The sequence below is a fragment of the Colletes gigas genome, unplaced genomic scaffold (genome assembly GCF_013123115.1).
Source record: "Colletes gigas isolate AHSC1104 unplaced genomic scaffold, ASM1312311v1 Colletes_gigas_Sc00007, whole genome shotgun sequence".
NCBI classification, from domain to species: domain Eukaryota; kingdom Metazoa; phylum Arthropoda; class Insecta; order Hymenoptera; family Colletidae; genus Colletes; species Colletes gigas.
Window position 1 is genome coordinate 9,264,108 of NW_025106636.1, and position 72,089 is coordinate 9,336,196.

At 42.2% G+C, this 72,089-nt stretch overlaps 2 protein-coding genes across 2 annotated transcripts; one reads left to right on the forward strand and one right to left on the reverse strand.

The window, feature by feature from the left end:
• Positions 1-14,456: 14,456 nt before the first annotated feature.
• Positions 14,457-31,884, forward strand: LOC122396041. The gene is made up of 6 exons (XM_043394112.1): positions 14,457-14,633; positions 18,690-18,821; positions 25,756-25,858; positions 25,920-26,106; positions 31,311-31,392; positions 31,738-31,884. Exons 1-6 carry the CDS (start codon positions 14,481-14,483, stop codon positions 31,882-31,884), a joined length of 804 nt encoding a protein of 267 aa, XP_043250047.1. The 5' UTR covers positions 14,457-14,480.
• Positions 31,885-51,684: 19,800 nt separating this feature from the next.
• On the reverse strand, positions 51,685-56,652 carry LOC122396087 (protein artichoke-like). Its single transcript, XM_043394208.1, has 4 exons — positions 56,361-56,652; positions 52,897-55,989; positions 52,460-52,794; positions 51,685-52,370 (listed from the first exon to the last, which is right to left on the reverse strand). The coding sequence occupies exons 1-4, from the start codon at positions 56,650-56,652 to the stop codon at positions 51,807-51,809; spliced, it is 4,284 nt and encodes a 1,427-aa protein (XP_043250143.1). The 3' UTR covers positions 51,685-51,806.
• Between the last annotated feature and the right edge of the window lie 15,437 nt (positions 56,653-72,089).

A 72,089-nucleotide genomic window follows, 5' to 3' on the forward strand; every position in this document is an offset into this window, starting at 1 on the left:
TAATTACGATCTCTTGCAATACGGTTTCGATTCAATCATTACTTAATTATAATAATCGTTTGTGTACTTTAATGCATCGTTATTTCGTTTCTGTTACAGTCTCTTATTGGAATTCGAAATTAAGAAATAATAAGACTTGTTGGAACCTGTCAAGACGTGTCGGCGTTTTACGACCAACGGGGTACATACGTGTTTCTAACCTTTTAATATTTCTTCATTATTATCAATTATTTTTTAATTATGATTTAATTTGTATTTCATTTCTGTTGCAGTTTCTGATTGAAATTCGACGCCATGAAAAGTTTCATTGGCGCGTAAAGGACGCCATAACAGATGGCAGACCAGTCGACAAATTTTGAAGAGAATATTGGTAACATTATTGGTAACGTTTAAACAATTATAACAAAAATTAACATTCATATTAATATTTATTCATTTTTATCGCTTTATAACATTATTTGTTGCAAGTATGATATTAATTTTGTAGTCGGTCATTGTTAAGATAAAATATTAAAATCATTAACAAACTTTTTATCTACTTCGATATATATCAATGGCGTCGGTAGATATTAACGATAGATTGAAATAGTTTATATTAGACTGTATTCTGATCGCGATTAAATATTTCCGACTGTTATTTATTTAATTGATTGTTTATACTTCTTTATGAATTGTTGTAATTGCAATTTGCATATATATTTCGATGCAAGTTTAAGAAAATGTAGTAATTGCGGAGTTGGAATATGCTATTCGAGCACAAATAACCAACAAACTTTAATTTTTGCAAATTTCGGAATATTTATAAAAATTATCGGATATTCTAACGTTCGATAAATTAAACATAATCATGCTTACAACTCTAACTATGAAATTTAGTGATATAATATTTATAAATTGAATAATTATTTGTACGTAATTATTTTCGTAGATAATATTTTATCGTTGAAATTCTCATTGATTGAGAATATTTCGCCTTCGTGGCATTGATCTTGTACGGGACAAACTATGTATACAATAATACTAAGTAAAGCAGTATTTCTGTTGACGAACTCTTGTAAGAAGATGAAAAAGGAAAACCAGTAGGCTAAGCACAGGTGTGCTTGTTGTGTTTCTTGTCTCCTGTCCCTTTCTTTTCAGCTCTTTTCTTTCCAGGAAATTTGTTGGCCGCGCGCAATGCGGCCGGTAGATTCAGTGATTGTGCGTAGCAACAAGTTTGTTTTTCGGGGCAAAGTGACCCCAAGCTCGTTATCGTTCACGGTGTTAGACAAACGCGAGAATAGAAGCAGTGTTTCTTACGCAGTATTAAATTATTTCCAGAGCATCGTGGCTCTTCCTGTTTTCTGAATAGCGATAATAGAATCATTTGTTCGCCGATTTCAATCTTCGGCCGCGGTAATCTAATTTAATACTTTCCAATCAAAATAATTATTTTTTCAATTTGAAATTTAAACTCCTCGTTGCCGGAATTAGAGTCAGTGCATCACCGAAGAGGACTATTGGGCGATGCTCCACGAGCAAACAATGTAAGTATAAATTTATACTTTGAAATTTTTAATTAAAAATCTCTACAGTTTTGACAATAGATTCTAATTGTTTTCTTACAGTTTTCTTACAGTTTCTGAACATGATCCTGGGAACCAGCAGCAGTACCCGGGGGGTATCGGGCGGTGGACCACGAGCGAACAACGTAAGTATAAATTTATACTTTGAAATTTGTTAATTAAATATCTCTATAATTTTAACAATAGATTATAATTGCTTTCTTATTCTTTATAGCAGGACCATGCAGGGGGCTTTGATGACTTCCACCGGGCAGCAGCAGCATCATTATGCAGTCATTCCAGAGGCACAAGTTCATCATTGGTGAGTCGCATGCTATTTGTGTTCCTCTGGTCCCCAACCATGTTGTAGGATGAAAGATCCGAATCAACACGGGTGACCAGTTGTATACTTGGTATTTTTGACGAGTTAAGTGACCGCGGGTATGAAAAATACCCATGAGTTATATTTTTTTAGTGCAGGCTAGAGTCTTCTTGCACTCGCGTTTTTTAATGTTATCAATAAATATTACTCAATATGATTATTACACAATTTTGATCAAATATATGAAATATGTTTATTAACTTTATATGAATTATATAATTGAGTAGAATATGAATTAATATAATGTGAAAACATTATATTAATTGTATGATTGAGTAAAATATCTTACATCATTAATATAATTATTAAATATTCGTTTTATCAATTAATACATCATATGATGTATTTTATGTGCAAGAAGGCGTTTCGCGACTGGTCGATTTTCAACTCAAAGGAACATGCATGTTAATTTTATTTTTTTTTAAATTTACTTTGACGACAGAATCGACCAAGGTTAATTGAATATTTTGAATAATAATTTAACAAATTTATTTCAATTTGCAAAGTAAATTATTTTATTACGAAATCTTTATCAAAGTCTTACATTTTACACAATTAAATTTCAGTTAGAAATTTTTCTTGAATAATAATATCTTTCAATATTAATGTAGTCTGTTGTTGATATATTACATAGAACAAGTCGAGTCATTTTTACTGAGAATAGATACCGTTTAGTTAATTATTAATAACCAGTTGTTCTAGTCAGGATTTTCAGGATACTTTTCCGTGTTCGTTGCCTAAGTTCGTGCACATGCCCAAGTGTTATTTGCACGAGCGAAGGCAACGGGGCACGATGACTTAGTTTGTAACATTTATAATAATAATTTATCCGTCCGACTGACAATGCTAGTGTCTCGTGCACGATGTACTGTCCACATATGTGTGTTTGTGGTTAGGTTGTGGAAGTGCATCGTATCAAAAGTTCATTACAATTCAGATACAGAATTCTTTAACATTAGATTCATAACAATCGTAATAATAATATTAAACTTATAGTTATTATATACTTGGCAATTGTTCGTATTGCATACGCGTCAGTAATATTGTAAAATGCATAATGAATTAGCTTTTCAATCTTATATAATCATATATAGAGTATATTTTAATAAAGACTATATTAGATATATTAAAATGTTTTACGTAAATAATAAAAGTACGCAATGGGCACTAGCTTTGTCAGTCCACTGCAAAAACTGGTACGTACACAATTAGAGTATGAATGAGGTTGTGTCCGGGTGTCGGAGGAACCCCGGGGAGTCCTCTCTAGTTTAGGTCGCGCCCGGACATTGAGAATGAGAACCGTGGAGTGTTTGTTTGAGAGACTGAGTTTTGCATTTTTTTAAATATAGGGTTAGGTAGGTAGGTAACTTATTCTCTGGTGTGTGTGTTTAAACCTAAGTAGGTAGGGTCAGGGCAGGACTGTCCACATTAGTAATTCGGGTAGGCGCGTTTTCGCGTGGCAGTTCTGTTCCTGTAGTTACGATTTCGAGAGTAGAAATCTTGCTGATTCAAACGGTGCACTTGTGCTGTTTGTTTCGGCTTTATTTTCGACTCCTCGAATCGCGCGACTCTTAAAGTCGCTCTCTCGCGCTCGCGGTCGTGATTAGGTCCCTTTCGAAACGTTCGTCCCCCTCGAGATTCACCACGTATGCTCTTGCAACAATTCGTATATTGTTGGAAGACTACGTATTGCACAAAATCTCGAGCCCGGTCTTAAGTAAGTTTCAGGCATCGGCAGGACCGCCGAAGAAAGAAAAGGCTCTCAATGAGCTGAAGAGGCCCTGACAAACTGTCTCAAGAGTGGGCTGCAACAAATGGCTTTTCATCTTCATCCTCGGATGAGAATGGAAAGTCATTCCTGTTACTATTTTGTCACTTAACTCGTCTGTAGTTGTAGTTAGTTTATTTTTCTGGCTGGCTCACGTATGCATGTACCTGATGGTACATGATTGCACCATACATGCCAACCATCCCTCCCCATAACTCGCGGTTATGATATACATAGAGTTGCGAATATCCAATAATCGCGTTTGCTTTTAGAGTTGCGAATTGTTATTTTTCGCGTTTCCTTTTCAGGGTAGTGTTGCGAATAATTACCATTCGCGATTCTTTTCGTGCAAACTTAGGTACCGGGAGTTTGCTTTAAAAGTAGCGTTGCGAATTATTGATAAACGCGATTGCTCGTAGAGTTGCGAATTACCATTTTTCGCGTTTCCTTTTCAGGGTAGTGTTGCGAATAATCACGATTCGCGTTGCTTTTTTACTCTTTTTATACATATAATGGACATCAACCGCGTTTGCAATTTTCATACTATAAATTAGCGTTGCGATCTTGATTAATCGTGCGATTCTTTTTTTAGAGTTGCGATATTTTCAATGCCAAAATTCTACCCTAACTGTAGTAATAGAAGTAGTTAGTTTATTCAGTGGCCAGTACATGTGCATTTACATGTACTATTAACCCCTGATTAAAATTAGAGTTGCGAATAATATACAATGTTCGAGTTTGCTCGTAGAGTTGCGAACAAATATTTATCGCGTTGATATATCAGTGTTGCGAATAAATACGATTCGCGATTGTCTTTATGCAAACCTAGGAGCCGGGCGTTTGCTTTAAAAATAGCGTTTCGAATTATTAGTAAACGCGATTGCTGTTAGAGTAGCGAATTACTATTTTTCGCGTTTGCTTTTCAGGGTAGTGTTGCGAATAATTACCATTCGCGGTTGCTTTTATTGTTACAAGTCGCGTTTGGAATTTTTCTATTATAAATTAGCGTTGCGATTGTTGATTTATCGCGTTGTTGCCCCGTAGTGTTGCGATATTTAAAACGTCTAACTTCATCCCCATATGCGCCACTATGTTGTAGTTTGAAGTAGCTTGATGTAGTTAGTTTATTTCGTGCATGTATGTTTGTAGCTACAACTGAAGACGCCAGCACCTGATCCAGCGTTTTTGGGCAACGCGATTTGAATTAGCGTTGCGAAACATAGATATATTTCCATTAAAAATAGAGTTGCGAATATACAATAATCGCGTTTGGTTGTAGAGTTGCGAATTCCTATTTTTCGCGTTTCCTTTTCAGGGTAGCGTTGCGAATTCCATACGCGATTGCTTTTATCGTTATTTAAGAATAGAGTTGCGAATGAACTGATCGGTTTGCTCTCAGTGTTGCGAATTACTATTTTTCGCGTTTACTTTTCAGGGTAGTGTTGCGAATAATCACCATTTGCGGTTGCTTTTATTGTTATAAATCGCGTTTGGAATTTTTATATTATAAATTAGCGTTGCGATCTTTACTTGTCGCGTTTGTTATTAATTAGAGTTGCGATCCAATGCCCAAAAGCTGGCCAAAACGCTGGCCACTGCACCAGGATCATCGAGAAGCAAGATGGGATTCTACAAAGCCTCGAATGGCTCGACATCGGTATTAAAATTAGTGTTGCGCATGATTGAATATGGGTGCACGCGATTTAATTAATAAAGGAACCCTGCGTGGTTCATTTTACGAATACAAGCACCACTCGCGTATGCTTCTTTATTTTTATAAATTAGCGTTGCGACAGAAAAAATGGTCCACTCACGGGTTGTTTGAATTTAAGACGAGTGGACGTTTATTCCAATTATGCGAAATATATCTTCTCTTTATATGTTTTTCAAAAGAAATACTGCTTGAAAGTACTGTTGTAAATAGATCAATTGTTTTATTCTTCATAACGTGTTAAAATCTGTAATTTATGTGAATGTATTTTCATCACAGATGTGTGATGCATTTAATAATTTTATTTTATGATTAATTTTGTTGTTAATTGAATTCATGACTATATCACAAATTATTCATTATTAGAGTTGGTAATCTTTACGGGATATAATAACCTTTGCAACCCAATTGTTATTTGTAAATAGTGAATTTTTTATAAATATTCTGTATTCTTTGCATAAATCAAAGTTTGTTCGCGATCATTGTTTTAATCGATGGAAAATAGAATGCTTGCATCAAAAGGATATGCAAATTGCAATTCGATATTTCATATTGAGAGTTAATTGCCGCGTAGAATCGACATTTTCGTTCGCTATTGCTTTTTCTGTATGAACCTAATTTAGTTTTGAATACAGTAAAATATAATTATTGCAATGTATACGTCTTGAAAAATTGTTTATTTCATAAAGAAAACGAAAAATAACATTTACGGTAACAAATGAATAAAATTTTCAATCTATTTCGTATTTATCTTAACACTGAGACGAATTTTCATTCAATTTCACGTAATATTTATGTTTTTAAACTTTTTAATATCAATTTTTACTCGTGGAAGTTTAGTTCAAATATTAATTTCATAATATCGGTATATAATTATTGTTTTCTGTGTTCATTAATACACTTTCATTTCAGCTATTAATCGTTTGAACAAGTTCTTGTTACAGAATATATAATCATCGAAAAATCGAATTGGAAATGGTACACGGATTCCATCTTGATCGCTATTAGAGAAATATTTCATACAATTTCATTTACTGTCTGATTTATGTTTCAGGGACACCAAGAAGAAATATTTTTTCATATTTATTTGTTTTATGTTGGTTATATTTATTGTATATGAGTGTATGTTTTAGAAAAACATCGTGGGATCGATGAAGACACTAAGAAGAAAATATATCCTCATATTTCTTCATGTTTCTACAGATTGCGTTAGAATATAAGTACAAATGTATATAGATTATAAGATAAAAAAGCGTTCCCCTGCCGTTTATTAAACATTACCGAAACGTGTGCGTAAATTTAAGTGGGAATAATTAATATTAAGATACATATTAGTATTCTAATATGCAAGGTCCATACATGCAGTTGCACATTTCTGGTTGGATCTTCAGGATCCTTTCTTCGTTTTGTACGAGTGTCTTGTTAGGCACTGTCATAATGCAAGTATTTATTTAAGAAGGAACAATTAATAATAAAGTACATATTGGTACTTTAATAATCAGGATTCGTACGTGCGGTTGCACATTCCAATTTTGTTTCTAAAAACCATGTGATGGATTATTTCGCATGTATCAACATTTTGTTAGGTTTTTGATCTCTTCATCGGTCAGAGTTCGTGCGTGCAGTTGCACATTTCAATTTCGTTTTTAGAAAACATGTGTATCATCTCACATGTATTGACATTTTGTTAGGTTCTTCATCTCTTGATTGGGCAGTTCTTTTAAGAACTCTCCTTTTGTAGCTCATTTCTAACTTTTCGATAGCTTCTCCCTTGGATAGGTATTCGAATTCCTCGCCAAAGGAAGGGTGGTTGGGGCGAGGCTAGGGCGGGTCTCCATTCGCAGCAACCTCCTCGCGGTGAGACCTGGGTCATATTATTTACTATGTAATTAATAGAATTATTAATTACATAGCAAATAATATGAGCTAATGGCTGCGTTCTTCTTATAGTTCCACATACCTTGTTCGCCCCGGTGTGCGGTCTGATAACACTGATTTCGAGTCGCAAATTCGTTTTTGCCGAGTTATTTTTTAAATAAATGATATATTACAATTTAAAATAAAAAACAGAGGATTTGCGGTGTACTTATAAATGAGGTGCATCCTTACGTATTTTAATAATCTTAATCGATTGGTTACTCCAATGAAATTAATCGATTGATGCTCAATTCCGGACTGTACAGCTTTCATTCTGTTAAAAAATACTAAAACTTCTGTAATTTCATTTTCTGTCTCACTTCCTCTTGTATTCATTTCTAAATCTGTTGGTAACGTTGCGAGTGACACGGAAATGGTAATGGGGTCTCGAGACCCCAGAGAAACGGGCCGAAAAAATACATTAGGTGAAAGGTCTACTCGTATACCTCGTCTGTGATGTTACATTAAAGTATTTTTACTGATCGACTTGCTTATGAACCGCTTTATCGATCGAGAATTTAATCTTTAAGAAATGTCGAAAGATAGATGCTTCGCATAGCAACAAAAGGAAAACGTTAGCTTGGAATGTTTGTTGTATTTTTTTTTACAATCGCGGTTTCTACTTACAGTATATTATTCATTTATAAGGTAAAATTATTCGTGACACAGGGCTTAGCCGTGTATCTCCGAGGATCGGGAGAGAACCCTTTCCCCATTTGTCGCTCAACTGACAATGTGACGACTGATGGTACAAGGTCGTCATTCGTTCGGTCACAGACGAGGTATACGAGTAGACATACAGATTTAGAAATGAACACAAGAGGAAATGGGACAGAAAATGAAATTACAGAAATTTTATTATTTTTTAACGGAATGAAAGCTGTATGGTCCATCATTGGTCATCAATCGATTAAGATTATTTAAAGATTATTAAAATACCTAAAGATGTATCTCATTGATACGTATACCGCAAATCCTCTATTTTTTATTTTAAATTGTAATACATTATTTATTTAAAAGTAATTCGGCAAAAACGTATTTGCGATTCAAAATCAGTGTTATCAGACCGCACATCGAGGGCTACAGGAACTCCTCATTCGAAATTCCAGGTCTACTCGTATACCTCGTCTGTGGCGTTGCATCCCTATCGATCGTGCTCTGTTGGAATTACTAGAGTGGCGACAATATTGGTTCCTTTTCATGTTCCTCCAAATAGTCTGTGATCTAAGCATCTGTTTTACCCTCTGCGATATTACCCGCGATTTATAAAAATCTTAGATCTTCCAGTTTTCGACACATTAATTTACCTGATAAGATATACTTGATAGGTGTAGAATAAGAATTTGTAATAACTAACGTTCAAAAACAGCGAAAAAGGCTATTCTGAGATTTTGAGGTCATTAAAAGTATTAAACCACTTGTGACAAGAAATCGTTAGTTTAGAAATTCGTATTTTCATTATAAAATGATTCGTCTGTTTCATATTACTTTACTCTTTTTTGTGATAAAACAGGTAGAAGAGGTACATTTCGAAATTGACTCAATATTGAAAACAAATACTCAATTACGTAAATGGAATATTTGATCCTTTTAACAAAAGTTGTGAACAATTTCGAAACAAACATTCGATGGACTTTTATAGGATTTATTCAATTTTGAAATTAGTAATACAGTGTAATTGTTGATATATGCACTACACAATCGCAATTTCGTAATAATTCTGTTAATATTTATGTTGCAATAAATACCAAATGAAAGTATAGCGCATAACAAGCTATGTCTTCGTTAGTTTCTATAGATTTTTCACGTCGTAGTACTTAAAGAGTTTTGCGCCTGTATTATTCAAAGGGTTAAACGGCCCAATGAACGTAAGGAAAATACTCGTAGAAGTGCTATGACACATAGCCTGTCCATTTTTCTCATATGTGCGGATCACAATGGAAATGATTTAATAAAAATTGGCACACTAGATTTTGTGTTTACCTAGAGTGGACGAAGAAACAGACAGACTAAAATTGTAAAGATGTGTAATTCGGTATAAACAACCTATAACTGTACATTTATGTAAGTTAAAATCATCTGAAAGTTGTACAATTATATAATTTACATTTTATTTAAATAGACTATTGCGGTTTAAAAAGTTATAAATGGTAGAAAAGTTCGTGTTTCTTCGGCGCTAACAGAGTATCATTGAAATTCTTGCGCGTTTCGAACGATTCTTAAAGCGAGCGGTTTATTCCGCGAACTCTGCCCAGTTTGAAGCACTTCCCTCTTGATCCTCCTATTGCTAAAAGTTTTTACGTTTACAAATCCCTTTTCGCGTGGCCAGCATAACAGTAAAGCAAAGACAGGGGTGATATTTTTACAGGACGACGCGCCCGCCCTGAAAAAGTAATAGCGTTTCTCGCAAAGGTAACATCTGGTTTTGTGTATATACTTCCGTTGCAACTTTTCTTTTTTTCCCCCCCCTGTATCTGTATACACCCGCGAAGCTACAGTTTACCGCGAAACAGCTTCAATCTACGTTTCGTTCTGCCACATGCAGCGCATTAAACGTTTTCCAGAAACGTGTTTGAACAATGTATTTCAACAGCGTGCTCGAATAATTTCTGTCTGTATTTTAAAAGACCTACACGGCAAATCTTTGTTTCATTCATATTTTAATGCCTAGATCAGTTCTGCTCAGCCTATGGATCGCGAAACACGATGACTGCATTAATCGAGAAATTTACCTTTTCTTTGGATATTAAGAAAATAGGGTGTATTTTAATACGTGTTTAACGAAAAAATTCATTTTACGGGAACCGAGAAATTTAAATAATTCAGTCCATCTAAAAAATTAGACATGTTAAGATATCGCGGAGGTTTCTGGGTTAAGATACAAATAGAAAGGTTCTTTCGTTTTTAAGATCACTTTGCAAACTATTTTCAAATTCTAGTATGCACTCTGTGGCAGCGAGAAGTACCACACGAGATATTTTCTGACGAACAACATCGCATGCTGCATGCTAGTGTGAGGATAAGGTTCTCCATTTTTCCTTATTTGTTAATGGACAGCCTTCGACTCGATGGCCAGGTGCAAAAGGTCAGTGGCACGCGATGGCACGCAATGCTTGTTGAAGTTTACATCAATTTCTCAACAACGTGTACACACGGTGCGGATCAAACAAGTCGTAGAACTACACGCATCGATGCTAAATATACATCGCACGATAATTTCGAGTCTGATCGATAGCTTGAGCATGAAATCTTTCTTTATCGGTTTTTTGATTAATTGTTAGAATGTGGAAAGGTCGCAATTTATTATATTTTTTGATTTGTACGTACATGTTTGTCCGTAAGTACGGTTACAATTTACTCTTAAATATTTGAATCGAGATAGTACGATATTCTGTTTTGTAATTTCTCCTATAATTTATGTTTAATTATGTTGCAGATTAATACGTGATTTATCGAAGGGGCCGAAATTACGGTCGAAAGCGTTTTGATAAAGCTGCAATAACGTTGACAGAGATTAATTTAACGGTAAATGATAAATGTGTTACAACATTGTGTATTTTTAAGAACCGCACAATCACACGTTTTGGTTGCAAATTTTCTTCCCGCTAGAGTAATATTTCATATCGATTAAATTGTGTTTTCATCAATGCAGCATATCAGTTTAGTGTCGGCCATGACCACGGCCCCACACTATTTCAGCTAAACTTAAAAGCCTTCGGGGGCTGTGTAGATTAGTGAAATAGTTGACCTTACGTTCTTACTTAGAATAATAAACAGGTTAATCATGCGCGCACCCCTTTTGGAATTAATTAAACTTTATGTTAAACCGAAGGTTACCTGTATTTTATAACGCAAGTCCTTTATCCGATTATGGTTCCTATGCGTAATCGCATTCGTGGATTTTTTCCCCCAGAATTATTCACGTAAATCCCAAGTGAAAAATGAATTAAACAACTATTAATTCCCTTCGACGTTGGTAATAATAAATTATATCTAATGGCTCCAATCTCGTTGCTGTCCTCGATTCCGATCAACGAGTCCCGGTTACACAACATAAACTCCCTCCCCCCGTCGGCGTTTAAATCGTAGTTACCCTGTTTCTAAACCACTGTCCGCCGCCAGTACTCGTAATTTTTCGCGAAGTTAGGGGTGCTTTCGTGCACCCCGACAGCCCTGTTCACGAGCCAGCGGCAGTCGAAGGTCGAGCGTTGTGTATAGCGATGTAGTATAGGGGTAGACGGCAACGGCGTAAATCGTGACGCATATACTAGCGGCGTACGTCGAGGGGGATGTGCCGGCATGCCGGGGGAATCGACGTCGGCAGGCAGAACAGGGTGGCTGACTCGGACGGGGGATTCGCCGGTCGGTTGGCAGTCGCGTGCTCTCATCGTCAGGTGAGCAGCTTTTGTACGGATGTAATCGGTTTACCAAAGTATTTTCGCGAGTTGCCGCTGGTTGCGTCGCCGTCGAGTCCTCGTTACTGTGAGTATTAGTCCCGAACATGTTAACATTAAGGCGGTAGTCGCTTTTTTTTCACGGCTAGAAAAGTAACCATTCTTAGGGAGTTTATTCCGAGCGAACGGTACGCTCCACTCGTTCGATGTTTTTACTATTCACCGAGTTCTTATAGTACGAGGAATATTTTTTTTTTTATGCGTTACGAATATTATTTTTCTACGGTGGAAAATAACGGGTTCTCCAATAATGGAACTTTTAAATGAAACGAAAACTACAAAAGGTTGCCTGGTGTTTATTTTGGTATACATGAAATACAATATCGTTTAAATGACCGCCGCAATTACGTTTGGCGGAGCAAATACGATAAACCAAATTTTCGATGACTCTGGCGCATAAATCAGACGGTATCTCACCAATAACACGAATTATGTTTGCTTTGAGATCGTCAATAGTTTGTGGCTCGTTGGAATAAACAAGAGATTTAACATAGCCCCGCATGAAAAAGTTTGACGACAGTTGGCAATTGCAGTTCTCGATATAATCTCATCGTTGAACTTCTATCAAACGATCCGTTAAATAGATCACCCTATTATACATCTCAATTTTCTCTGGTACTCAAATCCAATCTATCGAATCAATAATTTGTACTTTCGTTTAAAATCTTCGCGAGCTTAATAGATTTAATTTAACGATCGCAAATGAATCAGATTTTCTCTTCGGGCCAGGACGCGATGATTCGGTTTAATCGTATACGGGATGTTTTATTCAAGCCTGTTTCATTTTTTACAAAGCAGAAAGCGATTTCGTGAGGCAAATTTGAAAACAAAAACGCAGCGACGATCAATGGTTCGTTAAAATTTAATTTCACTTGAAAATTATTTACACGCCGGAGGATTTTGTTTCTCTCGTATTTGGGGACCGGCGCCGAGTATTTACCATAAAAAATTATTGTTATTATTCGGTATTTTTCGGACGAGCAGACGAACGGAAACGAAATTTTCATTAAATTCGAGGAGTTCCGGATGCCGTCGAGACGATAGTTCTTTCGTTATGAAAATGAAATTCGCCAAGTATCTCGTAACAATGCCGTTGCTACCAGATAAAAAGATATTGATGGCATTATGCAAGCATGCCCCGAAGTCCCTCCATTTTACCTCCAGTCATTCGCATTCCGCGCGTCGCGAAACGCTCGGCCGCTTTGCAAAGACATTTTTATGGATAAATCGATGGACGAACTTTCACGTTCTCGTGTTGTTTTTATATTATTCATGACTATATTCCACGTTATTATATGTCGATACTACCGAAATAAATGGAGTTTTATCGTGCTCGATAAAATTTATTGTTGCCTGCCCCGACGGACTTTAAATATTTATTCAAATATTAAACGTGACAACGTATGACGCGAAGATCGTAAAATATATTTGCGCGCGCGACAATGTTTGGCCGAGAATTTCCACCGTCGAAAAGTTCACCGAATTAATTCCAAAAATCACGATCGGAACTTGTTCCTTTCTTTGACACGAATACAAAATTTTTAAGGGCATAATAATTTTTGGTACATTTTTTTTTTTGAATAATTTTGCTCTTGAAATTGGAAACAGCACGAAACCCAAATGTGCGCTCACTCCTCTTCATTTTCCGTTTTGCGGAGTATTCATTACTGTCGTTATTATTCGATGTTTTTTCCCGCGCATTGAAGTCTGCAGTACGCAGAATAAATTGAAACCTCTCAGCACCCACTTCGCGATGAATATATAAAGTGTACGGTTGTAGAGAATAAACATCGTGCTCTGGGTAACCTATAAAATAAATACGAGCTGTCCCCTGCACGTAGAAACTCGGTTATGGAGGCGTCACTTTTAACTTTTCAAGGAAGAAAAACACGGAGAGTTGATTGATCCTCGTGTCTGCACGAAGATAAGTTCGTGCGAACGAGATAGTCCCACACATCGACCGCGTAACAACACCGATGTCGCGTTTCCTCGAAGAAGGATAATATCTTGTTAAATCGATAATAGATGATAACGACACGGATGCCTCGTTGCTATATTTGAAACCGCTGGCTTTATACGCGAAACTATACGATATTTTTAGTACCGGTTCTGTCGACTCGCCGGTCTTTTTAAATACATATAGCCACGCCCATTGCTTGAGATACTTTCTCTGTTATCCGAATTATACAATAATCAGGGCGACTATTTTACAAAATTGCACGGTTATTGATCTCTATAACGTACGAATTATTTCAAGCATTACGTAACGCAATATCATTCGTGAATTTCCTTGAACGAACAGTCGTGTTTCCCTGTTGGCCCGAGTAACGGATTGTAGCACGTAAAATAGTGGGCGTGGCTAGCAGGGATCGTGGGTAGGCAGTGACCTTGACAGGCCAATTATTTCTACCTCGACCCGAACAAGAGAGCCGATCAGAAACGATCGACTCGAGTCCCTGTCGAAGCCGCTCTGGACGCTATCGATCTTAACCGGCGCGTTACAATTGCCGCGGAGACAATAGCCCTCTTTACAATTCTCAACGAGCGACAGAAAGTCTCTCGCGACCCTCGACCAGTACGGCCGAGCATGGTCGTTTCCTGCATCTGAGCGCAACATCCATTTGATTTTCAGAGTGTCCGCTCACGGTTGCACGCGATGCTCGTGATTTGTTCGTCCTTTTATTAAGAGGAAGACACCGGGACCGAAATGGCGCAGGAAATCCCGGAGACAACTTACGTACCGGAAGCGGCGGAGGTTTCCAGAAAGGAGCGGGAACGACGGGCCGTTCAGGACGGGACGGTGTTGTGGAGGCGGCGAAAGGAGGAGTTGCAACGTCAGAAGCACCGCGAGCAACGTGAAGTATGCGTCGTAAACGGCCTGTTGTGCTTGCTCGAGCACCGTTCGCGTCGCTGACCGCACACTTTTAGCTTTATTTCCAGCCTGTATCGCCGCTGATCGGATAAAGATCAGTCGCCAGACCCGTGTCGCCGGCAACGACTCTCTATTTTCACCGGTTATAGCGGGTTGCTTCGAAACTTCGACGATAGTCGCAGGAAATTTACGACCTCCTGTAAGAGATTTTACGTCGACTTGGCTCCATTTTCTCCGGTGTATCAATGACGGAGCGTTTGCACTGTTGCCTCGAAGATAGTTCGGAGAACGGAGAGTCGAATTCGAACCCAAAACTCTTGACAGTGTTGATACGGTCTTCGAAGTTTCGAAAACTTTGCAGATCCGAAGCGATTGGGAATCCCATCGCCAGGTTAGAACTTGAAGCGAATATATTCACCCCTCGAAACCAAAAATAATTTTTCCAGAACGATTTAATATTTTTTAATTTTGTCGATAAATTTGTCCACCTACTCAAATTTTTTTTTGGAAAATGGATAGGATTTCGCGGTTATGTCCATAGACCAAAAATTATTGTAATTGACCCCCGCAACTGAAAATAATTTTTTCAGTACGATTTGAAATTTTTTAATAACTTTTTAACGAAGCCTCAATCAACGAATTGGTATTCTTGATTTTCGTCTTATTTTGGCCTCTAGAATCCCCCATTAAAATTTTGCCAAGGGTCGACCGAGGAGTTATTCACGTTTAAAGTTACGCCTGTAGAACGTGAATAACTTTTTAACGAAGCCTCGTTACGAAAGACACCCGACGAAATTCACGCTGTATTTTCGAATTAATAAGGAAGCTAGTAAGCTTCGATGTAATTTCTGTTCGCTGTCGTTCCTGCTGATTGAGTAGAAACGGTTCGTCGACCTTCGTTACGTACCTATTCCGGAGTTCCCCTAAGCCGCGTCAATGGCGCGCTGATGCACAAGTTTATGGAAATAACCGACGCAGTGGCCATTTATCGAAAGCCAGGAAAACTTTCGGCCAAGTGGTTCGCGTTGCGTTTCAGGCCGTTGCAATCGGATTTTCATTTTCTTCGTCGAGATTTACGCGACGCGCGGGACCTGAAGCGATTTCGTCGAGCGAAATTTGTATAAACTGTATCATTAGCAGCTGCGCTGTAATTACCGCGTATATATTTCGTCCTGGGAGTAGTAAGAAATATTTCACTAACGAGCGCAAACGTTTCCGCGATTTAATAATACTCGCGTGTAGCTTATTGTTACTCGAACTGCGTTTTCCTCGTTTAGTGTATCACTTCTAACGATGTCTGACGGGAACGTAACGTTACTAGTTAAAGTATCCATAGTTCGAGAAAATATTTTACTGATTTCAACGACGGCTACGAAAAATAATGATTTCTTAAAATCTTCTATGCTTTACATTATTATTTTTGTTGGTATGAACGAACGAAAATAATTTCTCGGTTCGAGAATGTTTTCACATTAACGTACAGAACGATTAAGAAATTATTGAATGTTTTCGTAGGCATAATGATCACATAAATTCGTCCATTATTTCTAGCTCGCTAGGAAGAAATTCTAGCCCACGGTGGTTCGAATCGGAGTCGAGGGAAACAATTTTCCTTCTTATCGTCTTCCACTGGGTGAACGCAAATAAAAGGATCCTCGAGCCCTTTATAATCAACGCGGCGTTAAATTTTTAATTTTAGCCCGCGGGTCCTCCGCGTACTTTATAGCGCGTAATTTCGCTTTAAAAAGGTTGTAAATATCCATTTTACACGAAGGCGTCAAGAGAGGGTATTATCAACGCGCCGGGTCGAGATTTCTTTGTTTTCTTTTTTTTTTTTGGTCGAGGAGAACAATTTCTGGCAGGAGATTCATACGCGTGGAGCCTTACAGAGTTGCAATAAAAGATTTAAATATTCAGGGCCGTTAAAGTGCATCCGAATTACTTATCTCTTTAAATCGGATTAAGAACAGCTGAACATTAGCACGCCACAAAGGCCCCGCGGGGAGATTGTCTTCCAGCGTAGTAATAAACCCGAGCTTTTGCGTGAGGATTATGGTGATAAATCAACCAGATCTTCGAAATATTTGAAGGGGAATGAATCCATATCATCCCTTTCAGTGTTTTACACACACGTTTATAGGTGATTATTAAAAATAATCAAAATTGCAATTCATAACATTATATTTAGTAAATATCAATTATTCTAATCGTTAATTTGTTTCTGTACTATAAAGATTCATTGTAGTCTACCGTAAGTTCGGTGTTCGCCACTGAATAATATAATAATCTGTTACATATTAAACGAGGCGAATTATAATCAAAATTACAATTAATTTCTCATATTTGAACCGGAAAAGCGCACTGTGACATTGATTTCGTATTCCTCGTTTAATATGTTATTTTACGTTGATGGTATAGAGTATTATATTATTTAATGAAAATGACCAAAATTATCAATTCCAATTGTTATAATAAGTATGAAACTTATGGAGAACACAATAAATTTCTATACAAATTCCCAAGCTATGCATTTTTCTAACGAGAATAATCATCGTTAATTTGTTTTCAAAGAATCCTCTGCAATGAAACATCCTGTTTCAGCGTATAGTGTCTCTTAAATTGTGCGTACATTAATTACAGTTAAAATCGTCGTGTAGAATTTATGAACATCAGATTATATTCGTAGAACAATGTTATAATAATAGACAAGCTGCTGAGCGCGTGTCGAGGAAAATTGTTGTTCAACGTATTTCGAGTTTCCCGGAGTATTGATCTCGAGCGTGAGTCCATGATGAAACGGGAGTTTGAGTTCCGTTTAAATCTTTAGCTGGTTTTTAAAATCCCGTTGGACCACGATGAAGGAGTCTTCAAAGCGAGTTCTCGATCAGTCTCGGATGCTGGTTCTCTAAAACGGCTCGGACAATAGGGTCTCGATAAGGGTGCAGTAGAATCAATCAGTGCAGTGTCAGACAGACGAAATCGTCGGAGTACAGAGTCGCCATTGGCGTAGTCACCCCCTAACTGGAGGAAAAAATACTCTGGAATATCCTACGGTATTTCTCTCCTGATTATTATCGGGAAAAGATAAAAAATTACTCTCGTTTCAGGACAAAATTTCATGTTACATCGTTAGACACCCTTTCATATTACGCGAAATTTTCAATCATTTTTGCAGAATTTTGTCAATTCTACGCTTTAGGCATTTTTATGTATATATTATCAGCGTGATGGAAAAGCCACATATGACGCTCTGAATTTTATCAATGTATTTATAATCGCTCTTTTTTGTCACTTATTTTGGAAATTTTGGTAGAGTTAAATCCCCGTTTTACGGGATTGTGTTTTAAAATATTTATTATTTTCTTGATTGTTTATTCGCGCGATAAATGTTTGCATTAAAAATGTTTTTACACATTCTTTTTATTTCAGTAATTCTGTTTTAGTTTAATTCCCTGTTTCTGGGAACGTGTTTCTAAACGGTTTCTATTATTTGTTCGATCGCACGAGTGTCGTTGCGCGAAGCAAATATTTGTATTGAAAAATATCATCGCAATAGATGATTCCGTTCAAAACTTTTTTATTTTATTTTTAACCATTAATTCTTTTTTACTTCTGGAGTCGCTGTTTTTAGTAAAACTCTCTATTTCGGAAACAAATTTGTTTCTAAATTAAATGTTTGCGTTGTCTATTATTTTTTCAATTAAAAGAGTGCTGTTCTGCGTGACACGTATTCATAGGTATTAAAAAATCTCACTGAAACAATAGATTCTATCCCATTAACTGTTCACAATTTTCAATAAATTTGTAATCAGTCATTCCTTTTACCTGAGAAATTCTATTTCGGTTAAAATCTCTTTTTCGGGAACAATTTCGCGTCTAAATTAAATATCTGGTATATAAATTGTTCATTGGATTTTCGGGATCTCGTTCGACGCGATGAAAATTTGTCGTGCAAGTTAAAATTTTATTTTAACGAGTTATAATATTTTTAGTTTAACCGAAGAATCGGGCTTATAAAACCGTGGCCTTTTCTTCTTTTTTTAGCTGCAGCAAATCTTGGAGAATTATTCGCCTTGGGGTAAGCCTGGCGGGGGTGCGCCTTGCGCAGCCACCCTTAGAAAGAAAAATGTACCGCTGGAGCCCCCGGAGCCTTCCAAGTGTCAGAATTTCCGTCAGGTAATGTTTCAAACAATTTATACAGTATTTAAGCATTCGAATACACGCGTTTCAGGTAGGAGAAACGTAAACAACGGCGGGGATGAATCAGTACCAAGTATCCGTAACGCAGATTTTGCAACACGCGAGGCAGTATTATATTTTCAAGCAAATTCCACTGATCAGAATAATTTTCTTCTATTCGAGAGCTCAGTTTTGGTTGCTCGAAAACGACCCTTCGTGGTAAATATTCGTAAAACGCGCCAGCGAAGTTACAATTTTCATGCTTTACCCTCCATTTGCAGAGGACTCGATTTGTTTTAATCAACGAAATGCACTCGACTCGATAAACAAGTTTCCCGTGGAAACGTTGTGCAATGTGATTTTATTATTAAAAATGACAAATAATGTAGAATGATAGAAACAGAGCAAAGATTCGATCCCCATGCATTTTTGTCGGCCTACTTCCGACCGCGTTTTATTTGGTTTTCGCATTATAATTATTATTGATCCGTATCGAATGTTTCGCGATTGGACTTTTAAGTGTTCGATCGCGAAGGTAACATTTTGAACGAGCACTCTTCGTCCGGAACATTCTATCGCGAAACATTGTCAAGTGGCTTGATGCGAATCGAATTAAAAATCCCGGTGTTTCTACGCTGTTGGACGAATCGACAAAAGGGGGCATTCTTTCGCAAATTGGATATTCATTTATTACACGCGGCGTTAAATTGAAAACAAGTGAATCGAATTCACACGAGAGGCGCCCACGCTGTAATGCTGACTTCTTTTCAAATTAATCGCACACGCCTGTGCCTCGTTAATTAATACCTCGCAGCGGGTGGATTCATTCGAAAGTTCGAATACACCAATCAATTTTTACTGAATCGGACTGTGTCAGAAATTTTTGCAAAATTTGACCTTTGTCCAGAGTACTTTCATACTTTTCAAAAACTGTTTTACAAATTCATACAGATTCTTCGAAACGAAGCCACATCTTCGCTCGCAAGAATGCCTGAAATTATTAATATTTACGCGATCCAATTCTTTTTTTCTATTCTAGTGCATCCTCTGATTGAGCAACGGAACGCTCGAAATTCGTTTACGGGCACATGAATTACTGATTTTCAATCCGGCGTTCCGATTCCAAGCAGCCCTTTAAAATATACACGCCGCCAATAATTATCTTCTTGCCTTTGCGTATTATTGAGCGAACTGGCAAACACGGATTCTGGGTAGTGCTACGGTTCCGTCTGTAAATAAACGCTGCATCTGAAATTACAAGGCTACGGCGGCGCTTTTTCCCCCTCGTCCCCATAAAAGTTGATTTCGTTTTCCTGCGCAACGAGACTCATTTTGCATTCGTTAACGGAGCACCGTGTCTCGTTCGGATCTTCGTTAAAAAGGCTTTTGTCGCGATATTTAATTACCGTCGACGATTCGGTAGTAGGCACAGTCATCAGTCGTCGATATTTTAATCTAAAGAAAGTAGAAATAAAGTAAATTCCAAATCAATAAAACACCAGGGATATGTTCTCGCCTTTCTATACAAACCACCGCTTGGAAAGTCACCCCAGCAGTCGCATGACGTAAGATTCGCGAAATTCAGGGCACGAAGATCTACGCGAAGCAATATCATCCCTCTACGTGACACAGTATAGAAATACAAGAAGCTAAAGGCGAACAAGATCCAAGGTTGCTCGCGAAATTAGGGCGGTTGTTTTTGCGGGGAGCAATTCGCAAGGAAGGATGTCGTTCCGTAGCCTTATTATCGTTGCAAAATCGGGGACCGTTATCGGCGTAAAGAAGGCTTCTCTATTGGCCGATAATAACCATGCAAACGTTTGCCCTCGACGTGTTTCCGGGGACGTGAACAGGCGTTGCGGTCGTGATTCGAGAATTAGTACCGAAGACGATTTGCAATTCAAAGCTTAAAAAGTGGTGTGCAGAGGTTGGCTCGGAGCCGCATATTTTGTCGTTCTGGCTTGGGACGTGTGATTGCGCGGGGAAATTGCGAAATATCTGTTTTTAGCGTCCATGGTAATCAGTATCGAGGACCTTGGCAATTTAATAATAGGCGCTATAAGAACCTTTGCTTCATATTAAAAATTCAATTATTTATTACCATCTCAAAAATTACCCCCCATTTTTGATCACCCTCTACATCGTACTGTTCCCTTATTCCGTATAGTTTATTGCACTCCTAGCCAATTTTATATTCCGTAATTTCAGCTTGCCGCTGGCGAATCTTGAACTTCCCTCGCGAACAAGTCTCTGAAGTTTCTATTTCTCCATTATTCACAACTTCATTATCGGATATATCAGCTTCGCTTACAAGCAATTACGTTCTCTTTTTAACCAACACGGACATCTTGCTTGTAAAAAAGAGTCACAATCCACCCCTGTTTATTTAAGATCGGAAACAAGTCTAGGACTTTCCAAGGAATCGAGACCCAAATGTCTGCAAACGGTTCTATATTTGTAATTGCCTGTTCAATCTTGTAAGAAACAAATTTAAAGTACCTCCGTCGAAAAAGGATAACAGGAATCCTAAACGCGGGCATCGATTCCGAACTTCGAAAGTGAGATTACTTACGGGGGGCGGGAGGGTGGATGACCCGATATCTCATTCCTAATTCTCCAAGTGTCTGCCCCGATATTTTTGTTGGAGTTTTGGGGTCGCGAAACTTTCGCCGGAAGTCGCTTCCATTGCGTTTAATGTCACGCGGATCGGTGTATCGGGAAGGTAGTCATCTCTGGATTTCACTCACAAAGGGTCTTGTAAAATATAAAATAAGGTACACGGGTTTCAGTGTTTTGCGTCAAACCTTGAAACTATGTAACGTTTCGACACCTCATTGTACATTTACATTTAGATTAAAAATGTTATTTACTTCGAAAAATAAAATTGGAAAAATGTTCGTTGCTCTGCACATGTCGTTGGTAATATATGTATATTGGGAACAGTAATTTATTAGGCTTTCTAGAGTAATATTTTTATCCGTGCTCGAGCATAGTCCATTTATTTTAAAACTTAAAATATTCTACAGCGACAGAAGGTGATAGAAAGACAGAGGGGTTGTAGTCATCGTTGATAAAATTTCGCAATATCATCGTCGTCACCTCGCTGATGACGTTGGCTTTCATTAACATCTCAAGCGACCTCGTGCACGAAGCCTTTCTGCCAGCTCGTTCATGGAATATGTATTACGGGGCGTATCGATCGGCGCGCGTCGATATTCTTTGCACCCTTAACGACATCTTGTTAACGAACTTCGCGCCGATTCTTCCCTGGATAATTCTTAATCGTTCGGTAATTTGCTGGTATAATTTCGTCTCTGGGAAGTGGAAAGTTGCGTGAGTTTAGATTAGAAGTCTCTCGTAGGGACTTTATCGTTGACCGAGATTTTTCCCCGGGGAATTTTCTTTTCCCTTTTTTTTTTATTTGAATTTTACTCGTTTCTTGGAACTCTATTTATTCGGAATAATGTGAATTACCCATCTCTGCCGGCAAACTTTTTAGAAATTCTCCACCGTTTATAAGGTTAATAGCAGGGTGTTCCATTTCCATTTTTGTCTTAGATTTAAAAGTAATTCGTAGCTTTTTCATTTTGATTTTTCCAGAAAATCGTAAAGAATTTATTTCTGAATAACTCGACAGCAACGTCAGATTTTTGTCTAATTTCTTCGTGGCGGTTCCGACGATCGAATTTCCGGCCAGAAATTTCATATTGTATTTCGAGAACGAACGTTGGCCTGATCCAGTGCATCCAGTCGTTTTCACGACAATAAAATTACATTATAAACGATCCAAAATGATCCAGGTTTTGTCGTGACGACGGGAACAAGAGGCATTTCGTAATGGACTTTCGTTGTAGGGCGAACGTGAAACATCTTTTTGCCGGCAATAACGTGGATAAAGAGAGAAAACAGTCGACATAGTCGGGTGTTCGGCTCGTTTCCAGTCGAACTGTAGACGTATCGTTCTCCGATCACGTAGAGCCGAGTACGTTTCGTAGAGAGAAAGTCGATTTCTCTTGGCGACGCGAAAATCATCGCGTCAAGGGAATTTCTCAAGAATTTTCTTAGAAAATTCCGAAGAAAGATAGGGGTGCTACGTTGTCCTTACGTTTCAAGGATCTAGACATTGGTCATCCGTACTCGACGTCGCCGAGAATTTAAAAATACCGTCAACTTTCTAGCTTTAATGCTCTCACTGCACCATTTAATTTAAAATTAAAACGAAGTCGATATTTTCGTTGGTATTTGGGGAATCGTAACAGTTTATTCGAACCACATATGTAGTACACAACGAGAATTAATTTTAAATCATAAATTACAAGAACGTGGAAGTTGATATGTTCGTAACTTTGTTCCACTGTATTTTTACTGTATTCTACGTATTAGGATAGGTCTTATTAAATACATCCCCGTTAAATTCATGCCGGTAGATACATTCTGTATATCAAGTGCAATGATATTCAGCGCGCGCCCAAACTCGAGGTAGTCGGGTTGCGGATGTAGGAAACGAACCTTGGAAACTGCTTAATATGCTATGACGCCGTGTGCTTAGCTGGCGCCTCTCTGGCCGTGGGGTCGTCCCGGTCCTGGTGGAGTTCCTTGGAGGGATCCCAAGTTGCTGGGTGTGCGGTTCCTCGAATCCTTGGTACGCGTATTCCTTGATTGCGTTAAGCACGAAGATCCGCGAGCGATCAGCTTGTTACGCTGGCTCTCTTCTTCGCGGTTAAGCTTGCTGGAAATTAGGGAATGTTTACACCAAAGCGTCCGCGACACTTTTCACCGGTACCGCATATCTAGCTCTGGCCCCGAGATCGACCCGCTGGCAACTTGTTTATTGCTTTGTACATAGAAACGCAGCAAAGTCGAGCTTTGCCCACTCTTTCCCGGAAATAGACGTCTGCAAGGAGGGTCATGTATTTTCCTAGCTACGAGTAAATTGGCGTGCAATATTAAAATGTTCACGAGCTTCTGTGCAGGGCTGTTGCTTTCTCTAGCGAATACTTTTTCCATTTACCGGTACACCCTTTTCAAACGCATGCAGCTTGAAACTTTCCTCGATGGTTTCTTATAATACTCGACGAATTCAATGGTTCTTATCGTTGTGCCAAAAAATGTTCGTGGTCCAGACCCGAGTTAAGTTAATTGGGTTAACGAGGTACTGCGCAGGCTCGAAAGAACAGACAGATGGCGCTACGGAAGCGTGGAGGTGGTAGACGCCCGCTGTGGTCTTGGGCGGCCAACCGAACGGTCGTTTGTCATCGATAGAAAATTAACTGCGATATTAGACACAAAAATACCTCTTTATTTTTTCGTAAGGAGTTAAAATTCGACATTTTATGATCGACACTTTTAACGCCCTATTCGTACAGTCCTTTCGAGTCCGTCGGTGTCGAGGATCGCAAAGTCCAAGGTTAATATCGACGGTAGTCAACATTCACGCTTTGTAGCGTATCGTTTCCACGGTCGCGTCAAAGTTACTTCGTAGAAACGAACGCAATGGCTTGTGCGGGTGTCAACAAGACAGCCGCAGATTTTTCCATTGGTCGGTGGATGTCGCCGCACATGGGCGACAGCAAACACCGTTTGAAGTGGAAATTATACGCTTACATTTACGTCCTTTCGGGACGCGTCGGACGCGTTTCCGTGGAGACGCGGCTCGAACCGAGCCTTGGCTCCATCCGGCCTCTCAGACCGCGCCAAACGATCCCGCGGAGCGAAACTCTTAATTTTTAATTAACCGCCGGTAGCATCCTCGAACGGCAGACACATAACCGTGCCGCGTTACTGCGTAATTGAACGATCCTCCTCCGGCTAGTTTCCGCGGCCAGAAAGTTTAAACTGAAATTTATTACCGCGTTCCACTTTGGCCAAGTTTACTTCTTCCCGCGCGCAACCTCGTTCGCGCTACACTCTTTTCCCTGCGTCATGCTCTCCTCTCCGTTAGTCTTCCTCATCCTTTGGCCGCTTTGGTCCTCTGTATCCTGCATCCTGCTTACCCCTCTGCTTCGCGAATCGGTTCCCAGACACCAATTTATGGCGGATGGATTTATGGACGGTTTCTGTTTTTCGTCGCAATAAACCATGCGGTCCTGTTGCACCCCGCCGGTTAACAAGAATGACGTTGATGGAGGATCTGGTTGGTCGCGTTAAGTCTGTCTAACTGAATACCGATTACGGGCCGAGAAATTCTTCCAGACAGCTTCGTTATCCTTTTCTTCGATTCCAGATCTTCGGAACTGGTATTTCTTTCCAAATTGTGTACTCGAAGACCATCGATAATATCTTTTTAAAACATTGCAAGAATTATTTCTCTCTTCGATTGATACGGTGTTTGAAGTTCAGAAATTTCGGTCGTTAGCGCAGTTCCGTTATAGCTTGAGCAAAGTTTGACGTCGTGGCTGATGGAACTGCGGCGATGGTTTCAGTATTGGTCCGGGATAATGCCAATCAAGATATAATTCTAATTTCAGTTTCATCAGATTCCGGGTCAACGGTGACATTGACTGAATTGTGCCACAGCTTTCATCGAGATCTGACGCAATGCCTATCCTGATCGAACTGCAATAGCATTCCCAGGTCTCAGAATACGGTCTCTGTTAGTTTCGCCTGATTGTAGGCTGGTCTAAAGCGACATTAATTTCGGTCAAACTGCAATGATAGCTTCATCAAAGTCCACGCTAATGCTGCTATTAATAGGATTACAATACCAGTTAGGATCCAAGTTAAAACACTGACCACGTTACCCCTGACCTTCCAATTCCTGAGGCTTCGTTCATCGGATAGAATTAGAATTCTATATTTGCACAAAAGTCAAGGATGGAACTCGCAATGTTAGAAATCGTCAGCACCCAGCACGAAACGGAATCTAAGAATAGGATTCTGTCGTATTAAAACTGCGACAACTGTGGCGGGTTACCGTGTTTAATCCTTTCAGGGCTGGACGAACAATTCGACGATCGAGAGATTGCACCGTAGGAACGTTGATCCTTTGGCCGTCACCGATATGAACAAATTCTTCGACGATAAGGCGGAGCCAGGTAAAAAAGAGCTGTTCGATGTTGCTGGGGCAGCTCGTTTTTAGGTCAGTTCGTTTCCCAGGTATCGCCGCGGATATGCAGCTGGTCCAGGATCCCAGGCATCGCTACAACGAGGAGGTTCAGGTGTACGAATTGACCGGGGGTGTGGAATTGGTGCCGCTTTTGACCAGCAGACGTTATTACTCGCAGCCACAAAGCACTCGTCACGTTGCCACCGACGCCACGCGTCCTGGATATATGATAGAGTCGTACGTATCGCATGGAAATTCAATTTCAGTCCACCTTGTTGGTCTCTGTTTCTCCTATATCACATTTTGTTAATGCTCGCTTATCGTTTTTTAATTATAATCCTACAGTGTTCCTGCTCTTTGCAAATTGTATGAGATATCTGATTTTGATCGATACACGACAATATCAGAATTGTCCAGGTTTATTTAATAATTATTCATAATCGAATATCTCGATGATATAATGCGACAAGATTGACAGACTTCACGGTTCGATATCAGTCTTTATTTTTGTTTATTTTTAATTTGCTCTCGAAGGGGTTGAAACGAAAGTTGGTTTGAACACATTGAATACGTTTCGGGACGTTTAAAGGTGACCTTGTCGTTGTAGCTTCAGAGAAAATAAAAATAGAGATATATTTTAATGCAGGTCGTTCAAGTTTATTTAGCTAGACAGGTCTCCTTCGCAGACAGAAGAGACGAAAGTAACAGTTATTTTGCCTTTTGCTATATTGGTTGTTTCTTTTTCGGGTCGTGGTACATTTGAGAGTCATCCTCGAACTGTAAAAACACGGAAGGAGTGATCTGAATTAATCAAGGTGGTTCAAGGTTATTTTGCTAATTGTTGTCCCATCTTGTACGGAGATCAGAAACAGACTGCTGAAATTACAGTCCGAATCGAGTCGACGCGTGTACATATGCTCTGCAAAGCGTTCTCGATGCGCCGTACTGATATCAAAATGCGACGAGCCGTGAGCCTACAATGCAGGTCTGGTTAGCGTTGTTACGGTCCTCGGGGACGGGGGTGGGAGGATGTAACTACATTACAGGTAATCAACCCACTGACCTGAACTCCCTCGACCCCGACAACTTCAGCTGTCGGCCCCTCTCCGCAGCGAGCCCCCTTCCCCTCGAATGTTTGTCAACGTTACAGTCTGTCGGTCTGTGTACTCGTCAACACGGTTTTCCTCGCAGCATCTCCGGCTCCGGCTCGAAGGCGTTCGGGTAATTACGCGCTGAAAAATCGCTGGAGACGGCTGCCTCGTCGAGCGTTGTCTGTCATGCCGCTCACTTTCCTTTTACTTTCTCCTTCCACTTTAACAGATTGCTTCCCTCCCCCTCTACTACCCTTATCATTCAACAAATTCCGCGACAGAAAAAACCACCAGGCACTGTTGTACCGAACGGTTACTCAAAGAGACGTTACAGCGAAGACAGCAGCCTCTGTCTTGAATCGAAGTCTCTATCTCGAGGTACTAGCCGCCATGTTTTTTAGTTATTCTTCGGAACCAGCACATCATAGACTCTCTGGAATATCGCGTGCGAAAGAATGCCTAACGATCAGACATCTTTCCTGCCTGTACTTTGAGACTCGTCGCTTTATAACGGGTTTCCAGGATGTTTCAGATTTTGGAGTATTTTAGAGAAATAAGGCTATTAGGATCGATATATCAATTGTTTCGACATTTCTTCATGATCGAAGTCGTATTATCGCGGACGCGCGATATTGTTTCGTTGTGTTATAACGGTTAGAAACAAGATCACTGGGAGACTGATGTATAATGGGACACTTTGATAACGTTTAATGGAATTCTGTATGAAGCGGTCGCCATGGGTGTTACGTTGTGTATAATAAGGTTGGACGCCGGCGGAACACCGCTGCAATTAATCACTGTCGATTATCGGCTGCTTCGCGAGGCTGAAAGAAAACAAAGGTGTTGCAAAATTTTTAGTTCACGACTTGTTTCCCCGCAATATTATTAGGAAAACCGTGGAGATCTCCTCGCGACAATTTTTCGCAACAACAAAACCTTTTTATTTTAGTTTAATTTATATCTTAATTTTGCCTTAACGCGTGAGTTACTGTTACTGTTGCAAGCTGACTAATTCTCTAATTCCGGTGCTGCGTCGTTTTCTTCGGGCAATGCGCGAGGTGCACACAGTCGAGCTAAGTCTCGTTTCGTGCTCGCTCCAATTCGTTTCTTGTCTCTGTTATAATGAAGGGACACTTTTTTTGGAGAACGTTCCTCGAGAAAAGAATAGACGATGAAACAATGCGCTATTCCTGTTTCCGCTGACTTCTCGTACTGTTTGCCTTCCGACTGAGGAAAATTTGATCTCGTGCTAGTTCTGATCTCCTTGAACGATTTTCTTTTGCAAATACTCGCGAAACGAATCTACGACACCAGTCGGAGTGTGCTTCGATGTTATTCAAATTCTAGCTCACTATTTCGAGTAGTTTCCAATTTTCAATCAACTATTGCTGATATTAGTACGATTTTAACCTATTCCGTGGAGACACGTATCGCGTACAAGTAAAGCAAAGTTCGGACAGATATCTGCTGTAGTTTTTTCTTATCACGTTCGTAGTGGTTGGAAACGTGGTTCAGCGAAAAACGTGTTTAAAGTTTTAAGGCGAGCGTTACTGACCCGTGCGCCGCTGGTTTAATCTCTTGTAACTCCACCAATTTTCGGAGTTACACTTTGTGACTTTTTCACAATATTCTCCACGCTTGGGTCTCTCCTATTATACAAAAAAGAAATTCGATCTTTTGAACCCTACAAAGTAGATTAGACCCTTAACCAGACAGACTTCACTTATTCGAGAAGTTTCTAAAAAAGTTAACTTTGAAAGTAAAATCTTTCATTACAACGCGTCTGCGCAGTCATTAAGTGTCATGGCGGGCAAGACGGAGAAGGAGAAGGGTTAGTGTGAACTGGGCCACTTGACCCTCACGCGACACGAGTCATTGTCTCTGGGTATACACTTCGCTTGACTGAATAGTTAAGAACTTATTCAATTTGTACGAAGGTTTGTCGATCGTTAAAAGCACCGTTATTCCCAAAGCGTCGCTTTTTACTTGATTTGCGTGTTGTTTCTTTCTCGCGAAACAGAGGACGACAGATTTTCCGCTGCAAAGAAGGACGCTGTTCGAGTCAGCCGATGTAGAATGAGAGAATCGCGTTCTCGTCAGAGTTTCTAGAATTTTATTTGCATAACGACCCGCGTAAGCACACTTATTAAGGGGTAAACACCCTTAGCAGACTGGACCGTGTACGTGTCACTAAGGCAGCGTTATGCTTATCCTTTCTTACATGTTGGGGCAGCTTAACTCTTTGGAGGTAACGCGCACACGTACCAGGGAATTATTTCTCGCCTGCGCTCGAATCGTCGCATAATCCCCAACGGATTTTTGCAACTTCATTCTTTCTAATGTGGACCCTTTTAATTCTCGAAGCAAACAATAAACCACGTAGGAGTGGAATTTAAAATCTCCTATTATTAAGGAAGACCCATTAATTAATTTTTTTTCTCCAAAAGTAATATCCATATCGTTCTTTTTCATTCATGAGGCAAAGTATGCCCCGATGAAAGAGTTAAGTCTGGAAATTTCTGTTGGAAAGTAGAGATTATTAATTCATCCTTAAGATTATGAATTTTTTTCGCGAGAAAAGATTGAGAGGTTTATGGAACACTGTTAGGATAATATTCGCACAAAAAGATAAATATGGCTCTGAAGTAATGCTGCAATAATTCTCCAAGGATGATAAAAGCTTGCATCGCAGAAGTTAATCCGTTCGATAGAAGCCTGGCAACAAGTATCCGCTAATTGCTTTTGTTTTGTACATTTTCAACGTTAATAGTATCCCTCCTGTTTTCCAGAAGTTTTTCCTGACTTCCAGCAGCTCCCTTAACGCGCGCTCACATTTCATTGCTATGCTTGGCAACTTTCCGAACGCGATACACCAATGAAAGTTTTATAGATCGCGGAAAGCTTATCGCGGAGATGGAAGAGCGTGTCGATTTTTTGTTAAGAGGGAAGTTGTATTACAGCAATGCAACTTTTTCTCGATCGATATCACGGGAATCCTGCTCGATCGGATGTCGAGTGGCCCGTAGAATTCTGTTTCTACGCGTGTCGGAAGCTTTTATAAAGGGGGAATGCATGGTACAGCCGAAATGGGAACGATCCCTCGTATAAAAATAAATTGGACGCACGGAACAAAATTTTTTTCAACAAAATCGATTCTAAAAATTTATGGGACGCGTCTGCAATTTCATACGACTTGGCGAACGTGTCCGACCATTACCGGCTGCTTCCACTTGTATTCCGCTAACAAGTTATAGCAGTTTCAAGTAGAAATAAAGAGCCACGCGTGCGCCATGAATTTTCCAATTTCAATTGCTCAACAACGATGGCTGGTATCAAAAATTTTTATTCCACGTTTCCGATTTATTTTTTCGTGAAGGATCACCCTCTGTTCTAACGTTCACAAAAATCTTGTTACATCGATTCAAATTGATACTTTGGTGGAAATCATTCTTCGAATTTTGTTCTCGCGCAATACATTCAAAAACGACGGTGGTTTCGCAACGAAGCGATTTCGCGACAACGATATTATCGTAAGTTTTCATACGCATTGTAATGAGTGCCACGGCCATTATCCGAGCCGGCGGAATCACAAGTTATCGTTCGGAATATTTATACCGTCGTTCCCTTTGTGTTCTCCGGGCGAAAGCTTCGCGCGCAACGAGCCGCAATTTCGCTTGGAATTTCTAGCGCGTACGCGAAGCAATTATAGACTGCAATTTCAGCCGTTTTTGATCAAGCATTTGACGATGTCTGGTTAAACTTCTGGGCGGGAAAATGTTGAGAACGCATGCGCGCGCGCGCGCGAAGCTGTCCGCCTTTGAACGAGAAAATCGAAGGTGAGATCCCGAAGCGTCGCGTCGTTACGTTTAAATTGCAACTAATGGAATTATTTCGCTTCGCGGAGCCGTAGTTCTTCGCGTTGGATTAACTGCAAAGAAATGTGAAAAGTAGGAAACTCGCGCAGTGTACGTAACCAGAATGCTCCTTCAATCGTGAATTTCACTTTAGTCGCTTCATAATCGTTCGTGTAGGTTTTAAATCCGTTGTAGCACGCAATGCTTGTGAACTCAATCTATGCATGACACACTATGAACTTGACCGAAAAGTTCTTCGAGACTGAGTGTGAGAGCTAGCGCTGTTACTGTGATTTAAAAATCTATAAGTATACCTTGCTTTCCTCGCTATTGTCGCGTACTCATCTACTTGAATTTCTGTATTTTTTGTCTTTATTGTACAGTCGTTAGCATAAAATATAAAAATATGTAAAGTCACATGTTAGATAAGCAAAGTAGCGGTTCTTGAACGACATCAGCGTTCCGGGAAGCTCATCCGCGTCGCTTTTGTCGGCAGATTACGACCACTGGGAGTCGGGAATCGCGAGTACATCGCCGAGCTCGTCGAGCAAATGCGACGAAAACGGGAACACGCGATGGTAAGTGAAAAATAATTCAGAAGAATCAGCTAACGACGGTCCTAGAATCGATTGTAGCAATCTTGTGCATAACCTTTAGCTTTTAGATAAGTTGTAGCAACGTCCAGTTCGTCCTAAAGTAAGCGCCAAATATATTGGTCGGTTTAAAAAAACTTAACTTCTGGCAAGAGACGCGGTTCTCAAGCGGCCAAAAGAGTAGATTTACGTCACTCGTGATCGGGAAGGTGACTTTGGGCGGCCAAAACATTTGGCGGTAACCTCGAACGGCCAAAACATTTGGCGGTGACGTCGGTCAGCGTTGCAGCGCGCGCGCTTGGCTCGTACAGAGGGCGATTCTCGTTCCAGGAGGAACGACAGACGGAGCAGGAAAGCTGTCGTCGACATTTCGATACCTGGAGGAGGCTGTGGGGTCGGCCAGGTCACGGCGCTCCCATAGATCACGCTCATCGTAATAATCTGCACAACATCTTGTATCGTTCGGCCATCTATTGAATTTCGCGTGCTCCCTTCGAGGAATTCTTGAGCGGTCCCTTTATGGGGATGGAAAGGATTGCTGTCACAGGGGATAATAACGACCAGGAGTTTACAATGGGGGAACGTAACACGAGGATAAAAAGAACAAGACTCTCGGGGAGCGTCGGGGGCTGAGACGATCCGTGATGGATTGTTACGAAATCGTTCGTGTCGTTCACGGAGAGGGGAACACTGGCACGAGGGAGGGGATGTCGAAGTGACGTAACAGGTGATGTAACTTCGGTGGGGGAAAGATGGAAACGGTGGCCGCGATAATACGAAGCAGCGTGCGCTGTATAATTAATTGGCGGTTTTGCATAGAAAGTACTGCGGCCAGAGTGGCCAGAAGGGGAGCGAGTTAGGGGTGAAAGTTGGAACGGGATCAGGTTTTCGGCCCAGGTGAATATCATGGGCGCGAATACACGTTGACTTTTTTCTTCCGGCAGACATTTTAACTGGCACTTAATGGTTTAATGGGTTCGCAGATTAAGTTCGTAGCTTTAGATAGGTTAGATTCGATGCTGATATAAATGCGTCTAGTGATATTAATTAGTCGCAGAAGCACAAATTTTGTCGAATTATCTTCAAAATATTTATTTTTCTCTTGTATAAATGGCGTCTACATGTACGAAATCTATGTCACAGGCACGTTAAATCTCTTCAAGCGTACACTGAACCAATGATATTCTAGGACAATGTTCCAATCACTGAACGTTTACTTTGGATATAGTCAAAATTTCAAGTTCGGTTCTTTGGTTCCTGAGCATGTACAGTTTCTTAAATTTTGAATTACCATTTTAGAAAATGTACTTTTTGAATGATAAAGAAAAAGCACAACAATTTGTCCTGTTTTAAAAGCTTGAGAATCTAAAGAATAATTCCGTCCAGGGAAACATGGAATGAAAATCAGAACGTATTGGAGATAACTCTAGTCGAGATCGGAGAAGTATTAAATTTCATGAAAGCCCTGCAAAAGCGCGAAAAGACGTTCGATAAAGAAGAAGCGTGCTACGATTGACCATACCTCAAAGGGGCAATCTGTGGCGAAACGATGGTTTTTAAATTTCATGAACACCAAAGAACTCGAATTTGAATGCATGTACAGGGTGGTTCTTAAAATAGTGGTCGAACCATAGGGTAACATATTCTATCGATACGAAAGTGTCGTTTACACTTCTTTTTATCAATGAAACTTATAAAATACGCTTTTGAAGTTGAACCCCTTATGTCAGGAACACGCTACAGGTGTATCTGTGTGCGTGAGTGAAATGAAGGTGTTCAGCCCTTTAGGGTCGTCAAAAGCAATGTCCCTCGTTACCATCGATACGGCTGCCCTGAAAAAACTTTATTGGTTACCTCAGTTCGCGAGCATCAAAGAGCCTCGGACGAAGAAAGGGTCGTGAAACAGAGGCGTCTCGTAAAACTTGTTCGTAATATTGCATGCCATGCTAAGCAGAAAGCGAGCGTGCGTCTGAACGTCACGTTCATACGTCGACTCTGTTCTCTAACATTCCAAGGAAACGCTCGATGAAAATTTCTTTCGGCGCTCTGTCGCCCCGTGAATCGATAAAATTGCGCTCAAAGAGCCAAAGCTGACAGAATATCGATCGCGAAGCTTTTTTTTATTCTCTATTTAAAAGAAGCTGAATTAAATTACGAACTATTTTATGTACTACGAGTATGTGTTTCTTAAACGTAGGTGCATGGTTTGAATAGTTGAGAACCTTTGATAGTGTTAATAGATAATGTATAATCGATTGCTTGCCTCGATTAATAATGTTTTGAACGTTAAGAATGATCAAAAAAATGAAAATGTCTAATAAAGTAGAGTGTTTAGATGACTTTTAAATTTGGGGACAATATAATAGTGTATTCTAACCTAGATCTATCCCAGATCCAAATATGATTTAATGTAGAATGAATGTCCTGATATTGTTTTTACCGGAATCCTGATTGGACACATTATGTAATGGAGGGTTAAAATCCTCCTCTCACATCCCTATAACTCGAATGGAACCATGTTCAGCATCGCATTGCCCGAGGTCGTCGGGAAATGACGGTACCGACAATAGGGCTTCATCAATAAATAAAGAAAAACGTGGAACACGTATACACTACCTGCCTTGCGACCTTCCTTTTCTGCTTGCCTCAATCAGACGCAAGATGTGTTTCTGAACAATGTCTGAGGGAGGATAACCTACGTGGAGCAAGAATGCCGTAGGATTGGACAGGGACAGAGGATGGAAAACAAACAATCGGTAATAAAATTGAGATACGGATAGAATATTGGGATGGTCTGTTCCGAATGCTGGTCAACATTACGTTGTGTCCCTCTAAAAATATTTATAACAAAATTGTGCACGTAAGATCAACGGTGATCTACGGAGAATTGAAAGGGATATCCTCAAACAAAAACGTCAAACTTGATTCTACATACAATGAAGTTGAAAAAGTTGAGTGGTCACCAACTGGACCTGGAACCAGCAACGTACACTTGACGTGGACTTGATTATATAAGCTTGATTAGTATAGTGATGCTCAAAAGCTGTGACCTCACCTAAGTGGAGGATCGCCCACGAAACGCAACAATTCCACTACCTTGGAACTATAGTGTCGGTAGTAGCGGGCTCCCTCGAGGGAAACATCTCGACGATCCCCTTCGATCGGGCCGCATAATGCGCTAATTAGACGTTAATTGGTGCCCAGACCTGGTGGTCTTGCTCGTCCTTAATGGGCGCCGCCAATTTAATTTGGTCGTCGTTTGCCGGCCACGACACGGTTTGTATTCCTAAACGCGCACCTTTGTCCCGTAGCCGGCCATAGAGAACGCTCGACTTCATCCTTTCTGGGGTTGCGTTTCCCTCCGACCAACGGAATCCAGGGTTCCCTGGCATCTCCCTGGTTACGATCCCCAGGTCCGAGTGGCGCCGTAGCCATCGTAATCATCCCGAAAGCTACCGTTCTCCCCATTGTCTGACTATTGTGTCCTGTTACCGCTGTGCGTCCGTTCGTTTGCACAAGGGTGGGGGTGATTCATTTTCCGCGAAATATCAGTTCCTGCGCCGCATGAATTGCGAGTCGCACGACCGCGTAAAACCGCCCACGCTTGTTTCGGCTCTTCCTCCCTTCAACACACCCCGTGTCGCCCTTCTCCTTTAACTTGTCCTGCTTGTTCATCCGTTTCTGTCCCTCTCGCGCGGTGCATTGTCACCGAAATTGGGTCGGTAGCTCGCTGCTGGCTGAAATGAGATACGCGGTCCCGCGGCGCACGCGAAAATTGGTCATTGCTATCTACGTTTTTTCCTTTCGACTTTTTTTGTTATTTTTTTTCCTTTTTTTTCTGGTTTTTATTTTTTATTCCCTGTTTCGTTCCGTTTTGTTTCGCCCCGGTGTCCGATGCGTGTTCAGGCGGCAGCGGAGGAACAGAAAAAACGCCCCTGGCGCTTCCTGTTGGCTGTTTGCGGGTGCTACTTTAATTTCCGGCTTTGCCTCCCATGGGGTGGTAGCCTGGGAGGGAGGAGGCAGTGTCCCGTGTCCGAAATGTTTTCGAATCGCGTGTGTCATTGTTTTCCAATGTGGGGGGGGTTGCTACACCCTGGGAGTCTTACAGTCCGAGGGGGATGGCAAGAAAATTGTTTTTATTTAAAAATCCTTTTTTGTTTATTCAAGTTCCATCTGTCTTCGACTTCGTCACGATGATATAAAAACACGGGTAGGGTTGTTTCAAAGCGGCAAATCAATTTCGAGAATTTTTTTATGACTTAATTAACCCGTCGTGGCTTCTACCATTGTTATTACGTATAAAAGAATCGAGAATCACGTGATATTATTGCCAACCTACATTTATAAATTCTCCATCAATGACAGTAACATTCGCGTATAGTGAAGAATTTACATTCACAATCGAGTTCGATCAGACCGAAGAACAATATCATAAATCTCTCTATTTGCAAGTATCCGTAACGGAGATTGATGCAATAAGCGAGACACTACTGTACTACATTAAAACAATTGCACATACGAACTGTTAAACGGAGAACCTTAGAACCTTTTTTAATTAACCGAGTGCACGTGTTAAATATTAAACAAACAAGGAGTTTAGACATAGGATTTTGCACCTGTATTTTTCGAACAGAATTTATCGGAGAAATTTGAAACAAAAAGGAAATTCCATTTTCCGGTATCATTAACATAAATTAAAAGAATCGAGCGTAGCCCGTAACTTTATTAATCGGTTTCATCCGGTCGGATATTCGTTTCGCGAACGGGAAGCGTCGTGTGCACGTCGTCGGACAATTTTCGTCGCGCTCGGAGATACGTGACCGCGCAAGCGGCGGAAAAATTTCCGTCGCACGGACGACGGGTCCGATGATTAACAGCTCGGCCGTAACGAGCGCTTCGGTCCTACTTAATTAGAGATCGGGTAATTTATGCGGCAGACGTGTTCCACGCGCGACCGGCGACGCGCCTTTCTTCCTTTGTAGCGGCCGCTTCCTCCCGATCCACTTTTATTTCCCGCCGTTAATTGTTCCGCGCCCTTAAAGAAGGACGATGAATTTCCGGTCGCGCGAATAGATGCCGCGATTAATTATTTCGCGCTGTTTTGTTCACTCGCTTTGTTATTCCCGCTCATTTGACGCTGGCCAGGCCTACAATGCCCGGATAACTGAAATTGCTCGAGACCCGGATAACTGAAACTACCTGAACAATCAAGTTTACTCGAATTACTTTTGATACAAAAGGAATTGTATTTGGTTTAGGTCTTTAGGTTGGGTTAGATCTTTTAATTGTTAATCGTGTAATTCAGCACTTTGATGACTAAGGTCTCTAAACCTAGAAAATGTGTTTGGGACGAGAGGAATTATTGAAGCTGATTTCAAGAGAAAGTACATTTATTGTACCTTAAACATACGTATTTATATTTTTGCTAACTCAGAAGTCGAATTCATGATGAATGCCACTGTTATGCAATGATGCTACACAGGCAACTGATAGTTCAGACTGGAGGTTATCAAAATGCCGGTTAGTATTTGTTTATATTTCTATTAGTTATTCTTGGAGACTTTAGTTATCAATCAACTCTCGGTTTGAGGTATAGGAACCATCGTATTATTTCCTCTTTTTTTTTAAACACGATAAATGGAGCATTCTGAACGCTCGTCCCCCGCAATAAATGTTTTTGAATCGCGTGTCAGTTTTCTTGATCGCCCAGAGAATTTCTGTTCATTTTAGCGATACGTTTGCTTTGAAATTTCTTCAATTAGTCCCTGTTTCATATCGATTGCGTGATCCGGCAAAGAAACAGTGAACAATAGTAAGCATCGTAGGCCGAACAATATCGAGGACATTTTATTTGTATCAGATACGTTCCCGTTGTCACGATTCGATAAGTAATTCCTCTAAGAGCTGCTGCAGCGACTTTGCTCGATGAAAAGCCGCCTTCAGAAGCCCGCATTGTTTGCTTTGCGTACTGTCGCGGAAACGCCGTTGCGCTTTGCGAAATTTCTCGGTTACAGGACCGTTTGAGAATTTCGCGTATACTCGCCGAAAAATTTCCAAGCTGGGACCAGAGGTTCCCCGGAACTTTCACGGTTGAAATATCTCCGAAATCGGGACTGAAAGTGTACTGAAATTGTTAACTTTCGAATCTCTGATTTATGTTATTTGGAACGAGCAAGGGAAAAAAATTTGTATATTGGAGGAAAAGTTAATGGTATTTCTTCTAACACGAGGTTAGATTTCGTACGATTAATTAAGGTACAATTTATCTGTAATAAATTATTAATATTGTCTTATGTGTAGATATGTAATATTGATTAAATAATTTGCTATCTCAGCATGGGCGTTTTTATTTACCGATTGTTAGCAGACTGCCTAATCTATAGTGTTTGAAAACATTTAGTGGTGAATAAAATATGAGAGGAAAGAAAGTATGTTAGCAATCTGGAGACGTATTACTAGGTGCTGATTCTATATGCAAAAATAAATCGAAAATGTAGAATAAAATTTGTTCGAGTAATGGTTTTCCAGAAAATTGATTTTAAATATTCATGAGACACGCGTGTGATAAAGTACGATTGGGAAGTCGGTGCAAGTAGAAATAGTGAGTAATGATCAGACACGTCAGCTAACTCGTATTCAGTAGCAGCACGCGTAACCGAGAAATTTTTAAATTATTTAACTCGGAAACGAACTATACAAAAAAGTATTATTCTACATTTTCAAAAATATTAGAACAATGTAGGGGGTTCGATCAACCCTAGAAAAAATTTTAATGGGAGGTTCCAGAAGCCAAAATAAGACGAAAATCATGGATTCGTTGATCGGGGCTTCGTTAAAAAGTTATAGAAACATTTCCGGCCACACAGTATATTTTCAATAAAGAATTTTTTTCTCGAAAGTACGTAGGATTTCGGGGGTGTGTGTATTACCAAACATGATTGTAATTGACCCCTACAATTAAAAATAAGTTTTAAAATTTTTAATAACTTTTTAACGAAGCCTCAATTAACGAATTGGTATTTTTGTATAAATTTTTAGAATTTATTTTTGATTCTCGGTTTTAAACATTGTATTAATTGGGTCCGAAGAGAATAATTGCTCGCTAGATTTTTCACAATATTAAAATCGTCATTTAAATTTTATTTAATTTTTCAGTAAACGTTTAAAAAGTTTCCTCAAAGGACGCAAAACGGTGGACATTTTTTAATTTAGTTCCGGGCAAAATTGGTTGCGCTGTGTTTCTGAGAATAAATATACGTTTTCCCAATTGCTCTTACGGAACGATTTCACGTTTGACACATCGAAAATACCCGACAAAATTGTGCCCGTCACGGTGAATGGCTTGGCCAGAGCGTCAGAGCCCTGGCTACAGTTACATAAAGTTAAAAGGTTTCCTTGCAACACGTGCCTCTAAAAAGAAACTTCTTTACAAACGTAGAAAAACCGTTTCGAAATCCTCTCGGAATTCCAGCTGGCAACGAACGGGGGCAGAAAATAAGTCGATTGAATCGCAATTCTGCCCGTCTGCGCGCTTTCTTCGCCCACTGGCACCGAATCGATCTTCGTCGCTGCGCGATCTCCTTCGAAATCGCTTTTCCCCCGATGGGCAGAGGCGATAATTGATTTTACAAGTTCGACCAGGCGCCATTCCCGTCTGTTCTGTAAATCGTCTACCACGTGAAGGCGCGTACGATAGATCGCGAAACTTCTTTGCCAGACATCGAAGAACCGTTGCCACGGCAGAACCGTAATATTTGTTCGTCGTTTCATCGCTATTCGCGTGATGGACGACCGTGCAGCGATTGCTCCACTTCTTATCGCGAAACAAAACGGAGAAATTTTATTCCAGAACGTACCGTCGGAATCCAATTCCCTACAAGTGCCTAAATATTGTCTAAAAATCACCGAAATAGTTTTATTTATCTGTCGAAGAAGTTTCCTTTCGCCCTGCTTCGATATATGCAAAATCCGTGAATTTACATTTCCTCTTTCGTTTTAAGACTTCGAATAAAGTGGTTAAACAGAAGAATAAATGAATACGATGATCGCGTGTCTCGATAAATATTAAATGATTTCGAAATGGAATGGTTCGATACGAAAGTACCAATTTTAAAGGTAAATGTATCGCTGCTACGAAAACACGTCCGACCTACGAACCGCCGTATTTCACATTTAACCTCACCGATCCTGAATCTTTTTCTTTGGGTAAAAGAAATAATCTTGATTCGACTCAATTTATCTCGGATTCGATAAATGCAATTGGATCAAAATATTACAATATAAAAAATGCTTTCGGTGTCAGTGAGTTGACTATTTGTTGGTTAGAGGGGAACGCGAAGACAAGATAATCTGTTTCGACATGAAAGGAGAACCTCGTATCGACCGTTTTCAAGCCCTTATCGATGCATAAGATATCGAGTGGACTGGAGAAGTGATGTTCTTCTTGTACGTCGAGGGTTGTTCAATGATCTACCCTTCAACGACGTCTTTTCGCCCCGTCCTTTCGCTGCAACATTTTCTAGAAACTTTTCTATATCAATCGTAAAAAGATCGACAAATGGGACACCTTGAGCTTCACGTTATTTTTAGAAAACTGTCTTGAAAATTAGGTTTTATATTGTTCAAATAACCGAACGGCTACCACTTCTTATTTATCTGTAATTATAATGTGGACCACTAGACTGCTACCTTTTCCGATTATTACGTTTGTTGACTCCACAACTATAATTTGAGCCACTATATTGCAACCTTCTCCCAGTGCTAGGTTTGTTACAGCTATAACTATAATTTAGGTAATTGGATGGCTATCTCGTCTACTTTACTTTGCTACGAATTCTACGAAATAGGGTACTGTTCAAACAATGGGACGTATCTAAGATAGGATCTGTTAGTACCACCATAATGAGTGCACTATCCACGACAAAATATCATTTTCTTGTCGCTAATGTTTATAACGCCAATAATTGTACTTGTAGTATCGATCCCAACGGAGTTTTCCTTTACGAATAACAAAATGCAAGGTAAATTATAGAAATCAAGGGAACCGAAGGAAATACCGTGAAACTGTGCATTAATCCCGTACAGTGGAATTAATCTTCCTTTCTTATCGAACGTGTTACCGGATGAATTCCTACGCATTCATCGGTTATTTTCGAATCAACGACGATTCATCGTACTCGTTGTTGCCGCGTTTGCGTACCTTTTTGTTGTTCACGCGATACGTGATCCTCGTTGCAAATGCATGGGTTAGTTGATCGAGAGCGTTCACAAAGGGATGCATCGAAATGCGTTGAGCGAAACGGATGACCGTCGATGAATAGACCAAAGAAGCACGGACTATTCCGGTTGAACATAACCCGGCTGGATTGTTGCAATTTGCAGGCTATTAAATCGGCTAATCGATGCCATTCGATGCGCGGATGACGGTCATCGTCGAGCGCGTCGATGAGCAGAAGCTCGTTGAAACGCCCGCCGACGATGGACGCGCGCAGTTTCGACGTACGAAATCACGATCAAGCATGGGATTATAGCGTCAATTGCTAGAGGTACTAACTTCGTTCATTTCTGAAATAAATTTTCTTTATCCCGGTGGCGAGATAATAGTTCTAAAATTTACAACAGTACTTATTATTCATTTTAGATTTTATTCTATAAATCTTGTCGACTTTTATAAATAGATCCGTACTGTGTTTAAATAAACGATAAATTAGTTTTCTATCCATTTTAGTAGTCGAAGCTTTCAAATATTTCGAGACCACGGTATAAATAGGAGAATTGAAAAATTCAATTATTTTTCTGGAACAATTTAAAGTGGCGAAGTAAAATGAAAGAATCTCTATAAGTGTATTAAACAGTGGGGTTTCCTGTGTGTGATTCGTGCGTTTCGTTGCCAGAACCACGCGAAATTGCAAAAAAACGGGGTAACAGAAAAAAAATCACCACGACGAGGGAAAGAAATCGCGTTAGAGGAATTTCATCGGTCTGAACGGTCTCTCGCGCAGACTGTTATTTAACCGGGTGGCACGAAAAACGCTCGCACGATTTTGCTAAAGTTGCACCAAGCCGGGCGCATTCGAGGCACGAGCTGTTCCCGGCATTTCGCGTAACGCGATACGTTCCGCGATCAATTTATCCACCCCGAACCGAATTTCCCTGTTGCGCAACGAGAATCAAGAACGAGCAAACAAACGCGATGAAAAAGACAACTCAGATCTTTTATAATGCTGCTCGGTGTTCGGTGGATGCCTGTAATTTAGACCTAACCTCTCTCTTTATTCAAAATATATATTGCAATCACAGTACACTGTTCAGTGACGAAATGTCTGAGATGCGTCATAGCTAAAAATATGTTACGTCACATTTATTCGATTCTCAATGGTTGTCGAGATACAGGTCTCGCTAGAATCGTCTGTGTGCGCCTGCGCGGAGAGCTACGAAGCTGAGTGGGAGACAGAAGGCTCCATGGTGGGGGGAGCCCTCCACTTGGCCTTCAGCGGCCAATTGATTTCGTTGCTACTTAAGTTACCGAAACACTTTTAAAGATCACGCAAAACAGTGAGGAGTTAGGGAGCATAGAACGCAGTAATACGGTCATTTCGTGAGCTGCTTGCAATTTTTGGAGGCTCTTTTTCTTCCTTTGTATTCCTGGCCATATAATCCGGGCGGATAGGTCGTCGAGGATTTTATTCCGTTTAATTTCCTCCCGGGAACAATATCAACAGCGATGCGCATAATCAGCGAATCGGCTGCCCGCTGCGTAATGGCCAGCTAAATATTATCCCTCGGGCGAAATGCTTCAACGGAATAGTTTTTAATATAACATCGTCGGCTTTGTATCGTCGAATGGGGAATTTCGTTTTTAATCTTTTTTTTTTTATTTTCCTCGTATTCAGGGCACTGCAATCCCGACACGTTTCGATATAATCCCGATAATTCGAGGAGCGATAATACTTTGCAAAAATATTAAACACGATATCTAGGATTTTTGGTGCTGCGAATAAAGGCGGGGCTGGTAAATTATCGCGACAATTATGGAATCCGATTAAGGGAGCTGTTTCGTATTTTGGGTCGAAAATTCAGGGCACATTATAATTTTTTTTTACGAAGGAATAATTTATTCGGAACGAAAATTATTAGATACAGATCTTACAATTGCTATTGTGTTTTATAATTTCAAACAGCAAGATACTGTAACGAAGTTATAGGATTCTAGAGGTGTCAAAGTGCAAAAACGAAAATATCAAATGTTGCTGTTAACATCTTTTAAAAGTTTAACAATCTGATAGTATATTCATACTACTTTCAATGTCAGAGATATAACGAAGTTATAAAATATTTTCGAAAGCGTCACGGAGTGCTGTGGCGCGTCTTCCGGAACTTTTGAAATCGTTTTATTTCAAACGACGTCCCCGGAGGCTATCAACATGGTATCTCGGGAATTTCTGACCAGATTGATCTAAAATTTCGAGCATAACTTTTAATATCTTGTTTACTCAGCCCTCCTTGAAACCATCTAAATTTATTATTTTTTCTTTTAATAAAAAATCAGTTTAATATTTATACAAATTCGAGACGACAAATAGAGAGCTTTGCGAAGTGAATAACTTTTGAAAGGTTAAAATTTTTGGCCTTTTCATTTCCTTCGAAATTTTCATTTTATACGGCACTAATTTTGGCGCGTACATTGTTTGCGGCCTCGTCGAGATTTAATAAATTACGCGTACACTTCTGTTACTTTCATTTCGTTGGTTAGTTTGGTTGAAAAGCGAGCTGCCCGGAAAAATGAAAATCCATCAACGCGCAGTTTTCGAGTGCAGCCGCATGTTGAAAAGGTACTCGTCCGGTCGTATAATAGAACAACATCTGTTCGTCGTAATTTCTACAGTATCGCAAATGAAAATTGCGTGGTTTCGGTTAATCAAATTAAAGCCGATCTCTCGTATCGAAAATCTCGATATCGAATCCCAAAAATGTTCGCTATTTTACCAGTAATCCTGTGTGTTACTTTCAAATTAGTATTTCCGCGAACCAATAGTCACTGAAATTCCCTTGGAAACTTTTGATCGTATCAAAAAATGTTTCGTATAAAAATTATATATAACTGTTGCGAGGGGGAAATAATTTGGTATTTTTAGATAGAATTATGTCGATATTCGCTAATTATTGCAAAAAAAAATTGTGGCGGAAATATATAATATTGATCATCAACCACTCAGGATAATGAATTGAATTTTCCAACGAATCTCAAGCTGATGAACCAATTCTGGAATATCCTGTCTAATAATTTGTTTCGTTTCAATTAAATTTAGCTTCCAATTAACGTGATTTTGCAGCGGACGAGACCGTTAACGTTTTTCCTGGGAGGTTTCTTGTTGATGATTTCGACATTGTTACAGAATCCCGCGGTTTCCTGAAATATCGTTTGTCAGAATCGATATTAAACCGGGCACCGTCATAGTTATGAGATCGCTAACCGCAAAATTTAATATACAAACGACACCGCGTCGTATTGTTAACCTATTGTCTCTACAATTCGTCCCGGTTTCATCGGGAAATTTGCATCGATGATACATCGGGAACGCCATCGTTCGTTATCGTTTGCGTCATCGGTTGAAATGTAAACTCTCGTTATTACGAGCGATGAAACCGGTTCACGTTTATTCTTATTCCGTCGAGTATACGATACTAATAAAAAAAAATCCAATTACCGTTCGTGATTGCGCCAAAGTATTTACGTAGGGTGTTTTCGGATTAACGATAAATGGCACGAAAAATGGGAGTCACAAATATCATTATTTGGATTTCACTGATTTCTTGATTAAATTTTATAAAAATTATACTATTGTATAAGTCATTGACTATATTTACATATCTCTTATTATGGACTTAGTAATAATAATAATGCTTGCATTCCGTCTTGTTCCATCAATAGTCTCCGAGCAGGTTCTTTTCAAAAGGAGAAAAGAAAATAGAATTTGCATTCAAATTGAAAACTCAACCCCCCTTGAATTCACCGAACGCCAAACATTCCGGCTCTAAAGGAATTTGAACGTTACTCTGTGCGAACACGCTGCACACTAGCAATTTCGGCCAAAAATTTGCAAACAACCCTCCCTTCCTCGACCGGAACCCGGCGTTCAATTGCAAAAAAATGTCCTCTAAAATACACACGATCGACAAACGAACAAAGAAATTCGAGCGTCCAATAGCAACACAGGAATACACGACCTGTGCTTTTTCACCAACGATTTCGATCCACGATCTCGATTTCGTGCCACGCCGAAGAAGTCGATAGAATGCTTTCCCGGCGAACGAGCCTGCCCGAAGTTGCACGCAATTTCGCTGGGCCAGAAAAAAGGAATCAACGAGTTCGACGCCCGCCAGAAACTAATTCCGGCGAGTTGAATAAAGTATCAGCGAGGAAGTTGAGCCGCCGAGATCCTGACGGCTTAACGACCGAGCCGTCAATTAAACTTCATCAAGCGCTTAAACCGAATTCCAGGAATTGTCATTAGGTACCAGGACGCCGATGAATTTTAGCTCAAACGGGGGGATGTAACTGGAAGATTTGTGGAAGTCCTTGCGGCTGCACTTCCCGCATCCTCCACTAACAGTAAATCGAGGAATTTTAATAAAATCCATACTCCTTCGAACGATTCTACATAATTGACAATATTACGCATGAATTATGTTTAAAACATAGCAACTCAAATTGGAATTTCACATAACTAATGAAGTAAAATACTCCAACAAAGTCTAACCCAGACCTACCAAAGACTCAAGAAGCGCCTAGTACAGTATTGCCTCGCTTATTGCACAAATCTACGTTACGGATACACGCGAAAGAATCATCCCCACTACTTTTCTCTCACATTTCTGTTGAGATTCTCAGCGGGCTCTTCGCAAACTCTTTGCTCGGCAATCTTAATGGCACACTGTGCACATTGAGAGAAGCAAGTCTTCAACAAAAGCCTAACCGAAGCCTAACCCAGATTAAACCCAAATCTAACCTAACATAACCACAGAAGCAGGGTACAGAGAGGAACCACGCTCACATTCATCAGCAAAACCCAATTATTTACAAACCGCTACGCAACTGTCCCACTGTTAAACGTCAGCTATCCCTGTCTGGTTGGTCTCGATCGTGAAAACCGGCAACAGGACCGTGTTCATCCCCTCCCATAGCGGCTGTCGCCATCGACAACCGAGTCCCAGTTCCCATCCGACGGAACACGACGCCAGCGAACGTCGACCATCGAATCGCGTATGTAACGGTGGTTTGCTACCAGGAGCCAGGGCTGGAATCCGTCTTACAGCATGGCGGGTAATTCCGTCTCGGAGACTTAATCGCGACGAAGCACGTGCTACGACCGAAACAACATCCATTACTGCTTGGAATTCTGAAGGCGGGGGCGAGGGGACGAGGCTCTGCGGGCGCAACGACGGACCATCGATCAAATTCGATGGTCTAACTTGTCGCTATTGGCGGGGAACTCCGGAAGTCGGCACGAAACTCGCGACTCTAAACCGAACTAATACACTTAAGAGAATCGAAAGCGACGGAAGATTGTCTGGCGTCAGGCGGTAAATCGATTGCAGCCTGGGGAGGTGTAATCAGTCGCTCTTAATGACGATTTAGTGGTCTCTGTTCTCTGGTCGGTGGAGCCACTTTATCTTTATCGCAGGACAAGGTATGAAACTTTGTGGCGTTTCGATTTTTCAGGGACTGTTCCCTAGTATTACGTGGCGAACTAAATGGGAAACCAACGTGTCTAGATGCGTTAGCTTAGGTTTAGAATTTCAACAAGACGATTTTTAATGAAAAGTCTTAGTCGGATATGGTTGTTCATTTGGTTCGGATTAAGAGAAAGACCCGCGTTAAGAACTACGTGATTTTCGAAAGTTAGGTAATCTTGGTCGGAGTCTTTCTCGTCCGGAACGTGGCTCAGGGTCGAACTCGTTGCAAAAAGTCTCGGACGTAATCGGAATTGGGAAGGAGAGAATTATGTGAGAGTACGAAAAACGAACGGGAAATATCGACCAGTGGCGATCGAAGTGGTAACCGTGTTGGGGCAAACACAGGTTACCGCGAAGCTGATCCTTTGGGCGCATTAGTTTCACTCCTGGCGGGTCGAGAATTGTTTCCGAAAGAAGTTGCGACCGTGGCAAAGGAACAAAGATCCCTGAAAAGAATTTCTGCAGTCTTAGCTCTATTTGCGAAGGGGAAAGTATCCGAGAGAACTGGTTCAACAAAGCGCATGGCTGAACGAAACGAGCTATTATCTCTAACTTGAGACAATCGGCACGAGATGGGAAGGAAAGGAACGTCGAACTACTAAAGTGCAAAAGTTTCGTTCGTGATTCAAACATGAAGTTAGCGACACAATGTAGGATGTGGTAGCGGAGTAGGAAACTTGATACATGCTCGGATATATGTTACTAATAGATACTCGAGAGTTTCAAGAACGAAGTCGATTTAGAAGAGATCAACATTGTGGAAAAGGAGTTCTATTCAAAATAATATTATTAATATTGATTGACAATAACGAGGACAGGACGTTCAATTTCATCCTTTCAAAGGAATCAGTAACGTAATACGTAGTAGTGACGCGAGTAAGACCATTGGGCTGCAACTAGAATACATGATAATCAGGAACTAAATGACGTTTTGAAAACATTTAATACTTATCGATTGATGCCAACGAGGTCGTTTCTATCGAAACTACCTGTCCGATACTGGCGTGGTAGCAAATTATGAAACCTTATACGCGTTCGGATACATGATACTTTTGGATCGAAAACGTCGCGAACGACCCTCGAGAGTTTCAAGATTGATGTCGATTTATAGGCATTCGATATGTATTGATTAATAGTGACACGGCCGGGCCGTTCGACTTCATCGAAGTTTCATCGACGGCAGTCGATAATATGTGAGAATCGAACGCTCGGAGGTACCATTACTTTCTACGCCGCCGTGAGATAAACGTCGTGGCTCCTCCTATCAGACGACGGTTCTATCAGTTCATTTCTATTCAGCCGGCGGCACGGTAGACCGGCTTATTCATGCTTCAATCATCCTGGCGAAGTAATTAAGGGCGACTTTAAGCCAGGATCAACCGTTGTCGTTATCGGCATAATTGGTACTCGTTTGAATTTTCACGAAATACGCTCGGAAATTGAGGAACCCCGCCTGCGTCGCCCGTTCAAAATTGATGAACTTTTCGCCCTTTGTGCGCGGTACTTCTTTGGAACAAAGCGTTACAGAGGGACTCGGACATTTTGCCCAAAGTGTCCGGCCATACAGGATAATTCTTCGAAAGCTGTGCCCTCGACGAAGCGTGCAGAACGGAATTTAAATGATCCTAATTCTGAGATTACATTTCAAGTCTTTCGCATTTTGGGTCCGTATCTGCTCGCACAAACGCACAAAGCTATTTAATTTAATTTTTTCCTTGCCGTACTAGTCGCATAGAACACTCTGTGCGCGTCTATCGTTTCACGCGGGAGCTTCACACTTTGAGGCGCCTCCGTACTCGCACGCTTCTTTAAACAGTTTCAATTCGCGTTTAATGCGACGCCCCAGCGAGCTTCTTTGAAAGCAGCTCCTTGTGTTTTCACGCGTTTCTACGTCTCGTCGTAAACGGGCACGGTGTTTTCTCTCGTTTTCGCCCCGCCTTTCAGCGCGACGCTTCTAAAGTGCCAAGACTTGAAAGGGCTTCTTCCGACACTGTTTTTCGATTCTTCTCGTCACGCTTCGTTCGCGCGGTTCGAGGTTGTCTTGTTTGTCGCGCTTTTACGTAAGCGTCCGCTACGGCCACGCAGTTCCACGGGAATCCCGCATCGTTATGTCCGTACAAATAGCTCCGAGAAGTAGCTATGGTACGTATAACTTAGGTGTGTGGAGGTAGGAACACTGGAGGTGATGTGTTTCTAGGGATTTCCGAGGATCGTGGAAGCTTAGTGGATAAAAGTCCCACTATTTGTCTTTCGACACAGTGTAATACACACTCGAAGCGTGCCCTGTGACCTGGTCATTGTAGGCCTCTACTCTCACGTGTAACTCGAATAATTGATTAATAATAATTTCCGAAAACAAAATCTTGACACAAACCTACCACACATGGCGTGGGTGTGGGTCAACTTGACATTATGAGAAACAAAAAGTACTTTACAAAATAAGAATATATTTTAGAGCAGAAAAGTAGGAAAATTTTTTAGAACAAACATCGTACTCCCAATCTTTTTCCCTCGTGGTCTCAACCATTTCTAGCCAAAAGTTATACTATTAAAGCAAGGAGATTTGATACGTTCTAAACTAATACCGGAAAAGTTCCGCGAACAACATCGCAAGCTTTTTTAATTTATTCATGAGATCCTATTGTCGGTACGGTCGTCTACGGACCACCCCGAGTAAATACTGAATTCAGTCGCGTCCGACCTCGAGCTTGGTAAGCAGAGAGTGCAAGAAAGAATGGTCCGAGTTAGGTTCGTATTATGTCCATGTTAAATCTCTGGCCATTCAACGAGTCTGAATTTCTGCAATTTCCATAACGGTGAATTGTACTGCATTAAAATCAACTAAACTCTCCGCTTTTTGATAATAAATTTGTTTGCTTAAAATGTGCTAAAGGAATAATTTACTTCGCGTTTATGATGTCGTACAGACGCGGGAACGGTATAAGCCATTAGTCGTTGATGAAAGTACATTCAGTTTAGTCAAACGTGAATACAACACGCGCGTTTGGCATCGTCGATCTTTTCAGCTCCACTCGAAACAGGTGTTCTAGTCGAATGAACACGCCGGAGGTTAAAAAAAAGGTTGACTATTGATGCAACATTTTTTTCATGGACGCGTTGGCACATTTTAAGTCGCGATTAATGAGCTTCATTTAAAACGCGGGCAGCGATGGCCCGTTCGCCGAAGCGAGCGTCAAAAGAGATTAAAGGGCGAAACGAGAGACGCTTGGACAGCTCTATCAGCCGAGAAATATGTGTACACTGTGAGCGACTCCGGCCCGCGCTTTCGTCCGTTTTTTTTTTTTTTTTGCACAATTTCACGTCCCCGATGAACGTAAAAATCCACGTCCCTATTAAAGGGTGCTTCGTTCGCATGAAAATTCCCATTATTCTCTTCCAAACTTTGCTATCTTCGACCAGGGTCAGTCGCTTGTTTTCCGACCAGTTTCCCTCCCCCACATTGATACTCTTATTCGTCTGTGCATTATCATAATTTTCTTTTAAAGAAGATTTAAATAAATATATACAGAAATAGAAATTTTCAAAGGGGGTTAGTGTGTTACTCAAAGTAGAGAGTGGCATTATTGTAACGCGGTAAACTTCTTAGAGCGGTTCCACTAACATTTGTGCAAAGTTTCATCGAAATCGACGAGTGTCACTTACCGAATTTTCCCTTGCGTTAGACCGCGGCCTCGTCTCAATCGTCATCCCGGGTCCATTTAATTTCGTCCTTCGGATTTCGATTAATCGATCCACGATTCACCAGTCCTGGTAGCTCGAGGAAAAAGGGAACCAGAACACGCCATTTTCTACCGCGCCAGCGGCGAATGAAATATGCAGAACGCCTTCTCTTTCTCCGGGGAACGGCGTCGGGATGGCCAGGAGGGGTTAATTGCAAGGAAATACGATAAAGCGGACGGGAAGCGTTTCGTCGAGACGTTGGAAAATTTATACCAGCCGCGAAGCATCCCCGTCTGTGCTCGTGGACCGTGGCTCGAAGGGGACGGATGCAGGTTGAAATAGTCTGGAGAGATATCGCGTATTTTAAGGATTCTGATTAACCTTACAGGTAGTCTTAGACATTCTCGTGTCTTTGATATTTTTAGCGTCTTTGCTCCTCGGTTCACGTAGAAGATCATTTTGTTAATCTGTCAGCGACAAATGATCATTATTAATTCATGTTGAATCTGATGTAGGATATATTGAGAGATTCTCGTGTGATAATTCGATTAGTTGACAGTAATTCTTTAAATTTGCATACCAGCTCTATACCAAACCTCTCTAATTGTCGCCTCGCGGTTTTAATTCATTTGCAAGAATAGGGATAGTCCTAAATTTTAAATCGAGGAAGTACAGTATTGTCTCGCTTATTACACAATACTGCGTTACGGGTACATGCAAACCCCACCGCTGTTCACGTTTCTTCCGACGAAATAAAACTATGGGTAGGGTGCTGGTCGCGATAAATTCCTGGTTAAAAAAGAATTTGCATTTTTATTACAGTGACGTACGTATATGTTACAGTACACAGTGTGTGGTACATCCGAAATCTTTCGCGATGCAACCGAACGACGCACACCTATCGACACACGGGCGATTATTTTCGAGCTCGCCCGACGAACACACAAGTTTATCACCACCATTCTCTCCCTCTTCCCTCTCATTCCGACAACGAGATACCGCCATGAACCCAGCCCATTTGTATCGCTTGAATCGCAATTCGCTGGATAATACGCAACGCGGAATCTAATTTCCAATGTGTTCTTGATAACATCCGTGGATAGCATATGGTACAGCAAAGAGCGCGATAGTCCAGCGCGATCTCCAACCCGTTCGTTTCGAGGGAATCGAGAGCCGGGTCGCGGTATAATAACAGTGATTCTATCAACAATTCCCGTCCCCTTCCGCTTGATTCGCCGGCTCGTTGGCGACGATGTCGGCGAGACGAGCGGAATCGACGTTTCGGGTCCTAATTGAACTACGTTTGCTAAACGAAGACTCTTGGAAAGTTCGTCTAATCTTCATTTCGCTGGTCTCCCGCGCGAACCAGCGACAACCAGGTCGCTTATGTACAAAACGTCTCGCCGGTTGACTTCGAAACAATGACGAATCGCGATCGTGTCCCTGGCCCCTTGGCGCGTCGCGGGCCGGAAGTTCAAGAACGCGGTCGCACGGAACGCCGCCGCGTCGTATTGTCTGCTGCAACGAGTGGTTTGTCGCGCCATTTGGAAAACACAATGCATCGTTCTGGATATATCACGGCGCGACGTTCGCTCGTAAATTTCTCCTCGTTGTCCTTCGCGCGACTCACTGGCACACACACGCGCACTTCCTGCCGCAAACGGTGCCCCGACCATCCGCGTTTCGCGTTACATCCTGTTAAGATTCTGTAGAAAATCACTTAAAAAATGCTCGGTTAACTAGACTGATCGAAGTCTAGCGACCACTCTGAGAGTTCGGACTTGGAGGAGTCGAACTGTCATTGAGCACGGGACGAGGGGACCTATCCTCATCGTTGGACTGCGTTGTCTTGTTCAATGGAAAAACTGCCGCGAGTCGTGAGCGTTTCGTGTTTGACGTCAGGTTCGGAGTGGCTGCAACCAGTCCGTACCAGGTACTCAAACATTCGAAACCTCCACGAGTCGGGAGTTTTTCGACTTGTCTCATACGTTCAGGTTGGTGGTCCCTATGCTGTTGACGAAATTCGAGTTGTGACCCTCCTGGCTGGCCTGTCTGGCGGTGTGGCCAGCCTCCCCGCTTTGTATGCTGAAGTGTCTGTAGGAGATGTACTCGGGTGGAATCGGTTGCTCCCTCTTTACGGTCTCCCTTTGCTTCTTCACCTTCAGGTAACCGAGGACGGACACGAGGAGCAGGAACACCACGAATCCCATGCAACAGCCGACTATCAGGCCTAGGCGTCTGGTCAGGAAGCTGCTGACGCTACCAACGTCGCCCATCGACGAGCCGTCGCTGCTGATCACAGCGTCCGGTGCCTCCAGAGTCTTTACTTCGGTGCAACGGCTCGTCGACGTTTCCGTCATCTGCATATCCGACGGCAACTCGAACGTTTCATGATTGGAGAAGTTGAACTGTTCCACCGTGTCATCCTCCACGCGCTGGGCCAGCCAGTTGCCCAGCCCGAACACACAGATCAGATAGCGGCTGTTGGGTGTCAGGTTGGATAGTTTCGTTGAACGCGAGTTTGGCTCTAGGATCTTTGCTCGGATCTGAAATTTGAAACAAAAGAAAAATGTAGACCGCGAGGCCAGTTAAGAAAGCCTAAGACATGGACTCGGAGAAGCTCGTTGGGGTTTACCTCGTCGACGTTCTCCATTGCGTGGTAGGCCACCTGGTAGCCCCGGATACCCGAGTGATTCCTGCTCTGCCAGGAGACCAGGACGGAAAAGGGTTGAATGTCCTGGATGGCTAGTTTCAGAACTAGAGGCGCGGAACAGAAAGCGTGCGGGTCCAGGTCTAGGAACACCAGTCCTCTCAACTCAGGCGGCTGTTCGCACCTCAGTACTCCGCTGTCCACGTCGTTCACCCGCAGTCCTCCTCTATTCTGGCCCACACCGCCTCCCACTAGCTTCTGATGGTCGCGCAGCCACTCCCAGAGCTCCTGTGACTCGCAGTCGCAGTGCAGTGGATTCTCTACGCACATAGGCAAACTTACTTTGGTTCAAGTTCTAAACGATCATCACTCTCAGAGAATCTATCCGGAGAATAGGCGGTCAAATTGAAGTTTGGGCTTACCTTCGGCACGCAGGCTTCTGATCTGCGTCTCCAAGGGTCGGAAAGCGTTCAACGGTAAACTGGCTAGATAATTCCTGCTCAGGTCCAGGATCCTCAGCTTCTTTAGGGGTTTGAACGCGTCTGGGGAGATGGAGGATATCCAATTGCCGTAGAGATGAAGCTCGTCCAAGTTTTCCAAATGCTGGAACGTGCTTTTACCAACTCCGCTGATCTGATTGTACGATAGATCCAGCACCTGCAGAGCTTTCAGGTCCGGGGGGAAGTCTTCGAGCTCTTTCAGCCGATTGTGCGTCAGATTGAGCAATCTAAGGTGCTCCAGGCCCTTCAACCTTTCCTGGGGTAAGAGCTCCAGCTTGTTCACGCTTAGGTCTAGGGTCAACAGTTCGAGCAAACTTCGGAAAGCGCTTGGCGACACTCGCGAGATCATGTTGTTGCCCATGAAGAGGTGCATCAGAGCTGGGAACGCTTCGAAGTCCTGGCTGGTGACGATCGTCAGATTCGTTCCCGATATGTGTATCTCCTGGAGGGCCGGATACCTCGCCTCGGAACTGATATCGTGTATCCTGAGTAGAGGATTGGCCGTGACGTTCAGCCAGGCTAGGCTGGGGATATTTTGAGCGGACAGGGCGACTGCAGGTATTTGAACGAAGTTGTTGGCGGCCAGTTCGACCTTGCGCAGCAAGTTCGAACGGATGAAGAAGTTCGCTGGCAAGCCGGTCAGTTTATTGTGACTAAGGTCCACGGATATCAGGCGGGATAGGTTCACGTCGGCGAAACCGGTCAGGCCCTTGATCGAATTACCTCGCAAATCGAGTTCTCGCAGACTGACTAATCCGTTTAGCCGCGATACGTCCACGTTTTCGATTCCATTGTTAGCTAGCGATAGGAACTCGACCGTGGTGGTGTTTGCGAACGCGTCGTACGGGATATTCTCGAATCTATTGCCGTCGAGCTTCACTTCTTTCAGCGAATCTAGACCAAGGAACAAAAGGCTGGGCAGCTTCCGCAGCAGGTTGTTGCTTAGCAACAGTTTCCCCAGATTCTTGTTCTTCGCGAATATATCCGGCGACAGGGTGTAGAGCTGAGTCGAGTCCATAGCCAGATGCTGAAGAGACGGGAGTCCGTCCAAAGAGTTTCCGTTGATCTGGCTGAAATTGTTGTAGGATATCCTCAAGACCCTCAATCCTGGAATATCCAAACGATTTAACGCTGTGGCAGTGAGATGATTGTGCTCGAGGTTCAGTTCGTAAAGATTGTTTAGCCCTCTGAAGGCTCCGTTCTCTATCACGCTGACGGTACAGTTCTTCAGGTTCAGCGTCCTGATCGGTAGGCCCTCTTGGAAGATTTTGTCGTGCAACACGTTCAGATGATTATTAGCCAGATCCAGCACGCGAAGCCGCTTGAGAGCGGTCAGGGCGTAGGCGTCCAAGCGTCGAAGACCATTGTCCTGCAGGTAGAGTTCCTCGAGCTCGCGCAGTTCCGAGAAAGTTCTCACTGTCACGTGGCTCAATCGATTCATGCTGAGCTCGAGAAATTTAAGCGCCTGCATCGGCTGAAAGGCGGTGTCCTCGATCCGCGAGATGGAGTTGTTCGTTAGATATAATCGCTCGACTAGCAACAGGTCCCGGAACAAAGGCGCCTGGAGGCGGGTTAATCTGTTGTGTCCAAGCCACATGATTCTGACGGAAGCTTGACCCCTTAAAGAGTCATTGTGCAACACGCCCAGGCCGTTGTTGTCCAACTGAATGGAGACAAGAGAGCTACCGCTGTTCCCGTTTTGGCCCATGTCGTTCGACACTTGGAACACATCACCCAGCACCGCCAGGAGATTGCCTTGAAGGTTCACGTGTTGGAGACTGTGGAGGGATCTCAGGGCGCCGGTTTCCATATCCGTTATCGCGTTATTTTGCAAATGCAGCTCCAACAGCGACGGCAGAGGGGCGAACACGCCCCTCTTCACTTCGGTAATCTGATTGTCCTGGAGCCGAAGCTCCCTCAGCGACTTTGCTTTAGCGAACGTGCCCACCTCCAGCTCCCGAATGTTGTTCCCGTCCAAGGACAGGGTGGAGAGGTTCTCGCAATGTTCGAGAAAGTCTCGCGGCACTTTCTCGATGTAGTTTCCGCTGAGATGCAGCTGCGCGAGCTGGTTCAACGTCGCCAACCCTCTTGCGTCGATCTTCCTGATCGCGTTCTGCTGAAGATAGACCACCGATAGGCTTGTACTACCCGCGAACGTCTCTGCCGGTATTTCCAGGATGTTGTTCTCCGCCAGGAACAACTCCTTCAGTTCGGGTAGCTTCGAGAACACGCCGCGAATGTAGTGAATATGATTGTGGCTCATATCGATTGACCTGAGCCTCTGGTTTGCTCTGAAGGTGGACACGTCCAGAGACACGATCTTGTTGTGGCTGAGATCGATGGACTCGAGATCGATCAACGATATAAAGGCGTCCTTGTCGACGAACTCGACCGCGTTGTAGTAGAGGGACAGCGTCTTTAGCGACGGACAGCACCGGAAACAGTTTAGCGGGATCTTCTTGAAGTTGTTGCTGCTTAGATCGAGGAAATTCAGAGCGTCTAGTCTGGAGTAGCCGTCCTCCGGTAGCTCAGCCACCTCGTTCCAGGCAAGCCTCAGAGACGTCAGGTGCTCTAGTCTCCTCAACGACGTCATTGGAAACACCCTTATTTTATTCTCAGCTATGTCCAGGTCCGTCAGGGTGTCCTCGAGTCCAGCGAACGCGTACTCCGATATTTTTATTATCTGATTGCCTTTCAAGTTCAGCTTGATCAGAGACAGTCCGTAGAAGCTATAACTGGGAAGCTCGTGAACGAGATTCGCCTCCAGGTCCAACGCTTTCAGAGAACTCAGGGTCGCCATCGCCTTTTGCGGCACGTGAGGCAGTCGACCCGATACCAACGCTAAGGATTCCAGGCTCTTGCTCAGTCGCCTGAAGGCATCCTCGCTGATCTCGCGGATCGCCGAATGCGATATCTGCAAATGCCTGATCTGAGAGCCAGGCGGAAACGCGGCCGATCGAAGCTCCTCCACCTTTCTGTCTAACTCGTAAACGCTCAGCGATTGAACTACGGCTCCTGGAACAGTAACGAAGTTAGAGTGACTGGTCTGTGGCAGCCATCGTGAAGTACGAGGCTCAAGGTGGTATTCTCGTTTGACGGATAAAGTAAATCCAAAAACGAGGATACCCTCTTTATCGGTAAAATATAGAACTGGATAAAATCTTGAAAATGTATTCGCTACAGCTTGAAGAATTTTGATCTTTACTCTGTGGGATACCTAAATATATAATATAATCCAAACATATTCGGACGGTTATACCGTCCCCGTTGAATACAGCGTCGTTTAACCGGATCTCCGGAGAAAGGACAGGAAGATCCTCCCACGGCAGAAACGAAATCCTCTGTTTCACTTTAATATATTTGCTCGTCATAGAGCGCACACGTACCTTCACCCTCGGCGGCGTGTATCACGCCGGACAAAGCACTCCTGAGGGACTCCTCGGTGGCCCCGGCGCATTCCAGGAACAGACCGTCCTCGAAATTGTAGCAAGGGCAGCCGGGTATCGTGTCTGGGGGTGGGCATTTCGCGCTCCTGGCTTCCTGCGCCGCCATGCAGGCCGCCAGCACCACCGAATAGATGAAACGAAAGCCGTCGCGGCTACCACGAGCCTCGTGTCCGCCGCGCGACGAGCCTGAGCCCCAACACTTACGCCTAGTACGCGGCCACGTCGTCCACATATTATTATTATCGCGCCACTCCTTGCCGGGCCCGTCTCGATGCGCTCATCGTTTCTCTCGACGACCCTCGACGATCCTTGCACCTGCGAACATCCGACATTTCCTTACATTCATAACACAGTGAACCACGTGAGTTGGGAACAACCTGTACTACCTCCAGGACTCGTCTTTCGTTCCCCGGACTATAGGTCTGACCAGTAGTTGACTTATTCTACTTATTCGCCGATATTACTTCTACTCATATATCACTATCCGATCCAGTATGGATCGCTACTACTTCACTAGTTGTCTGATCAACAGTCGTTTTATTCTGGACTGTGTTGTCCATTCAAAGGTTGTCTCATATGATTATACATACTATTGATCACGCTACGGAGCGTCTACCCTACTAATTTCATTACTCGTCGAATCACAAATCGTCTCTTTCCACTTACAGATCAGGACTTTATTTTAGCAATAACCACTGGCTGGCATGTGTCTATTTATCGATTAATTATACTTAAAGCCGTCCATAGGAATATATTCGAGCGACATTCATAAATTAGTCACCGTCGAGACTCGGCGATAGTTAATGCATCGTAAGAGTAGCAATAAACGTTTTTGCGCCCTTTAAAGGCAGGGTTGCGTCGAGTTTGCAGCGTTAAACATTACACAATGGGACGGAAGTGGTTGCCGCGTAGCAAGGAAACTTCTGGGGTTCAATATTAAATGCTACACCGGTGGACAATGGTGGCCCCGAGTGTGCGTTGTTCCCCCAGTCCACAGCCGATGGACAAACTTGAGCGTGAATTTCTCATGGAATCGAATTCTTCGCATGGGCACTAATTTCGAAACAACATGTTTGCTCATGCGCCAACGGGCAACGGCTCTTGTTGATTATTCCGTAATAGCGGGTTAAGGGCTTGCTCGCGTGCTACGCGTCGTCAGATATTCCTGCCCGATCGGGTCATTTTTTCACCGAGACTTTATCGCGGCGATACATTCGCGTGTATCGAAACTGAACATAGGCGAATTCGTGATGCGTTCGAGGGTAGATGGAAATTGATACTGGCGTGGTCGCCCCGGAATTGGTGAAATAAATTTTTCAAGCCTCAGGACCGATCACGTTCCCAACGTCTTCGCGAACGATTTTTACACGAACGGTGGATCGTTCGTATGCGCGGGAACGGAGCCCGCGTTATCGACGCGAATGCTAATTCCACGTTTCGTGACGATATTAACATAGTTCGGCCGACGTGCTTTCACTTTTGTTCTCCGTTCGAGATCCCTGCGTTTCTCTTTGATAATCTCCAGCGAGAGAAACGACGCGCCTGAGTGCGTGCCCTCACAGCGGATCTACACAGGTGTGTGTGAAGAAACGTTTCGAGAAAATGTTAATGCGCGATAAGACGATAAAGGGGCACGCGAAGTTTTTCATGCGTAATTCTGTAACCCAAGTGTGTTCTAGGAAACGGATTAAATTCTGATTAACCGATACCGGTGTTTTATTTTTCTCGTGCCACGCGTTACGTGGAATTCGCAATCGTATGTATTCCGTTTTATTCCCCGACCACTTTGAGGCAAGAAATTTTTCGAAGAGGAAACGATAAGGTTAATATTTTTACATGGAAATTATTTTAATTTAAGCTTCGCAGAAATGCATCGCGGCTGTTATCGGATAAGGATAATAACGCTACTTTTAAGAGCCAGATAACTCCCGGCGCTTAAAGTAGTCTGGCAAGTAGAATTAGTTGGGCTTTGATCAGACACGGACAAAGAAATTCAATTTTCGAAGAAAATTTATTTATAATCAGTCGTGTAGACTAATACCGCTCTTAACAGAGACTGCCCCAATTCCGTAAAATAATCTATCACGTAAAATCGGATTGATCTCGATCAGATAAATACAGGGGTGCACATTTAATCTAGAAAGTAGACTAGATTCGTTCTTATCGGAACATGTAGACGTATCATTGATTTACTAAGCAGAATATAGTTCGTCGGTGGTAGAATCCCGTGCGTGATCAGACCTGCACACACGGTCGGTGAATTCGGAAGGTAGAATAACACATACGTATATCGCGATCGCATCCAATTCAGCGAGTAGTACGAGAACGTTACCGGTCAAACAAGTACACCGCAGCCAAGCCTATTTGGTTAAATAGAATAAAAGCTATACTGTATAGATGTATGAACGATACTGTAGTCCTCGGTGCCGTTGGGTCGGAGCCACTTCCGCCGCAACGAATATACTGGGACCGAGCATAATTGAGCAAGTAGAACATAACCGTTCGTTGTTAGGCAAATGGATCTGCGTCCGCACCTGCTTCCAGCAAGCGACACAGAACCATTCGCGTACCTCGACGATGGATCGCGATCCTGTTACGCGAGCTCGACGATGCTTTTACGCAACGATTTATTTTCGCCCGTTGAAATAAGTCGCTCTTTGTCGTTAATTTTCCCTCGCGTTTCAAACGCGTCATGCATCATGCTCGGGTGCCCGCGCGGCCGCCGATGTCTCCTCCGGGCCACACAAAAGGATCGTGATCCCGAAGATCAGCCGGTCGTAATTTAACGTCCGATGTAAATCTTCCAGGGGGGGCTTGGACGCTGTCGCGTACAGGATGACCCGTTACGTTTGGAAAAAATATGGCCGGACGACGGCAGCGCTGGGAGTTTTAAGACCGGGGTTTTAGGTTCGCGAATCGTTTTCGAGCCTGCAGGTTCACCGCTGTACGCCGCGTTAGGAACGCAACTTTGTTAGGCGTCGTGCTAGCCGCGGGTTAGCTGCAGGTCACAGCCGGCAGCGAAGTAGAAAAATCAATATAAGTTCCGCCGGCTCCCGACCCCCGACGCCGCCGAGCTTTTTTAATTAATGCACACGCGTAATGCAAGTTTTTAATCATTACCGGTCGCGTGCGGCCCGCGCCTGATTACGCGTCGCGCAGCTCCGTTTATTAATACGATTTTTAACAGCAAGTCACGCGCCCCTAATGCCGGGAATTGTACGCGGCGCGTGGATTTCATTCGTAATTAGACCTGAGTGCCCCTCTTCGGTTTGGGTCGTTAAATTCGCGGGGTGTCGAAGCAAAAGGGTTCGCCATTCTGAAAAGAACAGAAGAATTAAATAGAGTAATTCTCGCTTGTGTGACAGTAATCTTTCTTCGCGTCGAGGGAAACGAGACATCCCAGTCCGCATTATTATTCATTCCTCGTGGGAGGCACGTCAACGCGCGTACCTTTGGACGGGGACGGTCCTTATCCCGCGCGCGATCAAATTTCATTCGATACTGGAAATTCGAATTTGTTGTAATTTTTATACGAGAGCTACGTCAACGTATCGGTCACGATCTCCCCACGAAAACGAGTCCAAACACGACTACATTCGGATCGTTTTTACTTATGCAAAATTTTCAATGTTTCTCTCAGCAGAATCTCCCTAATTCAACCATGATATTTTCACAAGAGAAAAAAAAGATTGAATCCAACTCGGGATCGCAGGTACTGGGCCCATGTTCCGTAACCTTCTCGATCCTCCCCCGTTCGACGCAACAAACACTCGCGGAGCATCGAAGCATTCGTAATTTCGGAGCGTTCCCACTTGGCCCAATTTTCACGCGGCGATAAATCAGTGCCGGTTAATTCCCGATCGGCGCGATCCTCGGGGGAATCGCCGGGCGAAGAGTTTCGAAACTTTTCGAAGCGTCGCTGAGGGCAGCGTTTAAAGTTCAGCCGGCGGCGACGCGCGGTCTAGCAGCCGAAGGCGAATAAAAATTTCCCCGAACAAAGTATCCGCGAAGCAGGGGCTGTTTAACTTTCTGTTCCGGGCGAACTGTCTCGAAACGGATTTCCATATAGGCTGGCCGTGATTCCCGGTTCCTCCGTCGCCTCTGTTCCTCTCTGGCCGATTGCAGTTTAGCGCCATCCACGGTATCGCTGTCGAGCATCTGAAACGTGTCGCGGGTGCACTGCCATACGCACACGACTATCTTAATGGCCTTGTTGTTATTGCATTCCCCGTTTCGCTTGCTATTAATGCTCGCAGAAGTAGTACAGGTGTCGTGGCAGCCGGCCGATCTCGAGAGAGCACGCGATCGTCGCCTGTTTCGCTTCCGGAATGCGTCGTACGACGATGGACCCGAAATATGGCAGGGTTTAATAAAGGACACCGGTTTCCTCCGCGAACGCATACACGGCTACATTGCCAGAGACACTCGGCGGCGCATTTAATTAAGCGTCCCAGCGACGCTTAATCTCCAAACTGCATTCATTGGGTCGAAACACACATGCGAAATTGAATATTTTCCTTGGCTCATTTCAACCTGTTTATCGTCCTGGCCGAGAAAAGTGCTCGCGTTTCAACGAGCCTTGAGGCCACGCTGCCGGTTGATTGAAACAAATTTTCACTTTTACGGTTCCCAAAGAATTACGCGTTCCTTTACGCGCAACATTACCCCTAACGTGCGTTAGGACCGTGCCAATTGTTTGGATTAATTTTAGAAATGTTAATACCTATATTCGAGAGTTGAAAATTATCTCAGAAAAGGTTTAATTGAAAAGTAATCTGATCAGTTATAGCGGTACCATTTACGACGGTGTAAAGTTTTTAAAGGTCGCTAGCTTCCGTAAAAATTCTATAAAAGCTGCCTCGTGGGTTTGCTTAAATTACGTCAACGTTATATTTCCGGTAGATTCGAAGTCGAGTTTCTCAGTTAGAAATAAGTCAGATATGGATCTGGTTCGTGACCAGGTTTGCCCGAATTACGCCAAGGTTAGATTTCCGATAGGTTCGAATTAGGTCAGGAGTCAGGTGTAGGTGGGATCCTTATAGTCATCTCCAGCGTTGCTTTTTCGGAAGATCCTATCTTAACGCAATATGTTTCACATTTCAATTTCCATCTGGTTATCTCGGTGAATGGCATAAAATATTTTTTTTTTTTATTTCTTTGCCCAGAAAATAAGAAACGTCGTAAAACTATGGATGGATGGTTACGCAAACATTTGGAGAAAATATTACTACAGCACTATTCGCGAGATATTCTTTTTAAAACACGGATTTTAATATATCGTACTTTGGCATTCTTGATAGACTGAAATATCCCCATCTCACGGCTATGAATATTGTCCTCGAGGTAAACTTATCGATCCTCGCGGCGAACGTAAACAGAATAAAGCTGAAATTTTTATACGAGATGTTACGTTGAAAGGAAAAGAAAACGAAATGGTCCTTTCGAGCAGATTTCATTTGCTTTAAACCTCCTATATAAAATCCGGCGTTTCTAAAACCCACCGAAATGCATTAAAAGGGAAAATTATATCCAGAAATTGAATTCCTTCGCGTCGAAAGTTCGTTTCCTTTCACGGGACGAATAATAGAAAACCAGCTGACTGAAATTAAAGGCTGCGAAGAAATCGAGAACGCGAGATGCTTAATTTTGTACGCTTTAATCTCGTCTATCTTTACTCGATTCGAGCAATATGGCCTTCAGTCGTTTCTTGTCTTACGCGTTTAATCCGCTCTGGAGTTTTCTGTGCAAGTAACATTGAATATGTATTGTTTGGGAAAAGGAAAATTTTTTCACTTGTTCAATTCGGTTAGAGAATTGTGTTATTTTGCACGGCACAATGCGTGTGGGGAAAACAATATTTATATGTTCGATGTTGATTTCCACGTACGTAAATTCCCAATATATGAATAGAACAAAGAAATAAAGCTGCCAACCGTTAAATGCCCGCTGGAAAAATGTATGGCCAGACTCAGTTCATTCAGAATATAGCTGGATTGGCAGAAATCTGAATCGATGCCATTATAGTGCTTGTTAAATCCGTAGAAGGGGTAGGTTTTAATAATGCTATTGAAAACGTCCAGATATTATTGACAGAAAAAAGACAGGCGAATCCGAGTTTCATCAAAACAATTCTAAAAGGCACGAGCTTGGTCGAGCGATTAAAATTTTAACGCAAAGCTGTCTAGCTTTTCTGAAGTGATAATATTATAAATACTCGAGTAACCAGCGAACTTTCCGCCCGCAAAAACTAATTAAAATCGGTGCGTAACACGCGACGTGGTGCCTTTGTTAGAGAAAATTAATCGCCCCGTTTAAGATTAAACGTTCTTTTGCGGGAAAATTAGTCGGAAAGTATCAAAGATGTCTCGTACACCATCGGCGCCCAATCGATGGAAGTTTCAATAATGAGGTCTGGTACCGTGAAAGTAGAGGCTCTTTCCCTGTTTCCTAATTCAGATCAGTTGGGAACTCGCTTCTGCTACGCAAAGTCAATTCCGCTTTAGGAAACTCGGGTAATGGAAGCTCAAGTGCACTCCGGTTCTTCGGGATTCAGGATCGAAACAGAAATTACAGTTTGTCCCGTGGTCTCGAATTTCTGTACTCCAAGCTGTTCGGCATCCTTGACTGTTAAATATCTCGGACAACGGGCCAAATTTCACCGTCGAAATACAATTTGCTCTCGCAATACTGTTGACAATGCCTCGTGTCATGCCGAACCACGTTGCGCGGAACTCCGATACAAAATGTCTGAAAATTTTTTCCCCTCGAATAACTCAAAAGCCAACTTAGTTTAAATTATTAACGAAGACAAATAACCTATAATGCCAGTAAGTTGTTTACTTGTTATATTTATTGTGTAACCCGTCGTGTCGTCTGTTTGTGTTTATGTAGGTTGCGTCAAGTTGGAATAATGTTCCTTCGATCCCCTTGATATTCCCCACTTAGTTCGCATTGATCTCGTTCGATTGTATCTCCCAGAATTTCTCACAATGCACGCCGTTCATCTTTGTTACTTCAACTTCAGGATCTCGTTGCGTCGAGTGCCGTGCAAACTTCTCGCTTACTTCTCAATGCTCGTTGGACTAGATCCAGGGAACGTTGGATTATGAGAATCTTCCGTGGATTGACTCACTACGCAATCAGGACAATGTACTATCATCTAAAGTTCCTTTTACGCCCTTTCCACTGTATCAAGTATTCCACTATGTTCGCGTCAATAGTTTCCACGTATTCCTGTCAAATTAAAAATAATCCTGATCTTTGTAATACTAGTTCCTCGTTAGCAAAATAGCTGTACATCGTATCAGAGAAAACACATTAAGTAGAACAGAACGAGCATTGGTCAGACATGCACATGTAAAAATACTTTCGTCTCAAGTGCAACTTTGTCTATTTTTTGCTTGGTCTATAAAATCCCATAAATAGCATAAAATTGTTTGTTATCGGACAAATTGCGTTAGAGCGTGTCGTAGTTTGCTAAGTAGAACAAGTCGGTTCTTGGTCTGACGTCCCTCGACGTGGTCGAATAGGCTTGCGCGCGTTAAGACATACCGATTTGTCTTGCGAACGGTTGAGCGAGCCAAACGGCTTACACCGCTTTATAATCGTATGAAAGTGTAACTTTGTCCATTTACGTATACAGCACTATCCAGAAACGCACAAGTAGAAGAACATCATTTTTCATCGGACAAACAGTTCTGAAACCCCACCGTAGTTTTCTAAGTAGTACAGGTCGGTTATTGGCCCCTCATATTTCTACTTCTTAAACGTAGACAGTGGAATATAATGTGTAACTTTGGTTAACATATTTTCAGAGTGAGTGATAGCTTTTTCTACTTTTTATACGATGCTAGAGTACCTAGAATCGCACAAGTAGAATGAGATCGTTCCTGGCCAGACATAGAGCTTTAGATTCGTAGTCACATTTTGCAGAATTATTTTTTCAAGAATCGAGATGTTATACTTGGTGTATTCTGTAATCGTTCCATCCTGTGCATGGTGGTATTTTTTTAGATATCGAGGTTTTTTAAATTCCCACTTGGCAAATAGAGTACTCAGAACGTTGATCGTATTTTCAAGACGTCGGTCCCTCGAGCAGCGCACTCACCTGGAAAACTTGCAGTCGTGGGATCGATTTCCATCTACTTACTTTTTTCCATATTTTACTACCGCAATAACGTATACGAATGGTCGTTGTTGATCGAAATAAATAAATAAATTACGCCGCCATGGAGCACAGTGTGCAATTGCGAGCGACGCGGAAGGATTGGAACGCTAAAACAGGGAAAGGGTATGAATAAATGCAATTCGTGAAATATTATACTTGACGATAGATTTTATTTTTATTTTACAAAGTATCCTCGTCGGAGACTGTGAATTAGGGTGCAGATTTGCAAACGGTTGAATAAGTAAAACGAATTAAGTCCAAATATATCACTAGAATTCCGCAAGTAGAATGAGATTGTTTTCCGTCAGACAAGTAGCACAATGCCGTAGCGTGTTGAGTAAAACAAGACTGTTCTTGGTCTAACATATGACTGCTTTAACAGAGACAGTAGAGTAGGGTCGTCCCCAAACAGACACAGAATTTCATTCTCCAAGCTAAGTTCTATTAACATCAAAGCATCCTTTAAGTAGGTGAATTAGTAGGTGAAGATGATTGAAAAATTTTGTCCGTTGACTTCGATCGAGTACAGTTTACCCAATACCTAGAGTCTCGAATAAAATACAAAATCTACGGTCAGAATCAACCGTACACCGTTTTCAGATAAATAACTTGCTCAAGCTCCGGAATGGGAAAGAACTGACCTCGCACGACATCCTGTGCACGGTAACGTCGCCAAAATCCTAATACCCCCTTTCACCGTACGCTTATCCCACGTGAATTAGGCTCATTCATCCCGTCCACTTCAGCGTTCTATCGCGGGGTCCACGCAAGTTTCTCAATTACTTTCCGATCGAAGCTCGCTGGCTGCCGGGCCAAAGAAGATCCGTAATCTGGACAGAGTCCATGCGACTCCACGGATCCGTCGAGGGATCATGGCATCGATTCTCGTGCCCAGGGACCGGCGGAGCCCCCGTTTTGGTCCATTAAGGCCGCAGGGAAATTGAATTCCGGCGCGACGCCGCTCGCGCGCAAGCTCGGATTAAATCGTTGCGGTCCACGGTCGAAACCGCGTTCGCTAATGAAGCGCTGCGTTGAATTTAAAAGGCCCGGGGTCTGGAGACATCTTCGAACCCTTGTCCGCCACCGGGGAAAGAACGTGCAATTAACTACGGGGAGCTTTTCGAGCTTTAAACGCTCCGTAGAATCGTAGAATATTCGAAATTCCCATGGGTGGTTACTTTAACAGAGGATTTGTCGTAGAATTCGTTTCGAGCTTCCAGTATCCCGGACTGTTGACTCCTCTTGGTTTAATAATTATTTACAGATCTACCGAGCACCGAATTTTTTACTTTCTCTAATTTTTCTAATCTTCCATCTTGCAGTTTCTCGAGCTCGCGCTCTCCCGACGTCTTATCTTCTCAATTTCCAAATTATTCAGCAGTCCATAAAACTGCCAGGCATTCTCCTAGATGCTGTGCACGCCGCGCTGGAAACTCGAACGGCAAACAGTCCGTCGCTTAATTACCCCATACATTTCCCACATTCCCGTTCCTCGGTCTCCCTTTCTTTCAAGAAGCAAACGAACTCGCCCTTTAATGTTTCACCGACGGTACGTACATTCGCGGCGTATTTTCGCCCGGGATGCCCGGCTCCGAGACGAACGAGTCTCGCGGAACGTCTAACGAGCCACCGAGTGGCTCGCAGTTGTTCACCTATTTAAATAAGACCGACGATGGTAATGAGAATGCAAATGGCGCGGCACGCCCGAGCCAGCTTTCCTGCACACGTCACGGAATAATAAAATGCTCGGTCTGGGCTTCGCCAGAAGACGCGTGTCTTTGCTACTGTGTCAACGGACCGCAACTAGAATTGGGACGGTCTTTGATAGACTTAGGGTAGACTCAATACCCCCGCAGTACGTAACTTTTGTTTTTACCCCGCACGGTTATTCAGCCGCGTGGAATCTGAAATCTCGTTGCAGACGTGTCGACGTGCATCGAATAATTTCTGCTCTGAAATTTGTACTATTTGTATCGTCTCGATCTTTGAAAATGTCGTCGACGATAATGGAGTTTAATTAACGATAGAATTTCGGGGAGATTCGCGCGGACGATTTTTCTTCGCAGCGAGCCAATATCGCCTTCGGTAAGCCGCGATGAGAAACGTTTTCCGGACGACTGGACACGATTATCCCCCTCCCGGAGTCGACGAATCTTTCTATCCCGCGCAAAAAGCAGCTTCCAGAAACGTCGACACGAGGCTCGTAGCTTATACCACCTGGCTGATTATTAAAAGTTAAACCGTCCTCGCCGGGCGGCCAAGGGATGGGCGTGGGAGGCGCAAAGAGCTAGACAGGATGGTGAAAAACGAGACTGGTCCCCGGGGTGAGGGGGATGGTCTGTAACCTCCTTAACCTCTTTGCATAAAATTAAAGCTAATCATATTCATTTCGCGAGTGCAGTTCCTCGAAAATCCTCGAAACGCCGCCGTGAACGTTACGACTCCGAATTTATAATGATGACAATGAAAATTTGTACGTCGAGTTTCGGGCGTTTCTTGTCGGAACTTTAGCCCCTATGCCCCCTCCCCCGACCGCCAGCCTAACCCCCTTCAGTCATAATTAGGCCGGAGTCATCGTACCGCGACTAGCGCCGGGAACGTTGCGTTTGTGACATCTAACGAGTGAAACGCCGTATTGTTTCACGACCCGTGCTTCTGTTTTTGTGTAAAGTTTCCTATTTCGTTGTTGATTTTACGCCGGGGCTGTAATATCGCGAAAACATGCAGCATTCTGCTGGTATTAAATGGAACGAGTTTTGGAACTCATTTAATTGCACAAACAATACCGTTTGACAAGTTCATATACCTCGACAACGGCCCTCCAATTAATTCAGACTTCAATTAACTCGTAATGGTATCAAAATATACGATTCAAACGGCGACTTAAAAATGTTTAATTGTAAAATGTATAAAGCCGTTATGCTGTGATTGAAAACATTTATTAGAATATTTTCCTTAACGCGAGCGAATAAAATTCTCGTCTTTTTACGAGCGACTACGATATCTCGCGGACAAGTAGAGCAAGATCGTTCTCCGTCAGACAAACAGCCCGGAAGCGCGATGTAGTTCGCCAAGTAGAGCAAGACGGTTCTTGGTCAGACAGATATACGAGGGACTTGCTTAACATAGAAAATAGAATAGGGTCGTCCCTGGTACGACTCGTGAATAATTGCCAATTTAACACGATCCTTTCCCGCTATTTAATATTACAACGCATGAACGACGCAATATCTCATACGCCTAGATTCGTTTAATCATTCCACGTTCTCGCTAGCGCTGCTATTTCATCCGAATCTACACGGTCGTTATCTCCATACTTCGACGAGCGATCGTATTAATTAACCTGGACAATCGGTTCGATAGTCTCGAGGGAAATGAAATCTTTTCGAAGCACGTAAGCCCGTTTGCGATTATCTAATTATCGCGCTCGTAATTCCAGCGATGTACGCATTGAAACGAAATCACGAGGCAAACCGCAAAAGGTTCGTTGACACACGACTTTCGAGGCCAGCCGACGAAACTCCTTTGACACACTGGCGTCGTGGAATCGCGCGTTAGACGCGGGGAATTCCCGCGGGAGGAGAGTCGCGGAATTATGGAAAATATTCCTTTCGTTAGCCATCCGTACCGGTCGCGGCATTCACGGGGAAAGCTTCTCCGCTACTTCAAAGGGACGTCGACGGCTCCAAGTTGATATGCGAATCTCCTTAGCATGAGAGAAAAAATATGTGTATTCTGTTTAAGAAGAAAACGAAAATGAAACGGGGGCTGCCAGAGCGCCGTAGCCTCGTCAAGCGAGACGAGGCTTTTCAGCCTTTTGCGCTCTAACAGGCTTAGGATCGATCCTAGATCAGAATTATGAAAAGCAGCTCCCTCGAAATATCAAAAGCATTAAACTCGCAATGAATTATTTGCGTTCGAAATTTTATACTCTAGAAGGCATTAGAAGAAGAATAATGCTTCCTGCAGAAATTCAAATCGAAAGAATTCGAACACTGGGTATGATAAATGGAGCTGAAAGTAGCAGTAGCCGTTTCGTGCAAGAATACGAATTACTGTTTCCAAGTTAGAACTTATGAAGAACACCATTCGAAGTCGCAGCTGTAAATTTATTGGATTGCTGGCAGTTAGATTAACAATTTTAAACTCGTGGAAATTCTTGCGGGCGGGGGTAGAAGAGGAACAAAAAGAATCGAACATTAAACGTGTCTAGCTACACAAGCAATCAAGGGCAAGTCGTGCTGAAACCAGCAGCAGTAGTAATGGCCTCTATTGGTCAGACATTCTTCGAAGAATAAGGTTCAGTTAAGATTAATGACTGTTTCCAAATTGAAGCGTACCAAGAACTGGAACAAAGTTTTAATTATAAATTTAGTAGATTGTCCACGGTCAGACTGACAATTGTAATCCCTTTGAAGATTGCTACCAAGCGAAAATACTCCAAAAAGTCGTTGCACATAGGGTGAAAAAGGAATCGGGGGAAAATAGAGCACGAAACAATTCTAACTTCCCAAGTTATACGATGCGATTATTTATCAGTATCTTCTTGTTTTCTATTTTTCTTGCTCGTCCGTTTCGCGTCGTAAAGCGGAGAGCTAATATCCTGTTTTGCGAACTTTCAACCCCTCTGTCGACCACGATGTTCGCAGGATGTTCTTCCAGAGCCGGGAAAGACGAGGGGGATGTCTTTAAAGAACGTTTAACCTCGTTGATCTTATAAGGAGCACCCAGTTCCGAAGTCGGTAAGCGCGAAACGGAAGAAGAGTGGTTCCTCGTCGCGGAGAAGATTTCATTAACGATAATTGGCAAATTTTTCGAGGCAATTAGCGAAGAGGTTCGGTCGTGTTGTTATAACAACGTTAGCGTACCACGTAAACGTTTACTCGGCGATGACGGGCGTCGATTGATCGAGGGTTTCTCGCTGCAAGAGTGGAACGATGTTTCTTGATCACTGTCTGATCAATTTCTTGGCGACAGATGATAACGATGAACGATGTTCGGTGTTTCAGGAGACGCGATACAAAAATTATGATAGCGTATCCTTGATCTGTAAAAAAGCTATCCGTCATCGTTAAAGTGGTGAATTATAGTGATACATTGTGCAAAAATAAGTGGAAAAACGTTGAAAGAAATTTTCCTCGCGAGGCTCACTTTACGGGGGAATGGGCTTTGAAAATTTGTGGGGCATGCGTGCAACGTGTCTGACCATAACTCGCCGCTTCTACTGTGGTTGGTGTTTTTAAACATTGTTGGTGCAATACCATTAGATATACGTAATTTTTCCATTTCAATTTACCAAGTGCTTTATTTTCTTTTGGTTTTTAGAATTTGTAATTGCTCCCGTCCCGCGTTCCGCTACATTTCGTATAAATATTAACTCGAATGCAGTTGGAGTATGAATTTCATAACACGCACGAGAAATACACGCGCCTTTGCTTTCAAAGGTATTTCAAATAAATATTAATTCAAAGGACCAGAAGCTACGAAATGAAAAGTTACCCTGATAGCTAAATCTTTCGCCTGTCGTTATTTATTTATTTCTCTTTATTTATTAAACTCTTGAACATTATATAACAATGGTCATAAAATATGTGTTACAAATTTCAAAACGATCAACTCGATTGTTTAGTTTTTATAAATTCGCGAAGATAACCCCCGTTTGAGTATGTCCGCGCATAAGTCGTTTCTTACGATTTCGTTGAACGTAGAACAGCCGAGATACAGAAGAACGGAAATCGTTGTTATCGCGGTGAAGTTTGTCATGTGTTCGTTCGACGGAACTTCCGTTTAACGAATTTTCAACTCGGGACACGGAGGTCGCTTCCTTGATTTCGTGCAGAACTGCACCCAACGTTTATCGATTTTCCAGCATGTATTTGGGCATGCATTATTAATACAAGCGGGTACGCGATATGTTTCTTTAGAAAATGTTCGCCCCGAGTTTCCCGGGCAGCGTTTATTTATACAACTTTAAGAAAACTACTTGCTGCGAAACTTTCAGCTCCCGAACTTTCCGGCCATTTCGACGCGTCTGCGAAAAATACTAATCGTTACGATCCAAGGATCGTAATTACTAATTTGCATGTTACGGGGCAAACAAGCGTGATCCGCGAAGCCGTTTGAATTATAGTTATCCCCGCGAACAGCTTGTCATGGATTCTACGCCATTAGCGTGTAGAATAATGTGGGATCGAGAACACCTGTTACAGAAGTGACACGAATACGTTAAAGAACGGTATTCAGAGCGTGTGTCTGGTTGGCACCATGAGCAAGGCGTTCAATTTTCACGAAAATCTCCCGGGTTCGAAACCCGAAATGACGATCCAAGTTTTTCCTCGGTTCTATTCGTGAATAAAAAATTGTTGTTGGAAAATAAAGTTGAGTTAAGTGTAATTTCAACGCAAACGTAATTTTTCAAAAAGCAACAGAATGTGTATCAAGGAAAATAAATGAGGAATGTTAGACAACAGGAAAAGTAATGTTACGTGATGACGAAAAGTGATATAGGAAAATTAATGTTGAACAGTTATTATGGGGCGCAAAAATGGTGTATTCAGTTTAGGGAAACCCCGGAAAATTGAGGGAAAGCACAAAACCTAACACAACCATCAAACAACAAAGATACACTGGAATATAATTACTTTGTGGCGATGAATTCATATATGAAATTGAAATCGTGTATATTCCACTGATAGTACTCAACATTCAGATCCTAAATACCCTCTAGACTACCAACAAAAAGACATTGTAAGAAAATATGGCAGGAAAAAACCCACTTGTGTGTTTTAGGATCTTTGAGCGTTCGTTGAAACCAATCGCTGAATAACACTGATAGGGAGCTGGGAAAGAAGTTACAGGAAACGACCGGCACATCTCAGCGTTGTAACCAATTTCGCGGCGCGGGTTTTCAACGCGAGTAACAGCGTCGAATACAGCTTCCAGCTATCCAGGAATATTTAGTATTCTCGGAAGCACGAACTGTACGTAATTCATCCGGAACCGTGCTCGATGAAGGACCCTAAGCGATTTCTCTGAATAGCTGCCAATTCACGGGCTTGGCATTCTCTAAAGATGTTCGCAAAATAGTTTCACCGCATTTAACTGGTGTACGGGTGGCGTGTGAAACATTGGCGCTGTTAATGCACCTTCCGTGCTCGAATAATTTCGCGATTTCATTGGAAATTAACCGAGTTCTGACGTCGAGCTTTTCGTATTATTTTCATCCAGACCGACTTAAATTGGTTCATTTTAAAAAACTGCTCTTTAACGTGTATCGATCGTCTCAATATCCTCGGGCTTGTTCAATTATAGTGCCTGCGGTTTGGGTACGAGACACAATGGCGTCATGAGCAGACTGAGGAATTAACGATGCCAGGAGCCACGTACACCATCGTTTCTATTCATGCCTTCTAATAGTTTTGGGTAGTTCACTTTATCATTTCTTGTGACTTAGCGAAGTTTAAGCAAGACGTACCATTCCTTTGTGGTATTTCTTGTATTGT

Excerpts from the sequence above, each read along its gene's own strand:
- LOC122396041 (XM_043394112.1), top strand. The coding sequence starts at position 14,481 with ATGGCGCAGGAAATCCCGGAGACAACTTACGTACCGGAAGCGGCGGAG. Across the intron at positions 18,822-25,755 it reads AGTGTCAGAATTTCCGTCAG|GGCTGGACGAACAATTCGAC; the intron begins GTAATGTTTCAA and ends TAATCCTTTCAG. Across the intron at positions 26,107-31,310 it reads CCTGGATATATGATAGAGTC|ATTACGACCACTGGGAGTCG; the intron begins GTACGTATCGCA and ends TTTTGTCGGCAG.
- LOC122396087 (XM_043394208.1), bottom strand. The coding sequence starts at position 56,652 with ATGTGGACGACGTGGCCGCGTACTAGGCGTAAGTGTTGGGGCTCAGGC. Across the intron at positions 52,795-52,896 it reads CAGAAGCCTGCGTGCCGAAG|AGAATCCACTGCACTGCGAC; the intron begins GTAAGCCCAAAC and ends CTATGTGCGTAG. Across the intron at positions 52,371-52,459 it reads CAATGGAGAACGTCGACGAG|ATCCGAGCAAAGATCCTAGA; the intron begins GTAAACCCCAAC and ends TTCAAATTTCAG.